The following is a 72,089-nucleotide window of genomic DNA, read 5'->3' on the forward strand; positions in this document are numbered from 1 at the left end:
GGCGCCGCAGAGGCCGCGTGCAGTTTCGCAACCCAGTGCTCAACCGCTGCACCACCGGGGAAGCCCGACACTTCATTTTTTAAGCATAGAACAGGGGCGTAGGCCAGAGGTGTGAGGGTGAGAGGATTCAGACAGTGGGAAAGCAGGGCAAGCGGACTAAATTATACTGCTGAGGGTAACAGCAAGGTGAGACTGAAGAGGTCTGCTGTGCCATATGTGGGTTAGCTCCCTGGCCAGGGATCAAACTCAGAGTTCAGCCCTTAGTGGTGATAGCACTGAGACTTAACCCCTAGGCCACCAAGGAGGCCCATCACCTTTCATCTGCAAGCCCAGGCACTGCAGCTGTAGAGCAGCAGCAGCGAGTCCCATGCTGCTCTGCCCTCATTTTTCAGGCACCTGTCTCCTGTCTGTTCACCTAGTTCCTCAAACTGTATATTGCCCCTCAAGGCAGTGACACCTGATTAACATGGAAAAGGAAGAGACCTCATGACTGCTCTAAGAATGACCATGAGACTTAATCATGGCCTTAAACACATCTAGAATTGTGGCTAAGATTTAAATACTTGAGATCACTATCACTAAGTATTGCTGCAGCTTAGACTTGTCCAGCTCAGTGGCAAGCCCGAGCAAGAAGGGAGACCTATTTGACACCAGCAAGAGACCTAGGTTAAACAGGCCCCAGTAAAGGCTTGAAGTAAGGTGAGGCACTAGTAGCTAAAACTTACTGCACCAGCTGCAACCCAGGTATGAGTAGGCTGCCTCAAGCCCCCACACTTGTGTTACTATGGAGAGCATGGGGATGACAGGTTAAAGAGAACAGATAAGGTCAGGAGCCCGAACTTTCTGCTTAGATCCACAGAAGACACCTTTCCTTTCTTATTTTTTAGCACAGAACTGGGATGTAGGCCAGATCAGTGTTCTATGCTTACTTTCTCTCACTTCTTATATTCCACTTCCCAAATGTATGTAACATACTACAAAGCTCTATGACACTGATGGGGGTAAGGAGGGGGCAACACACCTGGAAGACACTACTTCCATGCTCAGTCACCACTAATGATGGGACCTACACAAGGATAGTGTACCTCGTTTGTTAGTCTGACAAAAATACAAACCCAAGTACTCATGAACAGGCTAACCCAAATATACACAAAATGTTTAGAATGGGGTAAAACACTTAAGTCTTCTCTCCACTATGAAAGCTAGCTACAATTGCAGTCCTTGGGTGTAACTGGTTCTGTTAGTCATAGAAATACTCCATAAGGTAGCATGATTAATTTATTATACATTTTATTAAAAAATCCAAACGCGCGCGCACATACCCGCCATTATGGAGGGAGTTCACATCTTAAATGTTAGCTCTGTTCATCTTCTAAAGTACATCACATTTGTTTGTATACCCATGATTCTTCTCTCCCCTCAAATATTTATATCCCAACTACAAAATGAAGTTAAGAGTATATAAACAAGACTTTCTTACTCTTGTTACAGTATAAACACTTGAGGTGACTAAAGATCCATGAGAGTAAGGAGGAGGAAATTTGCCTAATTAAGGAATGAAATGTTACCAAGTAGCTGAACTGCTGAAATTGGCACCTACCCTTAAAGTAACTGGCTTGTAGGGCCATGGGCACATGAAACAGTGAGATAACCTGTGCCAGGTAATTGCTTCTACTTGTTTTCAGAAGGCACATTTTTCCTGCACCTTTTCTAAATAGCCAAACACAAATTACAGAACCCAGCATTTAGATCCTGCCCACTCCGAGGTATTAAATGCACAAGGGAAAGATTAGTTATATCCAAATAACATGCAATAGAAATATTTTTAAACCAACATGGTTAAGTGTTAAGATTTTTAGAAATCAAAATATTTATTCACATAATTTTAAACCAAAGTCAAAGTAATAAATCTGTGGTAATGATTTAAGTGCAAGTAATGCTGGTTTTCTTTCACATGTGTCCTTCATTCAGAGAAAAGGCAGATCAGTTGCTCTTGAACAAGTCAATGCAGCTTTGCAAGAGGGAGACATTGTTCTAGAAAACAGAAATCAAAGCACACCAATGAACTGCTAGAATCTAAAACTTCCTACACAGTTAAGAATTAAACTCAAATCTATCAACTTAAGCTTTTCACTCAAGATCTGTAGCCAGTTAAACTGGGTCCATGCTTTTCTTCATTAAAGCAGAATTAACTGCAAGGTAAAGCCCTCTCATCCCAATTTCCTTTTGGCAAGGTCCTCTCCCTCAGAAAGTATGGCACTAGTGCCTGGGAGATGGGCCCACAGCTGAAGAGCTAGTCACCAGCCCACCAGCACCTCCAACCCAACTGTACCAATTCTGCTTACTGTGATTTAAAGGTTATATAAATGAGAAGCTGAAGGCCTTCAAAAGACTGGATTAAAAAGTTCCTAAAATTAGGTAAGTCATCATGAGTAAAAAAAGACATTTATAGCATTTTGCACAACTTGGTTTATAAAGTTCTCACCTTAAATTTAAAAACTTTGTAATATCCATAACATTTTGGGTGTGATTATATGATACTTAAAAACTCCAATTTAAAAGGTCATACACCAAAGAACTTTGATTTAAAGTGAGTAATTATCAGTGGAGTCAAAAGAATTCAAATACACATGACTGTTCAAAATCTTTTTGCTAGAACTAATGCTGAAGGTCAGTGATAATTCCTTCTCCAATGACTCTCCCCCTTCTGTGGCCCCTGCAGCCAAAAAGCTTTCTCAAATGGGACAGCACTCTGGGGCTCCCTCCCATTTGGCTTTATCTAGGAATTACTCCAAGCTATCCTCAGAAATTCTAAGTGGATGATGGGTTTAGATACCAAAAATTCTTAAAAGTTCTTCAGTAGATACCAACATGTACCCTGAAAAATGAAGAATGTTCTCCTCCATATTTTCTTGGCTAATTGGAAGAAAACACTTACCTTGGCATGCTTTATTTCCAGTTCAGACATTTCAATTAGATTCTTTCTAAATGCTGCCACTCTTTTTCGCTTGAAGTTCATCAGTTCTGTAGGAGAGAAGTTTACCAAGAAAGCGTAATAATTTTCATTAACTTCCAAATATTTCAACAACAAAATAAAATCTCTGAGGCCTCCCCCTGGTGGCATAGTGGCTGAGCGCTGGGCTGCAAAGCTGCCCGCAGGCTCTGCAGAGCAGGTTCCATCCCCGGCCACTGGCGAGGGTCCCACATGGCACAACAGACCTCTCCCGCCGTGCCCGCTGCTCCCCTCAGCAGTGTATTTCTTCGTCAGTCTGCCTGTTCTGCTCCCCACTCTGGCTCTGGCGAATTCTCTCACCCTCCCGCGCTTCTGACTGTACCCAGTGCTTGTATAAATGAATAAATAAATCTTTAAAAAAAAAAAATCTCTGAAACTTTGCTGCACCATCATCTTTTCTCTATTTTTATCATCTCTGGCAATTGAGGCATGGTTTGGACAGTTTAAAACTGTAGTATATGATATTCATATTCTTACCATTGCGGGTAAAAGTGAGCAGCAACAAGCATTAACCAAGCATCAAAAACTGAAGAATGGCCACTAACCACTTAGAGATCAAGATGAGCAGCTTTTCCCTTAACCTCTAGGTACCAAAGCATCTGGGGTGGTAAGTCACATACTTGCACTAATGGCATTTTGTTTTCTTTTAAAAGATTTACTTTTATTTATTTATGCATGTAAGAGCTGGGGTGTAGGTCAGATGTGTGGGGGGTGAGAGGATTTACCAGGGACAGAGTGGGGAGCAGAACAGGTGAAATACACTGCTGAGGGGAGCAGCAGGTGAGACAGGAGAGGTCTGCTGTACCATGTGGGTTAACTCCCTGGCTGGGGATGTAACTTGTGCTGCACTGGCTGCTATTAGCTTGACAGTGCTGAGACTTTAACTCCTGTACCACCAGGGAGGCCCAGTGACTTTTCTTTTCTTATTTTTTTTTTTAAAGATTTATTTAATATGCATACAAGAACTGGGGTACAGGCCAGAGGTGCAGGGGGTGAGAGGATTCACCGAGACAGAGTGGGGAATAGAACAGGCAGACTGAAATACACTGTTGAGGGGAGCAGTGGGCAAGACAGGAAAGTTCTGCTTTGCCATATGGGTTGCTCCCTGGCTGGCCGGGGATCAAACTAGTGTTGCAGAGGCTGCAGATTGCTTCATAGTGCGATGCTTAACCCCCTGAGCCACCAGGGAGGCCCAAGGATTATTTTTTTAACTATGAAAACTGCTACTCTCATGTTCATACAACTTTTATATGGATATGTGTAGGAAACGTTGTACCATTAACCCCTGGCCTTCTCCTATTTCTGCCATAAAATTAAGGATTGATGTCTTATTAGAAATTAGGGTAAACCAAAAAACTATTTCCTCTGATTACTTTTTTTTTTTTAAAGATTTATTTATTTATTTATACAAGCACTGGGTACAGTCAGAAGCGCGGGAGGATGGAGTGAATTCACCAGAGCCAGAGCAGGGAACAGAACAGGCAGACTGACGAAGAAATACACTGCTGAGGGGACCAGCAGGCATGGCAGGAGAGGTCCGCGTGCCATGTGGGACCCTCGCCGGCGGTTGGGGATGGAACCGGTGCTGCAGAGGCTGCGGGCAGCTTTGCAGCGCAGCGCTCAATCACTGCGCCTCCAGGGGAGGCCCTCCTCTGATTACTTTTATAAAACTTTAGAACTTAAACTCCCTGCCCTTTGGTCAAAACATTCCCTAGGATCAAGCTGATGTTACTTGGTATACTCTGGAGCAAACTTAACCTCTTATATAACAGCTATACAGAAATACAACACAAGTAGTCATGTTAAAAAGTAAACACTCAAAAAAAAAAAAAAAAAAAGGGCAAACATCCACATTCTTACACTGATGTGTTAATACCTTGATATATTAGGCTAAATAGCTATTCCAAGATGTGAGGCTCTCCCCCTTCTAGGCCTGCACACAAGACCAGCACTCAATACTAATGTGTCTTCTTCAATGACTACTCACATCATCATCTGTACTATGCCCATTTTATTTTGTCAAGTTGTCCTGATTAATCAAATCAGTAACAAAGCTATCAAGAACTTTAACTAAGGAAAACAGTTAAGACCCATTAATGTCAGTTTCTACAGAATACTGTAATTTCAAATGTAGTATACCCAGGCTTATATTTTGAAAAGAGGATAAAGCAAAACAAACCTTAGGCAACAAGACAGGACTAAATTGGCACTGTTAAAAAGCTTAACAATTTTTTCCCCCACTAATTCCCTGTAAAAATGTCAGTCACTGGTCTACATAAATAACCTAAGACTTCCAACTCAGTTCTGAAGTTGGTTCTTGTCCTTATAAAGTGAAATTAGCTTTCAAAACAGGTCATGCGTTTATTTTAATAGAGTATTCCTTCTTTGAAGGAATACAAAAGATAGGCACATGTGTATCACATGACATCACAAAACTCTTCCAAACAAAAGCTTTGTGTTTTGCAGATAGGACATTACAATCTTAAATGGATTTGAAGCACAACAAAGGATCAGAACTCTGTTGGTCATTGCTATTATCAGGACATTTCCAGCATGCCTAACCACTGAGGAAAGAAATTTTAAAGTGAAAGTAAGATTCTTCACAAAAACAAAACTGAATTTTGAGAAAGTGGAAGAATTCAAATGATCTGAGGCAAAATCAGTACAGTACCACTCTAACTATATTCACATTCTGGAAGACACATTCCTATACTTTTGGCTGAGGCATGGTCCATGACCCCTGAGAACTACAGGGCAGTGAGCTTAGACTATATACCGAATTGTGTCTAAACCTTTGTGTCTAAATTGCATCTAAACACAACCTTTCTTGGCTGTCAGCTGAAGGACCAAGAAGTAGGCACAACCCAGGAGTGATGAGTACACTCAGCACTCAAAAATCTTGGTTCCCATTCCCTAAGGGAAAAAAAAAAGCTGGAATCCTAGAAGAAATAGCAATTTCCAGCGTTAGACATAGAATAGCTAACTACTGAAAAAAATGTGGTGTGTGACAATGAACTACTAGCTCCCACTGGCAAAGTCTGGACAATTTGAGCACCAAAATAGCATAGCAATAAATCTTAGAAGCCTTTCAAAAACGGGAACCCATGACAAATAATGATTATAAAGGGAAGGCTTGTGCATACACAGGATGATGCCATGTGCTGACTCAGAGAGGGAATACTAGAGCAAGGGAAGGGGGGAAATTTGCCTTTCTGTAATGCAACCACTGGAATAAAGAACACTGACACAGGCTAAAAAGTATGATGGGTAAGATATATGAAAGGTGTCAAATTTTCTCACCACCAACTGCTAATCAGTGACTGAGGGAAAACATGGACGACAACATGCCTGCAGATGTGACAGCTAATTTTTTCCCCCAAAAGTTGAGATGAGTGCAAGTTGAAGTAGACCTCAGAGCTATGAAAGCCAAATACAGTATCAGGTTGGATCTTTTAGTAGAGAATGTTCTCGGGACAAACAAAATGAGAACACAGATTGTACTCTATGTTCTCTGCAAGCTTACCTAAGTCAGTAATTATACTATAGGGATGAACGAGAAGGACCTTAGTCTTTCTTACTAATACACAACAAAGCTTTTAGGGATAAAAGGAAAAGAGTATATATACAAGTTTCAAGTAATTAAAAAAATACAAAAGGCGTGTGCCCAAAAACACGTGGGAGCACATATATGTGACAAAGCAGAAAGGGTAAACTACATTATGCTAGGTGACTGAGTTAAGTAAGGGTGCACTATTTTTTTTTTTAATTTTTATTTATTTATGCATACAAGAGCTGGGTAAAGGCCAGAGAGGCAGGAGGGTGAGAGGATTCACCAAAGACAGAGCAGGGAACAGAACAGGCAGACTGACTGAAATACATTGCTAAGAAGAGCAGTGCACGAGTCAGGAGAGGTCTGCTTCGCCATGTGGGCGAAGGCCAGCCAGGGATCAAACTCTTGCTGCAGAGGCTACGGACTGCCTCATAGTGTGGTACTTAACCCCTTGCGCTACCAGGAAGGCCCACGGTGCACTATTTAGCAAATTTTCCTTTTATAGATTGAAACTACGTCAAAATAAAAAGCATAGACGAAAGAAGAATGGCCACTCAACCTTCTTTTGCAGATTCAGAAAGTTGTTCAAATTTCTGGCAACATTCCTGTTGGTGTGCTTCTGCCAACTTGACATCTTTGCTTTTCAACCGGGCCTTATCCAGTGCTTTATTTGAGTTCTCATAGTCAATGAGGGCTTTGGTGCGCCGATATAAAAGATCCTGAAAAGAAAATTAACAAACATGACATGGTAGTTGACCTATCTTGGAAATTCACTAAAGAGCAACACAGGAGAATCCACAGTGCCAACACACTGTCCGAAATGTTAAACAGCAAGAATCCATTTCTACCTTTGCTCCCACAAGTCTCAAGATTTGTCTGGCACCAAGCATTGTTGAGTTTCTTCAGAATTTTTTTAAAAATATTTATTTATTTATGCATATAAGAACTGGGGTGTAGGCCAGATGTTGGGGGTCGGGGGAGAGGGAGGGAGAGAGGATTCACCAGAGATGGAGTGGGGAGGAGAACAAGTGAATTCACTGAAATACACTGCTAAGGGGAGCAAGTGGGCGAGACAGAAGAGGTCTGCTGCGCTGCCATGTGGGTTAGCTATCTGGCTGGGGATCAAACTCAGTCTGCAGTGGTGACAGCACTGAGACTTAACCCCTAGGGCACCAAGGAGGCCCTTCTTCAGAATTCTTAATCCTGTAAAGAGGGGAAAAAAAAAAAAAGCAATGGTGGATTAAAGGATTTCTTCTCTGATCCAGTAATTGAAAAGTAATTCAGAAAATGAACCAATGTATTGAACAAAAAAGTGCAGTTACTGCAAGGTGTGTCAACTGGTGGTAATAAACATTCTTACACCACCATCCATCCTGCAAATCCCACTTCTAGAGCTCTACCCTGGGTTAATGTGAAGATTCTTCCAATCTTATAGCAAAGTAGAAGTTACCACACATCTAAATGAGTAGTTATGATAAAAGCATCACAGATTCGTACATGAAGTTCAAATACACAATTATGGGACCTCCTTGGTAGTGCAGGGGTTAGTGCTATCAAGCTATCAGCAGCCACTGTGGCCTGAGTTCGATCCCTGGCCAGTGAGCTAACGCATATATGGCACAGCAGACCTCTTCTGTCTCACCTCCTGCTCCCCTCAGCAGTGTATTTCAGTCAATCTGCCTGTTCTGCTCCCCATTCTGTCTCTGGTGAATCCTCCCCCTCCTCCCCACCTCTGGCTTACACCCCAGTTATTGTATGCATAAATAAATCTTAAGGAAACAAAAATATACAATTATGCCCAATTTTATATATACTCAAAAATAAGTAACGTAATATATTTTACATAAAAGTAGTAATAAATATTTTTGTTGGAGCAGTGTAGATAGTAGGAAAAAAACGCATGCTTCATTCCCAGGTTATTTCCTTTACCATTTGGCTTTGGGCAAGCAATGGTTTGACGTAGGCTACAGTAGTAAGTACAATTTAAAATAAAAACTCAGAACCCCCAAAAAACCTCTTCTGCCTCAGAAACAGCCCTTTGGACATGTTTTTGGTTAGATCATGCACCCAATAATCTACAATCCCCAATACTATTGTTTTACTCAGCACCATCCCTAGTGCACCTAAGCTTCTCACTTACAGGCATCCCAAATTTCTTTTGTTCATTTTTAACAAAAATACACCTCCAACATGAGAGGTACTCCGAAGTCACAGCGAGGTGGTCTCGCACTACTGAGTAGTTGAGGACACCTGTCTTACCTTGGCAGCCTCTATGTTGAGCATGTAGTATCGGAGAAGCTCTGTCAGCTTTAAATCTTCATCTGAGGACACTCTGCTTTCTACTTTCTATTTAAAAAAAGTAAAGGTCACCATCTATGCAGAAATTGACACATTATAAAATATACACTATCAAAATCATAAAAATCCTTACCCTAAGTTTTTCAAATAGCTCAGCAACCTTCAACAGGTACCTAAAAAAATACACACAATTTGATTTATGGTCTTGTGTCATGTATGAAATACAATCTTACTGTTCTAAGACATAAATGAGTAAGTTCAGAAGTCCTAGTCTTTCATGTTTTAGACTTAACTTATTCAAGTAAATGCTTTCATCATAATCAACCCATCAATAGATGTTCATGAAATCAACAAAATTTATAGCGTGCTATGCTCATGGACATTATCCCTTCTCAGATCTCCTTCAAATACCTGTGATACGGTTCCTTACCCAATGGCAAAGTCATAAATATTAACCACAGTCGGGTCCCACAAAGCCATTAATACGTTATTTCAACATGAATCTGCCACAGGTCTAACTTTTCACATCAGAAATACCACCACCTAGATATTACACCAAACCTAGGGGTTAAGTGGAATGCTATCTCATACCAGAAATGCCTAGGATAGAGAAACTGGGGGAAAAAAATAAATAAACACAACAGCTACCATGCTTTGTATACAAGTGTCTTCTATGTCCGCTTTGAACTTATATGTACAGTGTTTTAAAGATTTGCTGCTGGAATCTACTACTTACCTTAAATGAACCTATATTGCAGTAAAGAACTGACACTATGTATCACCTAATACTCTTCAATTAGGGAATTAGGGGGAATGCTTTTCAAAGAAAAACTTATTTTTTTAAAGATTCATTCATTTATGCATACAAGAGCTGGGGCACAGGCCAGAGATGCAGGAGGCGAGAGGATCCACCAGAGACAGAGTGGGGAACAGAACAGGCAGACTGACTGAAATACACTGCTGAGGGGAGCAGCGAGTGAGACAGGAGAGGTCTGCCTCACCATGTGGGTTTTTCCCTCTGGGTTTCTCCTGGGGATCAAACTTGTGCTGCAGAGGCTGCGGACCGCTTGATAGTGCAATGCCTAACCCCTTGCACCACCATGGAGGTCCAGAAAAACTTACTTTTTGATGACTGTGGGTTCTTCTAAAGCCAGGCTATGGAGGCAGGCTGCAGTGTGGATATAGTCATCTGCAACATCTGCAGAAATAAGAACAGCCCTTTTTTATATGAACAAGGGTTGCCCATTAGCAAAGCAAAATGACTATGAATGAATGGTATTTACTTTTATGAGATCTGGTCATTTTGTCAGCTTTTGCACAAGAATCCTTGATCCGATTATAATAGTTGATAAGAAAATTCTTCTCTTGCTCAAAGAAGTCATCTACCTCCTAAATGGGAGGAAAATGGAAGTTGAAGCAGCAAAACTTTTAAGAATACAATTATCTGCTCTGCATTAGAACACAGACACAAGCTCATTAGAAACACATTAAGACAGAAGCTCCCTACAGACCAGGGAAATGCAAATTGACAAGATACCATATCATAATCAAGATAAGCAAAATTAAGTGATGGTGGGACATGTCAAATCTCTGCTATCCTCTGAGATCCAGCAACTCTCTTGATAGAGCAGTGGTATTGTGTAGTAGGATGCTGCCTGACTGTGGATACCCTTTAATCTGTGTTGGGCATGGATGGCGATGGTTGGCTGAGAATAGGAAGCAATACTGACATTTGGTAGGCACTGGTGAGGGATGCTAAAATGCATGTATCCAGGACAGTCCCACACACCTTAAAAGTGAGTCAGAGACAGTTTCTAAATTTCGGACACATACTCAATTTCGGACTCTTTACTCAAGCCTTCAGTGGCTAAGTCAGACACACCAGATGAACTATTAAGGTAACTCAAAAAGGGGTAAAAGTAAAGAAAAATTGGTAAAGAAAAATTATACCTACAAGGAAATGAGACTCGTGTGTTAATTTGATTTTCTACAATAGCACTATCCAGCAGAAATATGTGAGCTGCATGTGTGATGTAAAAATTTTCTAGTGGTCTCATTATAAAAACAGGTGAAATTACTGTCTCTTAATATATATCCTTATTATTGCAACACATAAAAGAGAACAAGACATCTCAAGTTCTTCATAAAATCCATGAAATCTAGCACACAAATTAAAAGGTTTTTCTCTTAATTGTGCCAGCTAATTATTTCAAGTGCTCAAATGCCACATATGACTGGAGATATAAAGGACAGTTATTGTGGAGAACAGCATAACACTCATTTTTGTGGCTTATTTTCTTTTCCTTAAATTAAGCTTTTCTTTTCTATTTATTTATTTATGCATGTATGCATGCATGCATGCATACATACATACATACATAAAGCAAGCACTGGGTATAGTTAGAAGCGCAGGAGAGTGAGAGAATTCACCAGAGCCAGAGCAGGGAGCAGAACAGGCACACTGATGAACTACACTGCTGAGGGGAGCAGCGGGTGCAGCAGGAGAGATCTGCGCACCATGTGGGACCCTCACCGGCGGCCAGGGATCAAACTGGCACTGTAGAGGCTGCGGGCAGCTTTGCAGCCCAGCGCTCAACTGCTGAGCCACTGGGCAGGCCCCTTATTTTCTTTTTTAAATTAAATAACCCCTTTCCTTTACAGACAAGAGAAAAATAAGGACTTAAATATGGCCAAGTAAAAATTCAATGTGTAGCTAAATATAACCAAAACCTGAAAACCAAAAAAAAAAAATCTGAAGACCAAAATCTGAGAAATTGAACACCATGTTTCACATGTATCTCTTCCAAAGAAATAAAAGGTCATCTATTCACATGAAGTCATAAATTTTCTAAAACAGCTAAAAGCCACTCACCTTAACTCCAGAAAAAAGGACTTCATCAGCACTTTTCACCACACTTTTGAAAAAGCCACCAAACACCTCTTTGGTATTTTTCCGCCTAACACTTAGCTAAAGGAAGAGAATTCAAAACAAGAGCTTACAGTATATACTTTCCTAGGCAACCAGTACTATTTACTCTAAGCATACACATAAGATACCAAGAATTCCACCCTAACCATCAGATCTAAAACACCTAATGAATGAGATAAACCTAAACACAATTCATTTTTCTAAAAGTATGACTACTTCAGAGGTATTTTAAAGATCAGTCATGCACCACATGGTTGTGGCTTTTAAATCCCTATAAAATTATCTTTTTTCCTATGTTGCTTATTAAACTTCATGGGTTAGAAGATGAGAAAGTATCTAAGCCACGACTTATCTCATACACATAAGCAATAAGAAAATAAGTGTGCTAAAAAAAATGCACAATTCTCAATTTAAATTCCTTCTAACAATTTCAAACTTAATGGTAGGCGAAAACTTCAGAGTGGGAAAAAGTCAAAATCTTTAAGCAGTTTTATAAAAATCTATGGAGAAGGGGCATCTTAATATTTCCATTGTTAGATTCAGAAATTTATGTCCATTTTTTTAAGAAAATCTATCAAGCATATTTTAACTGGATCATGAAAATGAAAAGGTCTTACATCCTGATCATATTCCAGAAAAACATGAAAGTTGCGGTCTTTACTGAGAACAGGGTGAGAAGACAGGCGCTGAAGAAAGACTTCATGGGAGGATACAGTCTTCTTAAAGACAGCAAGATATTCACTGAAAGAGAAGCACATACATAGCATTCAATTGATATCATTTCACTATCTGATCAATACTGTTCCCAGTTTAACCTCACTTTTCTATTAATACCACTAAATAAAATACCCCAAAATAGACCAAAATATTTTTGTATGACTTTTTATCTATCAGAGAGTAAGGCCATTGCCAATTTTGGAGTCTGTGACAACGGGGAAAAGTGATGTTGGAATTGATGGAGCATGTCGTTGAAGTTCCTACTGCAACACTGATTTAAAACCATGAAACCCTTGGAACTATCAGAAAATATAAAAAAATTTCTTTCAAGCTAGATATTACAGATCACTTTAAATTTCCCCACGGTAGGGACGTAAGTCTGTTGTATTTGTATTCAGGTGCTCAGGGCTAGTCAAGACTGGCCCTAGACAATATGGGCTTGAGAACACCAAAGAGAATTCCTGAAATAGACACCTGAATTCTAATATGCTAATGCTGGAAAAGGGCTTCATAAGAAACCTGAATGCAAACCTCAACTACAAAAAATTATTTTGTTTGAAATAATTAAATTACCACCAGATTAGAACAAGCTTTCTATGAATCTGGAGTACTTTCACACCATAAGGGTGGTTACTATTCAGAAGGCATCTTTGTAACAGCATTCACCACTGCAATTTACTTTCAACTTATACTTCAAGCAAACTTCAGAGACAAAAGCAGCTTTATAATCAGCAGCAGCAGGAAAAAACACAAAGGTTTGCTTCTTCGCTTTGCCCAAACAGCATCCCACTAACAAGTATGGTATGCATAGAGGAAAACCAGTCTGTCATGTTAATGGTCCCCAGGGAATCACTGGCTATTATTATACAGAGACCATGCCCCACACTCTGCAAAATAACTATACTTAAAAATTAGCTGCCAGGTTCCTCTACTGATTTCTATAAATGCACAACCACTTTCTTATTTCTCAACAGAGCAACATCAAAAAAATCCACTTACGCTTCTAGCTCTTGCTTCATCTTGGCAAATTCTTCTTTGGTCATAGACCCTTCACCTTCTCCCAGTTTCTGCATCTTCTCTCGAGGACCATCAAAGTCAGGCTTTGTAGGAGCAGGGGGAATCTGCAGCAGAGACAAGTAACTTGTGAGCATTCTTGTATTAGCAGTGATACTCTAATTAGTGACTGCACAGGAGACAGCCCAGTGAGGCTATCTTAAAAGTCACTTTTACTCTTAACTCTATTCCTTTGGGCAACCTGAAACAAGTATCCTCCCCACATTAGGCACTTATGATACCTTATGATCATGTTCAGTTTACTTACTACTAACAATTGGCAGGACACAAGGAAATTTAACCTGCTTTGCTGTTGGTTTAAAATTTATTATAATCAATGCTAAAATGAAGTCAATGGGGCCTTCCTGGTGGCACCAAAGGTTAAAGTACCAGCGCTATCAAGCTATGACACTATCACCAGCCACTGTGGCATGAGTTCGACACCCGGCCAGGGAGCTAACACACAGACCTCTCCTGTCTCGCCTGCTACTCCCCTCAGCCGTGTACTTTTTCAGTGGACCTGCCTGTTCTGCTCCCCACTCTTTCTCTGGTGAATCCACTCACTCCCTCACCTCTGGCCTATACCCCAGTTCTTGTATGCATAAATAATTAAAATAAATCTTGAAGAAAAAAAAATAAAACGAAGTCAATGAAGTATCAAGGTTATAGCCTCTAGACTTCAAAAAAAAAGATTTTTGAATTTTTCATTTCAGGGGATAATAAAGGTTTTAATTATTGAGTGAACAGACATACCAAACATAAACTTCAGTACTAATTCTATTTTGCCAGTTCTTCAGTCAGCCTTGAAGACCAAGCCACACTTAATTCTCCTTTAAAATCAGTTAAGTCGGGCCTCCCCGGTGGCGCAGCGGTTGAGCGCTGGGTTGCAAAGCTGCCGGCGACCTCTGCGGCGCCGGTTCGATCCCCGGCTGCTCCCCGGCCACCAGAGGAGGGTCCCACATGGCGCGCAGACCTCTCCTGCCGCCCGCTGCTCCCCTCAGCAGTGTACTTCGGTCCTTCTGCCTGCTCTGCTCCCCGCTCTGGCTCTGGTGAATTCTCTCACCCTCCCGCGCTTCTGACTGTACCCAGTGCATGCATAAACAAAACGAACGAACAAACAAACAAACAAATAAATAAAAACATGCCTCTATTAAAAAAAAAAAAATCAGTTAAGTCTCCGCCTTAACTTGAACAGACTGTAGAACTTTTGAGAAACCTACTGCATACCATCACCAATGCTGAGATTTTCCTACAAATCAATTCTACTTAACACCTGAAAGAAAATGTTAGAGAAATGCCAAATTCGATGCAGATAAGGTTTAATTCATTAAACTATTTATATTTTACTCTTACATTCTGTACAATATGTGCTTCATGTCATAACTGTAACACCATGTTCACAGTTTATTACCAGAAATTGCACATTCTCTAGTAGGCAGATTCATCAGACCATTTCATGATCCATTATAAGTTCTCTTTAAATGAAATGAATAGCAGGCTTCTCTAGTGGTGCAGGGGTTAAAGTTTCAGTGCTATCAGGCTATCGCCAGTGACTGTGACATGAGTTCAATCCCTGGCCAGGGAGATACCTACATGGCGCAGCAGACCTCTCCTGTCTCGCCCGCTGCACCCCTCAGCAGTGTATTTCAGTAGATCCGCCTGTTCTGCTCCCACTCCATCTCTGGTGAACCCTCTCACCCTCCACATCTCTGGCCTACACCCCAGTTCTTCTATGCATAGATAAATAAATCTTTAAAAAAATAAACAAGGTAAAAAAAAACAAAAAAAAAAAAACCAAAAAACAAAAAACAAACACAAAACAACTCCAGTAAATCACTTGATTTTTCCAATATGCACTTACAATAAGCCCAGCATAGTCTGTAGTTTCAATAAGAGTGTCGTGTAGCCACACAAAGTCCTCATGCTGTCTTGTAACAGAAAACTCCGGGCTTTGAAATGTAGGCAGCGTGGTCTGTAAAGAAAGGAATGAAAAATTAACTGGTAACCCCACCACTTTTAGATAAAGAGGTTTGGGTTTCCTGGGCTGTACTGTGGAAAAATTCTGCATAATAAAACACAACATTGAAATCCAATAAAGAACAAAAAGCAACACATCATCTCTCCACCACTATGAAAGTCACTACTAATGTAATACTTGTTCATTAAAGAATTACTTTCACAAAACTACAACCTTCAGATCAGCTGAATTAAGTTGTTTTCACATGGCTTCCTAAATAACTGAGTTATGCTAAATCAAGTCACCAAGGTATTAAGAGAAAATCAGGGGAGAGAACCTTATAGATAGCTGGAAACAGCATGAAACAAACTATCATCCAACTGCCTGATTCAAACTACACCCCAGTTATTTATTTAAAGTTTCTATCTATTGCCTCATCAGCATAAGCACCACCATTAGCTTTTGATAAAGGCAAAACTGAATCAATATGAAGTTCCCTTTACCACAGGGCAGAAGACAAGCATTCAATACCTTTTAAATAGTACTTAAGTAGAAAGAGGCTAAAAACTCTACTGTACGAGTGGAAGATCTGAGTTGTTTTATTATGTGACCCCACTTGTATCACGGTACCTGGTTTGCTTCCTCATGGAATAATAGAGCATAAGCCACAATTATCAGCAATGCCCAGTCATAGTGGAAAATGCTAGAGCTAGGGCTCCTATCTAATACTTACTATATTCGGGATGATAAAAGTTCACACTTAATGGTAAGTGCTACACTACAAATCAACAGCATCCTTCTAAGTATAGCAAGTCTCTTCTCACACCCACCATGAAGAACAAGGCTGCAACCTAGCGTTTTTATTGAAGTCTCTCTTTCACTTACCTTGGTGTGCACTGTAAATTTGACCTTATCTCTCTCACTGAGTGCATCAGGTATATCAATCTGAAGTGAGGGATCAACATTCAGGTCCACAGATACAGACCTCAGCTGAAATAAAAATGGGAACTAGTAATTAAAAAGCAGTTTATACAAGTTCATTCAGAGCAAAGTCAGTTGCGATACCTTAAATATGTATTTGAAATTGTGAGAAAACTTCCTAAATGGATGTGGTTCCAAAGTCTTCTTGTAAATAAAACTATATATCGTATACATTACACATTGTGTGTCTACATGAAAATACATTTAATTAAATACTGAAGAATTCTACTAAGGCAATCAAAGAAGTTAGAGACTACAAAAATTTACAGAGAAGGCACAGAAAACAGTCATGTGGTATGGGATAAGATAAAAAAGATAACCTCAGGAGTGAACCTGTTTATATTCAGGGACTGTTACCAAAGAGATAAGGAAACTAGATCAGGTGAACTGTAAAAACTAACAACCCAAGTCTTGTTTAGCAGAACACCAGTGTGGCTGTAATGTGAGTAATGGGGCCTCCCTGGTGGCACAAGGGGTTAAGATGCAACCTATGAAGCTACCCGCAGCCTCTGCAGCACGAGTTCAATCCCCGGCCAAGGAGCTACCCACAAAGTTCAGCAGACCCCTTCTGACTCACCCACTGCTCCCCTCAGCAGTGTATTTCAGTCAGTCTGCCTGTTCTGTTCCCTACTCTGTCTCTGGTGAATCCTCTCATCCCGACACCTCTGGCCTGTACCCCAGTTCTTGTATGCATAAATAAATCTTAAAAAACAAAAGTGTGAGAAATGACCTAAAAACACGAGCAATGACCTAAAAATGAAAGTAATGAACCGAGTTTGTAAGTTAGAAATTCAGAGGAAAACATGCCCAACTCCACTTTTGCCTGTTTAAAAAGATCTTTTTGGAAGAATTGAGTTATTAAGAGCTACTAGAATGGTCTCCCTACAAATTTACAATGACAAACTCCCTAATTCTTAAACAAGCTGAGGGTCAATTTCAAAGGCCTGACACAAAGCATGCAGTTAACACTAGATTACTGAACAAAGGGAGAATGCCAAGTAAAGACTGCAGTTAAGAGGATGAGAAAATAGGAATACTGACGCATTTCCTTTTAAATTTCTCTCTAGATTCTTTTCAAAACTAAAGGTTCAGCACCGAGGACTGACGCATTGAATTTCTAAAACTAGAAAAACTGGTTGAATTGGGTATGAAAAGATTAAATACCATTTTTTCTTTAGCATGACTATTGACTAAAATCTGTGAAAGCCAGAGTTAGCTCTGTGACAATGGATTTCCTCTAAGAAGTTGGTTTTGTTACCAGAACCTGATTTTAACACCAGCTATTAGTAAGATCACAATAAACTTAATAGCTTCCAACATCAACCTAAGTATTTCTCCCAAATGAATTATTGATGATCCCTATGAAATAGTTGCTTATTTCTGATTTTTCACATGTCCATTTATTTATGAGATCTCTGCAACCAAAGATAAAGCTTCAAGGTCAGCGATACTTCATTTTATAACAACTGTGACTAGAGCTGACATATTTCTGATAAAAGCTTCCTTCCTTCTGATAACTTTCCACTGGGCAAACACAGTATCCAAGATTTCAAAATATACACTAGAATTTTATTGCAGAGGATCCTGATTGGCCACCCTACCTATCTTGTTTGTAATGGTTACTTTTGACAGGTCCAAGTATAAAGTGGGTCAGGTATAAGAAGGGCAAGTCACTGGTAAAAAAGATGGGATAGCCTACAGGACAGACCTAAGGTGCATTTCTCAGAGCTCAGCAACAACTGTCTTCTTTCTGAAACTCAATTTCCTAAAGAAGCCAAAATCCTGGCCATCTCTTGATCTCTAAATATACCGACAATTCCACTTTAGCTCACTTTACAAGTCAAGTAAATTCACATGGACTATCTTCGATTTCAGGGGTGGGGAGAGAATTTAATACAGTGAATGGGGCTCATTTAAGTCTACAATCAAAGCTACAATGAACCCGACCAGTTCCTTTTTCATTCCATTGGTCTCCCCTCTTCTTCCTTACTCACAGCTTTATAGAAGTAATACTCAAGGACTACTACTATATTAATAGCTTCCTTTGTTTTCAGCTCAGAAATATTTCTTCTTGGTCAAGAATACAGAAAGAATAAGGGATAACAAAAAGTGCTAAAGGTTTTGAAAGCCTGTGAACCATAGCAGGATATCAAGCATATCCTTGCTTTCCCAGTAGTGATTCTTTTTGCCTGTCCCTAAGAGTTAAAAATACTGGCAAAATTCTGAGCATCCAGGCCATCATCAGCAACTCAACACTTGCTGTTCACAAGTTACATGAACTTTCTTATTTTGTGGCATAGACCTCCAGAGATAATGAAAGAGATAAATCAGCAAGGAGCAGGAAGTTGTGAAATGTTTCAAGTTTGTAAGTCAGCACTGTACCCTCAGCTCCAGAAGTATATTCTGGAATGTGATTAAAAGCTCAGCAGTCCTTCTGCTTACTCAACAAAACCAAGGCCCCACAGCCACACCCCACAGAACTTGGTAAATACGAAAACCACTAGGCTGGAGGGTATAAGAACTCTTCCACTCCCACCCATCTGCCACCCACCTAAATGCCCTACACTTAAAAAGTGTTCAGTACAGCTTAGTCCTGCTAGTCAACACTAAGTCTCTGAAATGGGTCACAGATGCCAAAATGCCTGTTTAAGGCAGGGTTCAGAACCAAAATTAATTAATTAGGCATGTTAATTCATGTTTAAAACGAAACTGTTAGATTTCTACAGAAACCACTGTATCACATACTTAAAAAGGCACATGCGTGACTGGACAACACAGAAGGCAGGATTCTGAAAGTCAGAATGTACAGGGGAAACACCGAAAACAGAGAGAAGGTATAATATAATTGTTATGCCTGCTTCAGATTCCAGTTTCTATTAATGCCATACAACCAAAATGACAACATATTAAGCGAAGGTATCATGTACGGTGACTTCTAGAATGGGATTTAGCTGAATGCCATTCAAATCTTACCAGTTTTACACACAATGTTAGAAGTAAAATGTCATTCCCATCTTAATTTGCATGTTACAAGGAAACTAACATACACAAAGGAAAAGAGACTATTTGGATATATTTAAATAGCTTAGTGTCTACTCCCAAAGCAAAAGAATATACTTAAATTAGCATATACATGTCTTCTTTTGTCTCTCACCTAGATATTTTCGCTTTGCTATCCTTCACCCCATGCTTAAGAAACAAACCCCCCTACCAAGGAGGGGGCCAATATGACAAGTCACCCATGAATGGCTTGTTAGCTGGATGGAGTGAAAACAGGGAAGAGAAATAGAAATGCCTCCTGAATCAGATTTTTATTTTTATCATTAAATAATACAAAAATGTTCTGCTGCAGATACACTCTAGATATGCACTCATTTCTGAAAATTAGACTCACAGGAATTACTACTTATAAAGAACATATATTACTTTTCTGTTTTAACTCACAGGAAAAAAGAGTGCTTAAGAAATTCTAATAGTATATTCTTCTCCAACCCCCTCTTCTTTATGCAAGTTCAAGTATTACTGCTAAAACTATTTGTTACTATTTTCTTTCAGAAGGTAACTAAAACCCTAAAACTCATTTATCTGCATTCTATCCAAGCTTTCTTTCCATTGTGTCACTGATATGTGAAAACTAAATGGACTTACTTAAACAGTTATTTATTTCCATCTCCTGCCTCCCCACCCCAATTCATTTTCCCCCTTCTATTTATTCAGGCCTGCCAATATCACATCTTGGTCCTCCTCTCAAAGATAACAGAACCAAAGACTTCTAGGATATCTTTGTCTAATATAAATGGTCAAGGAAGTTAATCAAACATGAACTAAAGGGCTGCAGCAAGTGATCAGATTTCCACCACTCATCTTGGTTAGACAGGACCCAGAGGGTCCCATCCTGCTGCCACCAACCATTCTTACCAGCAGTCCACCAACACACAAGCTGTCTGTGGTAGAACACCGCAGACTGCAGGGCATTGGAGGCTACGAAGCCCCAAGTTCCTAGAACAGGAACCAAGGCTTGGAAGAAGGCCAGCGCTGCACACTCAGCGAATGGATAAACTAAATCATCATTTCACAAAGCTGCAAACAAGCCCCATAGAATGAGACACTAAGTTGAATTAATGACTTCATATTCATTTCAAACAACCCATATAATTACTAGATACCTGTATTGTCAAATGAAAGGGTTTAACAATGAGACCCGTAAAAACATCCTAGCACATAAATTCTATTAGGAATCAACACATTACTGCTACAGAGAAAACAACTCAACAAATGTAAAACTAATTAATTTCTTCCATTCAAAGTTATAGCCTACTACCTGATCCCAACAAAGCTCCCTCCCTAAAAAAATATATTCCCTGGTATATCAAGTCCACAGCCACCTGCTACAAGTATGTCCTGTTACACATTACTCACGGTGACAAACATGTTTAATAACATTCACTGCCTGACCTTTCTGGTTTACTTTATTATACACCCAAGATGAAACACAAAAAGGTTTGAAAACTTAAAAACTTACCTTTACCACCACCAAACATGATTCAGCAAAATGTAAAGAGCTGTGTGGACTTAAGCCTGTGTCGTCTAACTTGTGTCAATTAAATAGCAGCATGGAAAGGAAACTAACTGCCTGCTTTGTGGTTAGAAGCCCAGCTGTACCCGTACCCCTACCCCCGTACCCATCTTAAATAGGGTTAATAGGGACTCAGTGTTCACCCCCCCCCCACCCACTAAAAGAATGACTGAAAAATTTTATAACAGTACAAGGCCAAAAGGAGTAAAACAGCCAGCAATTGGTAAAAGGCTGTGAGTGTTGAAGGGGTCTGTAGGAATATTACTTTGGGAGGGGTAGTTTATAGGGATTAGGGCTGAATTCCCAAACCCATTCCAATTGAGGAACTTAAAAATTCTATTGAGATTAAATTCTTGGTTTGAGTCCTGTAAGTACAGCATAGGGCAGTTCATGCTGAAGAATATTTTGTTACCCTCTTTATAGAGTTAAAACTGGAATAGCTGTCCAGTTTAATTTTGAAGTAGGTAACTCTTTGATCCTTTGAACAGAGATTATATTGACATCTCATGTTATTCTTTGTGGGACCTTGGGAAAGTTTTCCCCACTATCTCAAGTTCTTATAAAACCATTCCTAAGCCAAAATGGTGCAAATCGAACAAGCAATTGCTATTTATGTGGAAAAATATTTTAGTGTCCCCAGATCATTCCAAGAAACACCCCCCAGAAAATCCTGAACAAAATTGAGTTTTAAGGGTCTGTGTCAAAAACAACTATAAACTCTTCAGGCAGAAAAGTCATACATGTTAGTATAAAAAAGATATTTTGAGACTATTACATTTTTCTTTCTAGACCATACTGTGCCTGAAAAAGTCACACAATTTATAATTGCGGTATGTGTTAGGGTAAGGACCCAATTTCTTTCTTTCTTTTTTTTTTTTTTTCTAAAGATTTATTTATTTATAGAAGCACTGGATACAGAGAAGCGCGGGAGGGTAAGAGAATTCTCCAGAGCCAGAGGTGGGAACAGAACAGGCAGACTGACGAAATACACTGCTGAGGGGAGCTGTGGGCACCGCAGGAGAGGTCCACGCACCATGTGGGGACCCTTGCCGGTAGCCGGGGACCCGCACTGCACTCAACCGATGTGCCACCAGGGGAGGCCCAGGACCCAATTTCTAAACTGCTGGAAGTTGAGTCCTTCCTCTGTACTCTCAAACTGCAACTTACTCTTGTGTGATTTAGAGTATGAAACAATCAACAAATTCCATATTCCTTTTAGGAGGGATATCTCTTCAAAGTCAGTCAATGACCAGTCAGAAAATAAATAGGTGTTAGACATGAAGTAGTTTTTTGGAAAGTTAGGTCATGCAGAGAAACTTCTCAATTTATGCTTGTGAAACAAAATGTCCTGCATCCACCTTCCTTCCTTCCGTGTTTTAAAAAGAAAAAGCAGAACACTTAAAAAGTTCTAAAATACTTTCCTCAAAATAGAGCTAATTAGGTTATTTCCCTATCTAATACTACCTAACTTCTTTACATACACCCTGTCACCAGTGGCTATTTGAAGCAGTCAGACAGGCATTAAAAGACTTAAAGTATTCTTTTCCCCTCAAACAAGGACCTAACAAAGAAAGCAAAATGCGTTAAAAGCAATTTTAAACCAAGCTTCACCCTGCAGCAGTTTCTTAGCGTCAGGTTTCCACTGTCCAACGTGGGCACTGACTTTAACATGAGAAAACACCTGACCACAGCTGCCCAAAACCTGAAGAAAATTACTTCTACCATCTTTCGTTAGGATCCCTCAATGTTGGAAAGAAGCTAAGTCAACTTATGCTTTATATAGTGTATAATTTCCTTAGAATTTATCAATTGTAAATCTACAGACTTGAAACTAGCACACTAAAGATTACTCTCTGCAACAAACTTGACACCAACAATATCACACCATTTTAGAAAGTTTTAACCAGTGATTCTCAACCAAAGGACACTGGACACTGTTATCACTGGGGAGGAAACTGTCACACAGCAGAGGTCAGGAATACTGCCAAAACATCCTAAAATACACAGGACAACCCTCCAGAACAAAAACCTCCATAAAAAATTACCAAGCCAAAATGTCAATAGTGCTCAGGTTGAGAAACTGGTTAAAACTAAAATTCTACATTAGTCTTTAGTCACTTACTAGGACTCACACCTAATTGAGTTCAAGATCTAAAAAATTCTTTAATAGCCTCCCATAACTGTATCTTCCCACAGTGAAAAACATGGAGCAATCCTACTGAATTAATATTCACAAATGGGGATCTTAAGACACTGTGTGCAGACTACTGATGCAGAACTAAATCTTGGGCAGCTTCAAAAAAAGAAAATGAAATCCGGCATCCCTGGAGGTGCTGGGGTTAAAGTCTCAACGCTATCTAGCTATTCCCAGCATCAGTTCCATCCCCAGCCAGGGAGCAACCCATATGGTGCAGCAGATCTCTATCTCTCTGGCTGCCCCCCTCAGCAATTTATTTCAGTAGATCTACCTGTTCTGCTCCCCACGCTGTCTCTGGTGAATCCTTTCACCCCCAGCACCTCTGGTCTACACCCTGGTCTTGTGTGCCATAAATAAAATCTTTACATGAAATCAAGCCATTAGGTAAAACGGAAAACTTCAACCCACAGAAATTACTTTGGACTTACTTCAGTAATGGCAAAGTTTACGACTGTTCCTGTACTAATTCAAATTGCATGACAGTCCTCCCAATTGGGTGAGAGTACAAGTGTCCCTACAGACAACTCAAAAAATTATCTGACTGCATCTAAACACCAGGCATACTCCCCCAAAGCCCATGTAACCAAGTAATGAAAAGTTAAATCCAAGTTGCAGTACCATTAGGTTAAGAAGTGTTACACTTAATTCAACTACACTCCATAGCAATTTAAGAATCCCCCCCAAAAAAATATGTCCTAGAGGCAACTAGCCTCTAGCAAATATGACTAATCTAATGGGAAGGGAAACTCAAAGAAACACACACTGAAATTTGTGAGTGGGGATCTAAACATGATGCCCAGCCACTTAAATGACCTTCTGGCAAATGGCAGACCAGAAAACCTTAAAAGATGCAAAATGACTGGAGGCCAGAGTGACTTAATTCTGAGAACAAGGTTCTCCATAATCTCCATTATTTCCTCATACTATAGTTCCGGACAACTGAGAACTTTCATCCAGTCAGGATGGGGGGGCACAACACTCCTAGTTTACATAAATGGGGTGCCGATACAATCTTTCCCATTGGTAGAGGAGTGGTTAAATTAAGCAACTGTTCCCCTACACTGCTTTTCGGTAAAGTAAGCAAAGCCAACACTTTTACACTAAAGAATGTGACTAAATGAAAGTCAGATTATTAAATACAGACTCCATCCAGCTTTGCTGCACTGGCAATAAAGAGTACCGTATGAACATTAGAAGTTCTAAATAATCAATTATGTGCTCCATTTTTATTAGTGTCTACACTCATGTGCAAACCCGGGAATCCCTGTCCTTGTGGAAATGCCAAAGCAAATAACACAAATGTCTAAATTTGAAACATTTTGGGTAAAAATGTAAAGTATTTCATTTGACTAACAAACGTGAGAGCACGCCCAAGATCTGGTCTCCTGTTATTCCACACTTGTTCCAAGCTTTCATAAATTCTGTTTTGCTGGAGTATCAGTGGCGAGTAATTTATTTTAAAAAAACAGTCACAATAAATTGTAGATCAACTGAAACAGTTAAATCCGACCCTACATTTACAAAGTTATATTTCAATAGAGCAGTAACCTTGTTGAAACCATTCAGTCCAACTCAACCAAAGGTGTCGATTCCTAAATAGAAATTTACTAGGTACAATTTTAAGATGCCTTCTAGGTTTCTCAAATTTAAGTGCGCCCTTTCATTTTCGGTCAAACTTTCCTGTTGAAGATTCTGCACAGAACGTTGTGGTTCAGACCACAACTGTTTAAACAGGCCAGTCGAGAGCAGAAGCAATGGCAGTTTTCGAAATCTTTAACGGGCTACGGCAATCGGAATTGACTGCATTAAGCCTTTCCGACCTCAATTAACTCGAGGCATCGAGTTAATTTACAAAATCACGCCAATATTTAAGAGCAAACACCAAATTCGAGTATTTGAGCACCAACTAAAAGTTAAAAGAACTCTTGCAGCCTCCTAGAATTTATAGTTGTAAAGAACACGCTTCAAATTTTACTTGATGTAACGCCCCAGAATTTGGACCAAAAAGGCTTCCCCGAGGGAGGGTGGAAGGGACAAACCTAACCGTTCGTTACGTCCCAAGTAGCTCTCTCGTTCACTGCTACTGCCCAGGGGTCACTAGGTGAAGGCTGGTCCTCAGGAGTTTTCAGGTAATGCGCACACCCTCGGGCGCAGAGACGAGCCCGACTCCGCGCGCGACAGGGAGCTGATCTGGCTCCTCTCGCTCGCGGCCGCGGGAACGCAGGGAGCGCCCCAGGGACACGGTACAGAGGGCGCACGGGGTGTGGACGGCGTTTGGCGGGAGCTTCACCGGGAAAAAACCAGTGCTCGCCCCAGAGAACGCGGGAAGGCATGTGCGGGTCCGGGACATCGGCGGGGCCTCCAGTCCGGAGCCTGAGGGAGGGAAGGGCCTCACCTTGCTGCGGTCCTCCTCCTGCTGCTGCTGCAGCAACTCGGGAACCGCGGCCATGGCGACGCGGGCCTCGAGCTGGGGCTGCCTGGCTGTGCGAGGAAAGAAGAGGCTGGGCCGCCGCCGTCGGGGCGCCTCTTAGGGGCGGCCGCGGCCCCGCCTCCAGTGGCCTCCCTGCCCGATGGCGGCAGGAGGCCGCGGGACTCCGCCACCATCCCAGCAGCCCCGGGAAAGGCGAGCGGCGCGCCACGTGCTCCCCTAGAGTGGCCTCCCCCGTCCCCGCTGCCGTCCATGTTGGAGCCGGGCAAAGAAGCTACGCGGGGCCTACCCTTGCTCGGCGCCACGCGGGAAACGCCGACCGCAGGACCGCGACGCTGAGAGCACTAACAGACACCCTCCCAGCGCAGCGCGTCTCAAGAAAGAGCGCGGGCTCGTGCGGGGGGATTTATTATTCAGCCCGAGTCCAAGATGGCGGAGATGGGTGACGTAAGCAAGATATCGTGAGAGCAAAAGGGGGCATTCCAGGGAGCGGGGCTTCCGCCTGAGGGAAAGAATTCTACTGATTGCGTGTCAGCGGGGTGAACCACAGGCTAGGGGCGGTGCCAGAGCCCTGCAGGGCATGCTGGGATTGCTTGCCTGGGGCGGGGTCTAACTCAAGACCAAAGCGCGGGACCCACGAAAGTACGGGTCGCGAGAGGTTTTGGCGCCCTGGAAGTTAAGCGAATCGTGCTGGTTCCGAGGTACCTAACCCTGCCGTGAGCTGGGCTTCTCTTTAAGCCGTTGGTTCCATAATCCTAAATCCCACCCGAGGGGCCACAGTCTTGCTGCCTCCACTTAAAGTGGGGAACTGGGGGCCGCCTTCTGGGGACCACCATGGTGGGCTCTGCAGACTGTCGCGTATCTGCTCGAACTAAATTTAGCACGGTTTCCCGCTCTGTAAAACGGGGTCACGGTATTACCCACTTTAGAGATTGTGGGTGTTAAATGAGAACTGCCCACACAGAATACTTAGCAAAGAACCTGGTGTTCAGGCGTCCGTGAGCAATTGTTAACTATGGCTGCCCACACCGCTATGGCGCCAGCGTTCAGTGTTTAGACTCACACAGGCCTAGTTGACTTCACAGGCGTCGCATTTCTTAAGCCTGCCCACTGTTTTGCATTTTAATAAGTGTTGGTCCTCCTGGTATGAATGAGTCTTTGTAAATAGCTTTGTTCAAACATGTCGATAAAGCCTTTTGAATACAATTTTAATGATCTATGTAATACTCATGCAGCTTTCACAAAGATGGTTCAAATTTTTAACACGTTTGGTATCTAACACCACTTTTCTCTTCAACAGGAATGCAAAAGTTAAAATAGGGGTTCGACATTGCAAGTAGAGAAGAGGGAAGTGAAAGAAAACTCTATAAAGATGAAGACATTTCAGACCATCTGCAGGCAACTCACAAGGTCAAAGGGTTTTTTTGTAGACCCGGACTCGCGGGTGGGTTTCACAACTTCCTCTTGCTTATGTGACCGGAAAAAAAAAGTGAACCCTTATGAAGACGTGAATCAAGAAAAATATTCTAATTTAGTAAGGTCTGTCGTGTCGTTCAGAAGCCCTGCTCAAACTCCAGAATCATTGTTTGATGAAGATGCTTTACTCTATGGACCAGTGAGTAAGGGTAGGCCCCCAAAACAAGATGAGGAAGAAAGTGCTCCACGGAACTGGTTTTCTCTCTTCAATCCAGAGAGATGCATAAAACCAAATGCAACATGTGATCCTAAAATTCCTTTGAAAATTCCTTTGCAAAGAAATATGATACCAAGTGTGACCCGGATCCTTCAGCAGACTATGACATCAGAACAGATTTTCTATTTGGAGAGGTGGAAACAGCGAATGATTCTGGAACTGGGAGAGGATGGCTTTGCAGAATATACTAAAAGTAACTTTCTTAATCCTGGTTCTATATGATAACTGTTTTCTAGAATATAGAGTAGTGTCAAATGAATTTCTTTTTTAATCTTGACTAGTAAGGAACTCCTTTTAGTGATAATTAGCATTAAATAGCACATGTGTGTTAACTCAAGCTTTATTACAAATATGAAGCATGTAATCTCCATTTCACATATGAAAGTGGTGCAGAGATATAATTATTTTGACTAAATTATGCATTAATTTTATGGATTTTTTTCAAAGATTTATTTATACATACAAGAACCGGGGTACAGGCCAGATCTATGGGAGGATGAGAGGATTCACCAGAGACAGAGCAGAGAACAGAACAGGCAGACTGACCAAATTACACTGCTGTGGGGAGCAGCAGGGTGAGACAGGAGAGGTCTGCGGTGCCATGTGGATGTCTCCCCTGCTGACCAGGATCCAACCCACACTGCAGAGGCTGCAGACACCTTCACAGCGCTGTGCTCAACTGCCTGTGCCACCAGGGAGGCCCTAAGTTTATGTTTTTATAAGCTACCAACTCAAGTATTAGAATTGTCTTCTTTGATTATGGGAAAGTCAGCCACCTCATTAAAAAAATTCTTGTTTGCTGGGCATTCTATTCAGAATCTAGTCAATAAATCCCTTGCTCTACTTAATATCATATACTGGTAAACTTAAAGATTCTGGCAATAAAGCCAAAACACATAATCTGTGTTTTGTTTAAGTTGAGTTTTACATTGATCATTCCTCACTTCCCAGAGAACAACTACTTGTATCCATAGTGGAACACAAGCACTCTTGTTTTTAATTTAAAGTGTAATATACTTACTAGAGACATCTCAGGAAATACAGTGTGTAGCATATTGAACATGTGGACATGTATTCTGAAGAAAAATACTAAGTATTTATATAGGTGGCACTTTGTGTGGCAAACATGATCAAGGTTCTAGCCCCTTAGAACTTTCAGAGGCAAGGAATATTTACAGGGGCTCACTGCCTTGTTAAGCCAGTCTTAGTAACAGCCACCAAACTTAGTCTTTGCTTTCCAAACAAGCAACATTTTTTTTGTCTTTAATGGCATTTTAAGTTTTTTATTTATACCACTAGGATTTAGAATTAATGTTTCCTCATGAGCATTTATTTTTATTTCCCTAAACAATGACTGTTAAAGAAGGTGTGAATCCTGAAATCACTGATAAGAAACTTAAAGGCAGAAAACTGTTGGGACATGTGGGAACATAGGTTTGTAGGTTTTGGGCACTACGAAAAGAAGTGCTTAGGAGGCCCCCTTAATAAAAGAGAAATTTCTCTTTGGAATGTGATCGAGCCTCACTGTCCCAGGCAGAGAAAATTATGATGGCTTTCCAGAGTCAAGTTTGTTGATCTGTAGTACTACTATGATGTGTTTCTCAATCTCAGGCTCAATCTTAAAAAATAGGAAGAACCTTTTTTAAATGAGATTACTGTCATATTATTCCCCCCTCCACCCTTCAGCCAAAAAAAAAAGGGAAGAAAGAAAAAGCATGTCATAGCTCACTAAATTGAATAATGGGTCAGGAGTTTTTAATTCCTTTCTGCCTAGTCTGGGCAAAGACCAGAGCTTACATTCTCAGACACTTGGTCAGTTTCCCAAGCATCTGTTTACCTTTTGAGCATTGCTGAGGATAAAACTTTCTGACTTACTCTGATTTATAATGATCACAGTGGAAAGGGCAGAGGTTTATTTTTTCAGTTTTTTGATTTCTCCAGTTCTATCAACCCCAATATTAGAGACTCAGGAATTTTTTTTAATGTGCTTTATATATGGGGAGTTGAAAACATTTCACCTTCATTCCTTTAATGCTATCTGTAATAAGTCTTGAATCTTCTAAAATTTATTTTGACAAATTGAATCTATTTTATGTTCTCAGCCTTGCTATCTAGGGACTCCCGTAATCTAGATTCCCATGTCCTTGGCCTGTTATATGTAAGAAACCTTGGGGGAGGGGGGGAGTGCAGTGGGGTATGAGTTGTCTGTTTGCTTGACAGTTGTCTATTTGCTTGACAAAGCTTTTTTTTTCCTGTTTTTAATATGTTTGTGATCTGCTTCATTACAGCAGTCTATACTTCTTTTCCCTAAGTTTTAATTCCATCAGTCTGAAATTTCTTGTAGTCTTGTCATGAGTTCAAGTAAATTTGGAGTAGTATTGTAGCCGGAAAATGCTGGAGTCTGCTGCCTGTCACTGCTGGACACCAATTGAACAGAGACAGCAATTGAATCTGTAATGTGCACACTTTTTAATGTCAGAAAGCTACAACCTGAGAGAACCGGGGTTATTTTACCCCCAAAACCTGTTGTGGCATCTCAAGCTGGCCTTTTTCTAGTGAGCTAAACAAAGACAGCCATAAGTGACCCTCCTACACAACAGCCTATCGTGGTTGGTGTCCTGATCATCATCATGCCCCAGTTTGTTGTTGCCTTATTGGTCACCTTGACTCAGGTATATCCTATTTTCCTGGGCCTGCGAAAAACATCCTATTTTTCTGATGGCGTCAATGTCCAGGCATAGTTGGAGTAGGACTCTCAGTTCAAAACAAGAGTTTTAGTGCAAAGAAAACATTAATCACATGGCATTTTCATGTAGCCAATGCTAGGCTATGAGTGTATGTGTGCAGATTCCTATACTAGGTATGATGCCCTTTCTTCCCTTCCTCCCTAGCCCCTATCAGTATAACTTAGTTCCTCAGTTGAATTTCATTTCATTCTCCAAGTGATTTCCAGGAAGAGAGACTTTTCAAAATCTTTGTAAAAAATACTTAGCAAATGTAATGGGGCTTGATAATAACTCATTAGATGAGATTGTTTTCTTCATTTTCTGTATCTGTCTCCAAGCATGTCTATTTCCTGCTGTATTCCTGTATGTCTAAATAATGGTCTCATTTGCCCCCATTGCTCTGCTTTGTGGTAGACAGGAATGAACATATACTTTGGGGGCAGTCTCCTTGTTTTGCTTTGGGCAAATTAACGGCCTGTCTAGGCCTCATTCATTGAATTGGGGTAATGATCCTTATCTTGCGGAGTTATTGTGTTTGAAAGTTAATATTTGAAAGTGCAGGCCACTGCTTAACATGACACTGCACCTTTTTTCCTCTTTCTTACCAAGAGTTAAGTGAATGTTTTTGAGTATTTCTTGGATTTGTTGAATGTTTTTTTCTTTTCTTAAAAAGTATATGAGGACAGAACAACTGTCTTATACTTTTCCTGCTCTTAAAAAAAAAAGTGCAGAACTTTTTTCCTCTCATCGTTCTTTATGTTCCACAACATCCAATTCCTTGTTTTCCATTTGTTGGCACCTTGATTCTCATTTTTTTCCAGTCACTAAACCTGTTAGTAGAAAGATTCTCTCACCTATGTTCATAATTAAATTTTGCTTGTAAAAAGAACTGCAATTCCCTTTTAAACTTCCAATAATTATTTGTTAAAACCAAAGTTAATCAACTTGTTATTCCTCAGCACCTTAAGTTAGATGTGGTCCTTTAGTAGTACCAGATGGTCAATTCTAGCTCTGGTCTAAGTCTAGAAATACATCATTTGTATCTATTGTATTGTCTAAATTTTTCTGATTCTTTTGGTTTTCAAAGTGCACTCTTAGGTTTCATAAGAGGCTGAAATATCATAGATACTTGGCACTTAAAGGTAACTTGTGTAATTTTTACATTTATTCATAGTTTTTTAGAGTTTTTTGTATTAGCTTTAGATTTTCTTTTTTGTGTTTTTTTCTTTTTTTTTCATTTTCTCCTTATTTCCCTTCAGACATATTTTTGCAAGGGAAACTGTTCCATGAAGCCTTGGAAAACATACTTTCACCCCAGGGAGACCTAAAAACGAGAGATGAAAATCTCCTTGAACTTGGCTACGTTAAAAGTATTCAGCATGTTCTAAATGATGTCAGTGGAGTGCAAGCTCTTGAAAGTGCTGTTCAGCACGACACCTTAAAGTATGTAGGTCTACTGGATTGTGTGGCTGAATATCGGTAAGTATTGGTTTGTTTTCACCAAAGTGTGGAGTTAAAATTAATGAAGGGTAATACAGATGGTCTTGTCAAACCCTACTTTTTCTCCTTAACACCTGCTTCAAGGTGCTGCCTCTGTGAAATCAAAACTCATGTGATAGCTGAAAGGCTTGGTTTGGTACAGAAGACAAGGATGAACACATAAACCTTGTAAATCATTGTTCTTAAATGAAAGTATTTCAGTGTCACTAGGATGACCATTTTCCAGTATATTCCTCCTCCCTTCCCCCCAACCATAAGATCCAATCTGATTACTACATTTTCTTTCCGTTTCCTGACAAATATCAACACAATCTATTGACCCTGAAAATAAACTTTTCCTGGCTTCTTGGCTATCCTGACATGGATAGGAACTGAGTTTACTGGCGTTTCCTGTGGTTTTTACTTTTTATGTTTTTTTAAAGAATTATTAGTTTATTGTAAGATTTTTATATTTATTTTGTGTAGAAGAGCTGGGGTGTAGGCCAGAGGAGCAGGGGGTGAGAGGATTCACCAGAGACAGAATGGGGAGCAGAAGAGGCAGATCTACCGAAATACCCTGCTAAGGGGAGGAGCAGGCAAAACAGGAGAGGTCTGCTGCGACATGTGGGTTAGCTCCCTGGCCAGGGATTGAACTCTGGCCATCACAGTGGGCCTTCATGGTGGTAGTGTGGAGATTTAACCCCTAGGCTACCAGGGAGGCCTTCTGTAGTTTTTAAATTGCTGCGGTAACTATTTTTTCCCATTTACTCTAAATTCCAAAGGTAGATATAATCTGCAGATAATCCTTTTTAAAAAATCATGTAAGTAATACAATAGGATAAGGGGGAAATCTGGCACTTAGAACCTGTTAAAATTTAAATTAAAACATAAATTCACAAAATATTCATTAGTCTGGAAACTCTTTAGACTTCCTAACAGTTTTGTGATGTAAGTGTTGCCTCATATCTGACAAGAGCCCTGTTTGCACAGAAATATAATAAGCTAATTTTGGCTGCCTTTTTGATTAACTAAGGGAGCCATACAATCAGTTCTGTCTAAGGCCTACAAGAAGTTCCTGCACTTTTCAAAGGGCTTAAAAAATAGGCCAATAGTACTGCTGTTTTTTGCTCTTTGAATCAAGAGCATCAGCTTTAAAAATATGAACAATGGACACTTGAAACTAAGGTTCTAGAAATTTAAAATGAATCTTTAATCAGTAATATTGTACTTGGTTAATTCAAGCTATCATCAGTAAGGCTCTACTCTTACTCCTTTTTTTTGCTACTTATTTCCCCCACTTTTTTTTTTTTTTAAGTTCTAATATGGTTAACCCATGTGATAGAATTTACCATAAAATTCATCAAGTGTACTGTTCCATGGTAGTAAATACATTCATATTGTACACCTATCATCATCCATCTCCAGGATACTTTTCATCTTATAAAACCGAAACCTTATAGCCATGAAATGGAACTCCCCCCACCCAACCAATTTATGTTACTACTAACAATGCATTGCTGTTCCTCTTCCTCTGAATCCTCCCCAGCATTTGTTGTTGGGTGTCTTTTTAATATGTGCCATTCTCACAGTTCTGAGATAATGTCTTAACTGTGGTTTAGGTCTGCATCTCCTTTATAAAAATATGCCAAGTGATTGTATTTACAAAACAGCCCAAAGGTAAACCAACAGTCAGTGCATACTTCATTCACATCCTTAGTGACAGAAGGTATTCTAATACCACAGAACAGAATAAGAATACTGGCTAGCTTCAACAACAACTGTTATTTATATACTAGAGTCACATAAGTTACACCAGAATGGACAAACATTGCCCAAATAAAATTCTATTAAAACTGAAACAGGGGCCTCCCTGGTGGTGCAATGGGTTAAGCACCATACTATGAAGCTATCTGAAGCCTCTGCAACATGAGTTTGATCCCTGGTCAGCCAAGGAGCTACCCACATGGTGCGGCAGACCTCTCCTGTCTTGCCCACTGCTCCCCTCAGCAGTGTATTTCAGTCAGTCTGCCTGTTCTGCTCCCCACTCTGTCTCTGGTGAATCCTCTCACCTCTCACATCTCTGGCCTGTGCACCAACTCTTGTATGCATAAATAAATAAATCTTTAGGGAAAAAAAGCTGAGACAGATACAAATCTTTTCGAGCCCCATCTATGTGTGTTTGAAATATGTGAACTTTTTTTCCAATTTAACTAGTCTTAAACTTCAGTTTTAAAAAAATTCTGAAGGAAAATATAGAAGAAATCAATACAATAGCAGTTAAATTAGATAAGGGAAACAAACAAAGTTATAAGTAAAATGAATCAAAGAAAACCAAAACGAGAACTAAAAAACTCGTTTGTTACCTGTTGGAAATAGGCCTACACTAGGAATTAGGTAAAATATACAATTATTTTGTCTTTGAAAGACATTTTTACTGAAGTCATGTAAGTTTCACCTGTGCATCATAATAAATCAACATCTGTATAGCCTACATTAGATTCACCACTGAAAGCCCAATTCTACCCTTTATTACACAGTTAACCTGATACCTGATATATCCACTCCTCTACCCCTTTCCTTTTTGGTAACCACTGATTTGGCTTTAGAGTCTAAGTTTATTTACATTAATTTTCAAGTAAATTATTTTCTGTCATTCTAACATTCTTTTCATCAGTATACTGTTGAACTGATCAAAAGCTCTGCTCAATGTATTTTCTTAAAATGGCAGCATACACTGCTGCTTCCTGCAAAACTGTCACTCAAATGACTGTGAATGAAAGGAAATAAAAAGCAGAGCATTAACATACTAAGGAGAAATAAAAGGAGTTAGAAAATTCATTCTTTAGCTCTTTTAATCTGCTAGTCAGCTTACTAACACAGCATAGTTTCCTTCTAGGAAGACCCTATGGAGTACGAATGTAGTCAAGAAGGGGCTGTGTCGGCTCCAGGGCTGCGTTCAGAAGTTGCTCATTCATTTTTCCTTCAGCTGTTTTGTAATCCCCAGAATCAAAATATTTTTGTCCTTCCTGCAGTCGTTTCCTTACAAAATCTGAATCTTCAGGGTTTTGTCCCATATGTGAATATTTTGCTTTTAATTCTGCTTCTTCGGTTTTCTCTGATCTAGTCGTTTTAATGTCCACAGTAGAGTTACTTCAGGCAGCCAGTTTGGGAGTGTTTTGCCTTCAGAGTGGAGATGGAGTTGCATAATCAGCTCTCTGCACTAGGCGCTGTGGGGCTCCAAATGATCTTTGTGTGTGGACTTTGTGTCCTACTGCTTGATTGAATTAGTTCTACTGATTGTTTTTTATGTTTGTGGTTTTTTTTTGTAGATCCTTTAGGGTTCTCAACATATAAGAGCTTATCACCTACAAACAGAGATCATTTTACTTCTTTCCACTTTGAATACTTTTTTCTTTCTTTCTTTTGCTTACTTGCTCTTTGCTAAAATATCCTGTACTCTGCTCAATAGAAATAGTGAAAGCAGACAGTTTTGTCTTGTTTCTGACCTTAGAGAAAAATCTTCCAGTCTTTCACCATTGAGTATGATAATTGTTGTGGGTTTTTCATATGAATTTTATAATGTTATGTTGAGGTACTTTATTTCTGTTCCAAGTTCATGGAGTTTTATCATACTTTTTTCTGTACCAATTGAGATGATTATGTGTCTTCATTCTGTTAATATAGTACGTTTCTTTGATTTGACGTTTTGTATGTATTCTGGGAAAGAATGTGGTGTAGTCTGTGGGTGCAGAGGTGAAAGAATTCATGAGAGACAGAGTGGAGAACAGATAAGGCAGATTTATTGAAATACACTGCTAGGAGAAGCAGTGGGTGAGGCGGGAGAGTTCTATGCATGAAGGACGATTTGAGGGTCGCTTTTATACTTTGTTTTCATGGACTTTCTAGTTTGAGGCACCAGTTTGCAACAGTTATCTGCTGAGGTATCTGGTCTTGGGCACTGGCCTTTGACACAGAATCACATTCTGGCTTCTGCATTCCTGGAGCTGGGCTGGTTTTCTGTTCCCAGGCAACCTTATCAATTCCCTTATCTGCTGGGCCAGGAGTGTGGGCTTAGTTTTTATTTTTTTATTTTTATTTTTTTAAATAATAAATTTTATTTTTATATTCCTCATACAGTTGCAACCCCCCCCATTCTGACCCCAATCCCTCCCCTCCCGCCCCCCACCCCCCAAAAAGTGTCTCTGGTTCATAGTTTTTTGTTGATTTTGATTTTCACTTTCTTATAGTTATTCATTTTCCTGGTCCCTTATTTAAGTTTTCTAGATTCCTGCTATGAGTGAGACCATCTGGTATTTTTCTTTTTCTTTCTGGCTTATTTCGCTGAGCATGATCCCTTTCAGCCCCATCCATGTTGCTGCAAATTGCATGTGTTTATCTTTTTTGAATGCTGAGTAATAATCCATGGTATATATGTACCACATCTTCTTGATCCAGTCATCTATTTTTGGGCATTTGGGCTGTTTCCAAAGCTTAGCTATTGTAAATAGTGCTGCTATAAACATAGGGGTGCAGGTGCTCTTTGGAATTGATGTTTCTGTGTCCTTTGGGTAAATACCTAGGAGTGGAATTGCTGGATCATATAGAAGCTCTATGTTTAGTAGGTCCAGAAATCTCCACACAGCTCTCCATAGTGGTTGGACCAGTTTGCACTCCCACCAACAGTACAGGAGAGTTCCTTTTTCTCCACATCCTCGCCAGTTTTTAATAATATGTGCCTTTCTCACTGGTGTAAGATGGTATCTCATGGTAGTTTTGATTTGCATTTCCCTGATTACAAGTAATGTTGAACATTTTTTCATATGCCTGTTGGCCATTTGCATTTCCTCTTCAGAGAAGTTTCTTTTTAGCTCTTCTGCCCATTTTTTGACTGGATTATTTTCTTTGTTTGTGCTGAGTCTCATCAGCTCTTTGCAGATTTTTGTGATCAGTCCTTTATCATTAGTGTTGTGTGCAAAAATGTTCTCCCAGTTGGTGGGGTTTCTCTTTGTTTTTGTTATTGTCTCTTTTGCTGTGCAGAAGCTCTTTAATTTGATGTAGTCCCAGCTGTTTATCTTTGCCTTCATAATCACTGCTTTGGGTGATGTGTCTGTAAAGATGTCTTTGATTTGAATATCACATAGTGTTTTGCCTATATTTCCTTCTATGTATTTTATGGTTTCAGGTCTTATGTCTAGTTCTTTAATCCATTTTGAGTAGATTTTTGTGTATGGTGTGAGGTAGTGGTCAAGCTTCATTCTTTTGCATGTAGCGACCCAGTTTTCCCAGCACCATTTATTGAACAAACTTTCTTTGCTCCAATGCATAGTCTTTGCTCCTTTGTCAAAGATTAGTTGATCATAAATCTGTGGGTTTATTTCTGGATTTTCTATTTGATTCCATTGGTCTGTATGTCTGTTCTTATTCCAATACCATGCAGTTTTGATGATTATGGCTTTGTAGTATAGTTTGAAGTCTGGGAGTGTGATGCCTCCATTCCCTTCCCTTCTTTTTTTTTTTCAGGAGAGCTTTGGCTATTTGGGGTTTTTTGTGATTCCATATGAATTTCATCAATAATTGTTCTATTTCTTTGAAGAATGACATTGAAATTTTGATTGGAATAGCATTGAATCTGTATATTGCTTTTGGTAGGATGGCCATTTTAATAATGTTTATTCTTCCAATCCATGAGCAGGGGATGTCTTTCCATTTCTTTGTGTCTTCTTCTATTTCTTTTAACAGTGTTTTATAGTTTTCTTTGTATAGGTCCTTTACCTCTTTTGTTAGAGTTTTTAACCTTATTAAATTGTACCTGGATAGTCTGTTCAGCCATCCTTGCATTACAGGAGTAAATCCCAGTTGGTCATGTATATAATCCTTTAAATATGCTGGTGAATGTGGTTTGCTGGTATTTTGTTGAAGTTTTTGTATCAATGTTCATAAAGGATATTGGTCTATAGTTTTCTTGTGGTGTCTGGGTTTGGCTTTGTTATCAAGGTAAAGCTGGATTCATTGAATTGAGTCTTGAAGACCTAACATACTTTTCAGTTTTTGTTGAAAAACATCAAGAAGACTAGTATTAGTTCTTTAAATGTTTGGTAGGACTTACCGCAAAACCGTTACGATCAGGGATATTTATTTACCAGGAGATTTTTCATTACTGATTCAGTCTCTAATTATAGATATATTCCCTTATTCTTTTTCCTTTCGTTTCTAACAATGTGTCCTTTGTGTCTGGGTTATCTGACTTGTTTGCATAGCTTTTCTTTATACCTTTTATCCTTTTTATTTGTGTGTGATTGGTAATAATGTCCCCAAATTTCATTTCTGATTTTTGTAATTCGAGTCATTTCTTTTTTTCTAAGTTCATCTAGCTAAATGTCAATTTTGTTGGTCTTTTCAAAGAACCGACCTTCAATTGAATTGATTATTTTTTTCCCTATCATTTTTCTATTTATCTCTGCTCTAATTTTTGTTTCCTTCCTTCTGCAAGCTTTGGGTTTATTTCTTCATTTTCTTGTTCCTTAAATAGAATGAGTACATTGTTTTTTCTTGTTATTAACATTAAGCATTTATAGCTGTAAATTAACACTGCTTTCATAACTGTAGGTATGGTGTGTTTTCATTTTCACTTATTTCTAAGTACTTTCAACTTCCCCTTATGACTTTTTTGGTTAGTTAAGAGTATGTTGTCAAATATCCACAATTTTCATATTTTCCAGTTTTACTGCTGATACTGATTTCACTTCATCCCATTGTGATAAGATGCTTTGTAGTATCTTAGATCTATCTTTAAAAATGTATTGAGGCAGACCTCTCCTGCCGCCCGCTGCTCCCCTCAGCAGTGTACTTCGGTCCTTCTGCCTGTTCTGCTCCCCGCTCTGGCGAGTTCTCTCACCCTCCTGCGCTTCTGGCTGTACCCAGTGCTTGTATAAATAAATAAATCTTAAAAAAAAAAAATGTATTGATACTTATAGACACTTAAAAAATGTATTCTGTTGTTGGGTGGCATGTTCTGTATGTCTATTATATCTTGTTAGTTTTTTGTGTTTTTTTAAGTTCTCTATTTCCTTACTTCTATCTGAAGTTCTCTCCTTTTTTTCCAATAGGGTATGAAGTCTGCAACTATTACTATAGAACTATATTTCTCCCTTCAGTCTTGTCAGTTTTTGTTTCAGATATTTTTCTTCCTGTTACTAGGTACATAAATGTTTATAATTGTATCTTTTTGCTGCATTTAGCTGTATTAATATATAACGTCTTTATTTGTCATTGTCATCTTATATTTAAACTCTGTTTTATCTGTTACTAAAACTACCACTTCTCTCTATTATTTGTATGGAATATCTTTTTCTGTTCTTTGCCTTTAAATCTGTTTGCCTCTTTGACTATACAATTTCCTATAGACAGTATATAGTTGGATCATGTATTTCTATCCATTTTGTCATTCTCTGTCTTTTGGGTGGGAAGCTTAACAGATTTACATTTAAAGTGATTACTGATTAGGAGGTACTTCTGTGATTTTTCTTAATTCAGGAAAGAGAATTAAGATTGGTAATCCCCTGGGGCTATTAGGACCTTCTCTCCAGTTGCATAGATTCTCAAACTATGGGATATTACTAGTTATAAAGAAAATAAAATTACTGCTAGACCCGCACTGTTCAATAAAGTGACCACCAGCCATATACAGCCATTAAGCACTTGAATGTGACTGGTCAAAACTGACACATACAGTATAAATAAATATATAAACTAGATTTCAATGACTTAGTATAAATAAGAACATAAAATATCCCAGGAGCAACATTTTTATATTGATTATATACTGAAATGATAGTTTGGTTCCGCTGGGTTAAAGTATTTAAACTTCACATTTCTATATTTTGACGTGACTACTAGAAAAATTAAAATGGCATAGGTAGTTCACATTTCTTTTAGACACTGCTGCTCTAGACTGATTTTATAAATATATTGCATAAGATGGAACTCTAGAGCTACGGTGTACATACTTTGTACAAAATTTTATTCTTGTGGCTCCCCGGTGGCGCAGCGGTTGAGCTCTGGGCTGTGTAGCTGCCCACAGCCTCTGCGACATGGTGCACAGACCTCTCCTGCCGTGCGCACTGCTCCCCTCAGCAGTGTCCTCTGTCTGTCTGCCTGTTCTGCTCCCCACTCTGGCTCTGGTGAATTCTCTCACCCTCCTGCGCTTCTGACTGTACCCAGTGCTTGTATAAATAAATAAATAAAAATCTTAAAAAAAAAAATATCTTACTCTCACCCCTGATTTTGAAATTGAAGTCATGAAATACAGATTGAACAAAGGAGCCCTTTGAAAGTCCTTAGTTATCAGTCCACTCATCCTGCAATCTTTTTAATACCTGCTATTGTCAAGTATTAAATACCACCAGGAAAAAACTCTCCAGCTGAGAAAACAAAGTTTTATTGTTTCAAGCCACTTAAGTTTTGGAGTTATTATACACTAATGGGATAACTGAAACAAGTATTTTGAAAATAATTGTTGACTGAACAATGAATGAATTATAGGGAAAAAAATTCCCACCAGGAAGGAGAGAATGGAGAGGAATGCAGTGGTAACTTGATGTAACCTTCCTTCCCTAAACAATGGCAAGATTTTTTAAATTTTCTTAAAAGCCCTAATAGTAAGGCACCCTTACCAAGTGCATAAGCCTTTAGAGCAGGAACCAGTTCTCTTTATTTGTATTTTTGCATACGGTTGATGCCTTGTAAATGCAGATGGATTTGAACCTCAGCTTTGTTTGCTGAGCAGCTTCTGTGGCATCATGATACTTAGTCCTTCATGATGGAGACATTGCTCCTGCTCTATAGTGATTCATTCTGATAGACTCTTAGAGCAAAATCAGCTAAGATAACGATAGATATAGTTTCAATTCTCCTGTCAACTGTTAAAGGAAAAATTATCCAAAGGTATCTCAAGAAAGTAGAACCTTCAAATGGAAGTTTCCCAACACTCCCACATAGGCCTGAACCTGTAGCTCTAGTGAGTGTATTTTCAATTGTTCCCCTCATTACAGAACTAAATAAAGAGCTCACAGGAAATAGAACATCACACTTCACTAATATTAAGAAGGTAGGCTCAGGGGAGCTTGTCTTTTTGTAAAGTGGATAATAGAAGCAACTATCATTGGGTCACAGTCGTAAACAGTATGTAAAACTCTTACTAAGAGGTTTAACCTAGTAGTTTTTATTTGAACTATTACAAAAACTGCCTTTGGTTTCCCTTTAGGGGCAAGCTATGTGTGATTGATTGGAAGACATCGGAGAAACCAAAACCACATATCCGAAATACTTTTGACAATCCATTGCAAGTTGTGGCATACATTGGTGCCATAAATCATGATGCCAACTATAGCTTTCAGGTAAGGACACTGAGACTCAATTAAAACTTTTTGTGTAGGCAATTGAGGATGACTTTATTTTTTAATTATTTCTTTAGCGTAGAAGAACTGAGGTGTAGGCCAGAGGTTCACAGGGTGAGAGGATTCACCAGAGGCAGAGTAGGGAGTACAACAGGCAGGTTTACCGAAATACACTGCTAAGGGGAGCAATGGGCGAGACAGGAGAGGTCTGCTGCAACATATGTGGGTTAGCTCCCTGGCCGGGAATCAAACTCAGGCCGTAGTGGTGACAGCACTAACACTTAACCCCTGGGCCACAGGGAGGCCCCTACTTACTTAAAGCTTTGCTAGATGCTTATTTAGAGCTACTTAACTCCTTATGGTTTGGATTATTTGTCTCCACTGCTTACTCTGTTCCTTGGTCTTCTACCATGTTAAAAAACACTATTCCTCTCCCTTGGCCTTTTTTGGGTTGTTAATAGTTCTTTAATGATCACAATCCATTCTTCAATGCCTTATCTGTCTTCTTTGTGTTATATGTATGCTGGTACACTCTTTTATCAACCCATCTTAGAAACTCAGGAGATATTAGAGTTGATTGTTCTTGGTTTGCCCTAGAGTAAGAAGGAAATGAACCTAAACTCTGGTTCTACTGCAGAAATACTAGAGTTTGCCTGTGTTTCTTCCTAGGTTCAGTGTGGCTTAATTGTAGTGGCCTATAAAGATGGATCCCCTGCCCACCCACATTTCATGGATGCAGAGCTCTGTTCCCAGTACTGGGCAAAGTGGCTTCTTCGACTAGAGGAATATAGAAAGAAGGAAAAGAACAAGAATATTCAAAACCCAGATTAGGACTCTGGTTACTGTCTGGGAACATTCAGTACTTTCTCGGTTTGAGAGAATAGTTCATTTGCTTAGTTTATTAAAACTGAAGATGTCACAAGATCTGACATTTTCTGTTAACACAAATGGGACTATTATTTTTTTCTTAATTTACTGCAACAAAAAAGCCAGAAAAAGTTTATTTTTAAATAGCTACCCTTCAGCACATGGAAGATAACTATACTACCTCGGATTGTCATTTACCTGAAAAGGGTACAAACAGGATTGGCATGACATTGGTGGTTCTTGGACTCCTCCATAGACCTTTCTGTGTCCTGGGCAGGTTGCCCAGCCTTTGAAATCAGATTGGAGGCAGTGAGGCTTGGTGTGCCAGGCATTCCTCCAGGGTACATCCAGAGATAAGGAGCCAAGATCAAGCCCCCACCCCAGTAAATATGTGGAGGGATTACTCAAATCAACCCACTACGCCTGTTAATGCAGTTTCTTAAAGCCGGTTTTATATGTTGGGATTCTCTCTATATATATTTTATTTGGGGTAATTAGCAGTACCCTTTGGCATGACACCAAATAGTCCCCAGAAATAGCCAAACCTTAGTGTGAAAATTGTAATTGTAACTATATTCTGATTTGAGTCAATGAATCATATACACAGAAAAAAAAATGTCATTTGTAGAATTTTTCAACTATGGGAACAATAATAAAACGGAATGGCTTTTTGTGTTCAATAAATAATAAAAGTTGTCACTAGGTCTAGGAAATATAAATACCCATTATAGCCCTGGGGAAGATGTTGCTGTTTTCTAGAGTGGGTTTACATTTAAGTCATAGTTTGTCTTAAAATAGTAGGGTGTTAACAATCACTTTTTTTTTCACTAGCCATTAAATAAAATACAAGATGTGAGTAATAAGGCTTTTGTTTTTTGTTGCTTTGTAATTAAATTTGTGTGTTCACAGAAACATTAATTCCAAAGGGCACCGGCACCCCTATGTTTATAGCAGCACTATTTACAATAGCTAAGCTATGGAAACAACCCAAATGCCCAAAAATAGATGACCGGATCAAGAAGATGTGGTATATATGCACAATGGAATATTACTCAGCAATCAAAAAAGATAAACACATGCAGTTTGCAGCAACATGGATGGAGCTAGAAGGGATCATGGTCAGCGAAATAAGTCAGAAAGAAAGAAAAATATTGCATGGTCTCACTCATAGCAGGAATTTAGAAAACCTAAATAAGGGATCAGGAAAAAGACTAATTACAAAGTAAAAATCAAAATCAACAAGCAACTAAACCGGAGACACACTATGGGGGTGGGGGGGGTGGCAGGGAGAGGAAGGGTTAGGGTCAAAAAATGAGAGGGAGTGCAATTGTATGGGGAATATAACCGAAATGAAAATGCATACATTGTGCAAAAATGAAAAATATGTAAAAATTATATTAAATTATTTTAAAAAATTTGTGTTCCTAGGATAATTTCATAAACCCGGGAATTATTTAGATTTTGTTTAAATTCAGAATTGTTCTTCGGGCCCAGTAGCTTTGGTACATGTTTCATGTAAATGCGTGCAAGAAGGAGGTGTCTTCAGTAACCACCTGGCGAAGAATATAGGGGAGGAGAGGTTTGAGTGAGACCTTTAATTGACTTGGTAAACTTCTGCATTTTTTTTCAAGAAGCACATATTCCTATAACCTGTAGTTTCCAAAGTCAAACATCAAGTGAGGGAATAAAGTTTGCCACACTGTGCTAACAAGGCTCATCCTAGAGTTTAGGAGACTAGCCTCAGCAAGACTTCATACTATACAGTTGCCTTCTGTGAGTAAAATTGCACCTTGGACTTACCTCTTTGTACCAAGAGTCTCCCAAGCTAACAGTGGTGTGAAGAGTTCATGAAAGACCCTCAGCTTCTGACTAAGGAAGACTTGGTTGGTATGAGAAAAGTAATGTTAAATCAACAAATAAGAGGGTATCCCACTCCTTGGTCTCAACTAAGGGGTGTAAGCCAAGAGTCAGGCCAAGCTGGCTGTATCCACAAGAAGGCTGCCTGAAAACTACTGCCTCTGGCAAATCAGTAACTTCAAAAACAAACTTCAAGGTTTATGAAATCCCTAAAATTCCTAGAAGATAAGTCTCTAATAGGCAGGGTAAAGTTTAACAACCGTCTTTGTTTTCCTCAATCTAGATAATATCAGATACATTAACCAGACCCCTACCCGCGTTTTGTTTCCCTCTACGGAAATACTTGAAGTGATTGTATATAAACCTCACTGAGAAGCTCAGAATTTGGGCAGCTTTCCCAGAGCTGTCTGGAGGCTTGTTTCTGGGCTGAGTCCTCACTTGATTCTTTAATAAATTTTCTTAATTTTGCTTGCTTCAATTTATTTAAGCCAGCAGATGGCACCCCAGATGGGACCTAGGAACTTCGCCTGAGCCCACCTGAAGCATCAAGCAGACCTGATGCCAGGGTACCAGCAAGGGCCCTTTGAGTGCATCTAGCTCCTTGGTGCTCCAGACGTGGTGACTGGTAAGTTCTCCTAGGTCTTGGACCTCCCTCTTGATTGACAAGACAAAAACTTGAGTTTTTAAAGGATTGAATTTCTTCAGAAGTGGACAGAAAATCCCGTAAGCGAGAGCAGAGTAGGGAATTCCAATCTCATGTAGAAATCTGACCTCATTGGCAAAGGCTAAAGGCAAGGAAAGATTGTTGTTTGGCGGTTGTTAACAGGATTTTCTGTCAGAATTGGCAAAGGCAAAAAGGTGTGCTCAGAATTTAAATGACCGACCTGTGAGAGCAGCTTTGTCTCCAGAGAGAAAGAACAAGTGCTCCCTCTGGCCGACATTTTGGTGATTTCTTCTTCATGACTAAAAACCTAGAAGAGGTGCCTGAGACTAATCCTGTAGCATGCATTGGTCTAAAGGGAAAGCATTTTCACATCTTTTTTTTTTTTTTGAAAGATTTATTTATTTATGCATACAAGAACTAGGGTACAGGCCAGAGGTGTGGAGGGGTGAGAGGATTCACCAGAGACAGAGTAGGGAACAGAACAGGCAGATTGACTGAAATACACTGCTGAGGGGAGCAGCGGGCAAGTCAGGAGAGGTCTGCTGTGCCATATGGGTAGCTCCCTGGCCGGGGAAGGAACTCATGCTGCAGAGGCTGCGGATAGCTTCACAGTGCTGTACTTAACCCGTTGCACCACCAGAGAGGCCCCATTTTCACATCTTTGTACTCATCCAAGGTGTGACATAAGGACTGATCCTCTGCATTCTGAACCCCTACATTTGCTTAAATCAAGACACATAAGCCAAAATGGCCCTTGGGTTAACTACACCAAGTGAAGCTAGGCCATAATTGCAGCACTTGAATCCTAAGCAAAGGGAAAGTAAATTCAGCAAACCCAAGTTTAAGGCAAACAAGTCGTCAGAACAAGAGTACTTGGTGACACAGCCAGCACCATCCCTGCAGTGTCCATGTGCAATGCTTATGGAAAAAGTACTTGCAAGTGATTCTCTGGGAGGAATTAACTAAGGAAGATAATTCCTTAGAATTGGTGAGTTAGGAAACATGTACATATCCAACCTTGTATATTTTTATACATGGTTAAAGAAAGCCAGCTCAAAGGTTAAACACAGAAGAGGCTATTTTCAATGAGAATTTGAAGGCCTCCAAGTGGTTAAATACATTAAAACTTGCTGCCATATAGGAATGTGATTGGACTTTCTAAGACTGACTATAATCTTATAGACTACCTAAGCTGGCAAACTCCCTCTTTTTTAAACAATGATAAGGGGTCTCCTTTCATTTTTTATGTTCCTTGAACTAAAACTAAATTATGGACTATTAGGAAGGAATTTCTTGATGCCTTCAAAGGATCCTTAGATTTTGCCTCCCACCTCCCCCCAAAATAAAAGTTGTCCTCCAAAAATAGAAGGGCTTAGCGCCTCCCTGGTGGCGCAAGGGGTTAAGCACTGCACTATCAAGCAATCCACGGCTTCTGCAGCACGAGTTCAATCCCCGGCTGGCCAGGGAGAAACCCACATGGCGCAGCAGACTTCTCCTATCTCACCTGCTGCTCCCCTCAGCAGTGTATTTCAGTCAGTCTGCCTGTTCTGTTCCCCACTCTGTCTCTGGTGAGTCCTCTCACTCCCCACATCTCCGGCTTGTACCCCAGTTCCTGTATGCATAAATAAATAAATCTTTAAAAAGAAAAAAAAACAAAAACAGAAGGGCTTAAAAATTATTCCTCACAAGGGGGCACCTATACCATTATCCAAATAGGATGTTATATGTTAGTAATTGACAAATTTGATTATATATCTTTGTTAAATTACATGAGGACATAAATAAACACCTGAGTGGTGTCTTAACCTAGAGGAATTAAAACGTCAATGGCAAATAGATGTGCTCAGAATTTAAGTGCATCCATCATGGAACTCTAAATAAAATAAAAATTGTCACTGAATTTTAGAACTCATTGTCTTAATTCTTGCATGTGCCTATATTGTTGTGACATCTGCCTCCAGTACAACTGGATAACTGCCAAATGAGTCACCCCCACACTGGGAAAATCCCTGCTGAGCTCTTAGGGCACATTACAGAAGAGAGGGTAATATAAGATTTTAAGAACCAGTCAGGGACATGATATTGGGGAAGGCAATCAGTGTTACTGCCAGTTTGATCTACAAGCTAAGCTCCTACAATTTGAGGCTTTTCGTCCCCCTCCAAAATGTATGTTCTCAGAAGTTGCTTCAAGGATACAATCTTGAACAAAATATATCAATATATGATATATTTTTTTGACTATCTGAACTGCATAAATGACTGAATATAGCAAAGCCTCTCTAGAACTTTGATGTGGTGAGGAATAACGTGAAGAAAAAAAAAAGTGCTCATCTTGCAGCCACCCAAAATAAAATTTCTCTGTTAGGGAAGGGAGATGAATGGCTTCCCTAATGGGCTATCCTCTACTGTGGGCAATCGCCCAATTGGAGGCTAAAGGTTGAGTTAAAAGGTTAAAAGAACTGGGCCTCCATGGTGGCGCAGCGGTTGAGCGCTGGGTTGCGAAGCTGCCCGCGGCCTCTGCGGCGCCGGTTCGATCCCCGGCTGCTCCCCGGCCACCAGAGGAGGGTCCCGCATGGCGCGCAGACCTCTCCTGCCGCCCGCTGCTCCCCTCAGCAGTGTACTTCGGTCCTTCTGCCTGCTCTGCTCCCCGCTCTGGCTCTGGTGAATTCTCGCACCCTCCCGCGCTTCTGACTGTACCCAGTGCTTGTATAAATAAATAAATAAATAAATAATAAATGAATAAATAAATCTTAAAAAAAATAAATTTCTCAACATTTAAAAATATTTTGTCCTTTAAAAATAACACAATTTAGACATCTTAATTTTTTACATCGTTTATTTTTTGTACAATATTTGATTTCTAATTCTCTCACCACCACAGCCTCCATGAACCATCAGGAGAGTCCCTTATGGTCTTCGCTCCCCTGTTTTGAGCCCTCTCACTTACCCTCCCTTGCTGTATGCCTCGGATGTATGGTTTGCCTGCAAGTTTGGTGTTTTGGTTTTTTTAAGATTTTTTTTTTTATTTATGCATACAAGAACTGAGGTATAGGCCAGAGGTGTAAGAGGGTGAGAGGATTCACCAGAGACAGAGTGGGGAGCAGAACAGGCAGACTGAGGAAACATACTGCTGAGGGGAGCAGCAGGGATCAAACTAGTGCTGCAATGGCTGACAATATCTTGATAGCGCTGAGACTTCGACCCCTGCGCCACCATGGAGGCCCAAACCATCATATACATTTAACCCAAATTATATTCCTGGAAATTGACGAATTATTATTAGGGAATAATCCCATCATTCTACACGAAGGACCTATTAAAATTACATAAGAAAAACATGACCCTGAGAAGGGACTCTTCCAAAATAGAACATCTAGGGCCTCCCTGGTGGCGCAAGAGGTTAATCACAGCATTGTGAACCTATCGCAGCCTCTGCAGCACGAGTTCTATCCCCGGCCAGCCAGGGAGCTACCCACATGGCGCAGCAGACCTCTCCTGTCTCGCCCATTGCTCCCCTCACCAGTGTATTTCAGTCAGTCTGCCTGTTCTGTTCCCCACTCTGTCTCTGGTGAATCCTCTCACCCCCTCCACACCTCTGGCCTGTACCCCAGTCCTTGTATGCATAAATAAATATTTTAAAAAATAAATTTAAAAAAACAAACAAAAAACAAAATAGATTATCTAGAAGGAAACGAGGTCTGCGAGGTCTGCGTGCCATGCTTATACAAATGGTAATTTAAAAAACAGCCAACGGGGCACAATGGGTAAGTTAAGTACCACACTATGAATCAATCTGCAACTTCTGCAGCATGAGTGCAATCCCTGGCCAGGGTGAAGCAGACCTTTCCCGTCTTGCCCGCTGCTCCCCTCAGCAGTGTATTTCAGTCAGTCTGCCTGTTCTGTTCCCCGCTCTGTCTCTGGTCAATCCTCTGACCCCCTGCACCCCTGGCCTGTACCCCAGCTCTTGTATGCATAAATAAATAAATCTTAAAAAAAGAGAACAAAAAAAACAGCCAATGATGCTAGAGGCAGAAGGTTAAAGGGGGCATCTGTGGAACTCATACAGGACCCCAAATTTATGTAAAATTTTTGATAGTTCTTATAATTTACATCCTTGTATCTTGACCACTTTGGCCCCCAGACAAAATCCACAATTAAAATTTCCAGTAGTTCAGCTGGTAGGAAAAGTGAAATTCACAATGATACCCAAATACTGCCTCTCTGCAGTAGACAGGCCATACTCAAATAATTCAAACTGGGAACCAAAATCCTTAATAAAAGTTTAAAAAAGGAAAAGATGTTTGGCTCTGCCCTCAAAACACTTGGGCTCATAACCCACTTAGACTTGGCCAGTAATAACTCTCCAGGTACAAAATTGTAACAGTGGGTAGATGGGGAAAAAGTGGATTCTGCAGGGAGGTGGGGAACACCACCATTGTGTGACTATCAAGCCTGTTTTGTAAATACACTGATTTCACAACTAGACTGGTATTTGGTGCAACACCAGGACCACTGAAACTCTGCAGATCCTTGACCTTAACAGAACTTAGAAAAGTACAAACATAGATGATAATGTGTACTACTGCAGCATAACTCAATCCCCTTCCAGATAACTGCCATGGAAGCCAATAGGCCTGAGGGACAGTTTGCTAGAAAATAAAAAATTAGTTTGCTTTTTGACTCACAGTAATCAAGTTTATCATAAAATCTAAATAGCCATGAGTCAAGGTGGAAAACACACTACTAAATTGGTAAAACAATATGATGACACATGTACTGGGTTTTTTGGGTGGTTAGGATGTCTTTGGGTCACTTTTTTTTTTTTTTAAAAAGATTTATTTATTTATTTACACAAGCACTGGGTACAGTCAGAAGTGCGGGAGGGTGAGAGAATTCACCAGAGCCAGAGCAGGGAACAGAACAGGCAGAGTGATGAAATACACTGCTGAGGGGAGCAGTGGGAGAGACAGGGGAGGTCTGACATGCCATGCGGGACCCTCTCTGGCAGCCGGGGATGGAACCGGTGCTGCAGAGGCTGCGGGCAGCTTCACAGCCCAGGGCTCAACCACAGCACCTCCAGGGGAGGCCCTGGGTCACTTTTTCATATACCCTTTGAAAGGTCTTTACGACCTTATTGATTTTAACTCTGGTCATAGTTTCCTTGTATTGTTATGTAAATACTATAAAACCTGCCATATACATCACAATGTAACTGAAACCATGCTAAAACAGTTGACTCTTTACATAATAAATTGTAAAGTGTAATCTGGGCATGACAGGAACTAATGACAGGAATTAAAAGTCATGTCATGAAACTGGTGGATAGAAAAAACTCTATAGACATTTGACAAATAGGTCAATGGGAAACAAAGATCAATAGGACCTGGCAAGTCATTATCTAATGGTCATCGATGCAAAAAAGATTGTGACTAAAAGAGAGGGAGCCTGGGCCTCCCTGGTGGCACAAGGGGTTGAGACGCAAAGTATGGTGCTGGCCGCGAGTTCTATCCCTGGCCGGAGAGCGAGGGGCCCACAAGTTCACAGCAGACCTCTCCTGTCTTGCCTGCTGCTCCCCTCAGCAGTGTGTTTTGGTCGATCTGCCTGTTCTGTTCCCCCCTCTGTCTCTGGTGAATCTTCTCACCACCGCGCCCCCCAACCCTTGCACCTCTGGCCTGTGCCCCAGCTCTTGTATGCATAAAAATAAAGTGAATCTTTAAAGAGAGAGAGAGAGAGAGAGAGAGAGAGAGAGAGAGAGCCAGGTAACATTAACTAAAATCAACAATTAAGAGGATATCCCCTTCCTGGTCTCAACTGAGACAGGGCAAGCTAGGGTTATTAGGCAGTTTTAGGGATAGTGCAGGAGGGGACCTCTGAAAAATTTAGGGAGGCTTCAGAGATAAGGACAAGCAAGGGAAAGTAACCCATTCCATTAGGAAAAACAAACATGCCAGGACCAAGGACAACATTGTTAATGCTGGTCCTGGTTTCCTTCAGGTGGTAAAGGGAGGCGGAGATTGGAGAAATGGAGAGTGGTTTAATTTATGGACACATTAGAAGGGCAGCTGTTTAACTTCAATGCAGGGATGCCCATCCAGAAGACTGGGCCATAAATTTAAAGATGCAACAAATGGGGCAAGAGAAAGCTGTTAGATAAGGAATGTGAAGATCCCCCACTCAGTAGCAAATTGAGTGAGACAGCCGAGAACTAACCAATCACAGAGAGACTGGTGGAGCTTTAGAATAATGAGGGAAAGAAGGTATATATTCCCTGAGACACGACTCCACTTTGGCTTCCTTGCCCCTCCCAGGCCTGGTTCCCTGGCCTGGGAGTCCCACTTTATTTCTGCTCTTTTTCTCCTCAATAAACTTTTTCTTCTAAACAAACCTGCCTCTTCTCGCTTGCTTGCCTGAGCGTCTGCGAAGTTCCTGCTGCGGCTTCGTGAGACACCAACCCGTGGGGGTCTAGTGGCTGGGGCTCAGTGCTGCCCTGCAGCCTGGAATCCCTTCCTGGCTGAGAGACTAGGCCTGACAATTCCGGTATCACAACTAAGGGGTGCCAAGTTGTCAGGACAAGAGTCAAGATCAATATCAAGTGAGATAAAAAGTTATACCAGCAGATTTTGCCACACTGTGCTACTAAGTTTCACCCTAGAGTTAGGAGACTAGACTCAGTAAGACTTCATACTAAGTAGTTGTCTTGTGTTAGTAAAAATGCACCTTGGACTTGTCTCTTTGTACCGAGAGTCTCCCAAGCTAACAGCGGTGTGAAGAGTTCATGAAAGACCCTCAGATTCTGACTAAGGAAGACTTGGTTGGCATGAGAAAAGTAATGTTGTTTACTAAAATCAACAAAGAAGAGGGTACCCCACTCCCTGGTTTTAACTAAGGGGTACAAGTCAAGTCAAGACAAGCTGCTGCATCCACAAGAAGGCTGACTGAAAACTGCTGCCTCTGGCAAATCAGTAACTTCAAAGAAAGACAAAGACTTCAAGGTTTATGAAATCCCTGAAATTCCTAGAAGATAAGTCTCTAATAGGCAGGGTAAATTTTAACAGCTGCCTTTGTTTTCCTCAATCTAGATAATATCAGATACATTAACCAGACCCCTACCAGCATTTTGTTTGCCCCTACGGAAATACTTGAAGTGATTGTATATGAACCTCACTGAGAAGCTCAGAATTTGGGCAGCTTTCCAGAGCTGTCTGGAGGCTTGTACTCAATTCGTTAATAAATTCACTTAATTTTGCTTGCCTCAATTTATTTAAGCTGACAAAGTAAATCCTGGGCAGCTTTCCCTAAATCACACAAGGGCAAACTGATTTCTCACTACAATCCTGATACTAGATCTCACCAATTAAAGAAGTCTCAATCCTCTGAGAGGAAATATGGCAATCCAATGAAATGAAACGGGATTTGTAATAACAATAAATTCTCTAGTTGAGGATAATTAAGGTATTTTTTAAAAGAAGTATAAATTGTTCTTCTGAGGATGCTTCTTCACCCAAATACAGACCATGGCCTTCCAGCCTTGAATTTTGAGACAAGCCATTAGATTCAAAGCTATCTGCATTCCTCTGCAATTCTACACATTCTTTTTTTTAAAAAAAGATTTATTGATTTATGCATACAAGAATGGGGGTCCAGGCCAGAGGTGCAGGGGTGGGGAGAGAGGCTCCACCAGAGACAGAGTGGGGAACAGAGCAGGCAAATCGACTAAAATATACTGCTGAGGGGAGCAGTGGGCGTGTAGGGAGAGGTCTGCTGCACCATGTGGGTTGCTCCCTGGCCGGGAATTGAACTCGTGCTGCGGTGGCTGTGGTTAGCATCACAGGTTGCGTCTTAACCCCTTGCGCCACCAGGGAGGTCCCAGCAATTCTATACATTCTTATTCATATCTTAAGCAGCTGACAAAGGTTCTATACTAGCACTAAAAATCAATTTCCAAAAGTCGTTTTTGTTTGTTTGTTTTTATCTCCTCAGACCTGGGCTCTTCCTCAGAGCTATTAATCCCATGTTAATCTGAGAACATTAACCTCTATAAACCTGTGAGAGTTTCAGGAAAACTTGTCACCATAGGGCCTATGGTTTCATATGTGTTAATCCTGGTAAATACAGGAAGAGGGTTAGTTGTAAGTCACTGTGATTCTAGGTAACCAAACTGCCTACCTGCTAAAAGGAGTTGGAGGGGGGTAATTTGTTTTCATTGCTGCATCTTTCCACCTTAGCAATTAAAAATGTGATTACAACCTACCCCACCCCCAGAAAAAAAAAAGTGTAGCGAGGGAATAGTTGGAAAAACACTACAATTGTTTCAAGCCAGTGTCCTAAAAACACTTAAACCAATCAATTTTAAGTAAAAGGCAACCTGACTCTCCCTGCCCTCTTGCTCACCGGGACCCCTTCTTTCCAGTGTCAGAGACCTACAGGTTAAGCAAAGAGATGTGCTGCAGCTAGAAGTATCCCCTACTAAACCTCTTAAATTATTTATACTGTAAAAGGGAGCTTGAGAGAATCCCTGAGGAGATACCCCTGCTTGAGCAAAAGGCTTATATGTGGCCTTGACAATAACAGCTGTCAGGTTTGAGGAATGCATTTGTGATCTACATGTTCTCGGTTAGAGTAGGGTTTGAGTTCTTTCCTTTTTGTTCAAGAAGTAGATAGGTAGGTTGACCATTACAGATACACTTAAAAGAGATTTCTTTCCCTAATCCTATTTCCCTCTTCTCCAACGCATCATAAATTTAGCGTCTATCTTTCTAATGTATCCTTTCATAGACATACTACGCTTGCTGTCCTCCATGAATAATATACAGTTTTACTGTGTTTTTAGTTTTTACTTGCTTTGTCTCAACAATTTTTTTTTAAGATTTACTTATTTATGCATGCAAGAACTGGGGTACAGGCCAGAGGTGCAGGGTGTGAGAGGATTTGTTGTAGAGCAACCCCGATACAAAACGGGGTGCCTGACTGTGGGTCCTCACCCGCGCGCTTAAAAGGACTTATCAATGCTCTACTGCAGGCGCACGCGAAAGGTTCATAAAAGGTTTATTGACAAGGGAAGGGGAAATGAGGAAATGCACAGCTCTGGGAGAAAAGCGGGAGACAAAGTTTTAAATGAGTCCTACCCGATCCGCCGATCTGGAACCCCAAAATGGCGCTCTGAGAGCTGGCCGCCAGCCAGGAGCGGTGAAGCCGGGAGGCGAGCGATTGCGAGCCAGAGAGCGCCCTAGGCCCACGTGTTTGGTTTTTTATATCCAACCTGGCTGCCCAACTCCACCCTCAGGTCCCAGCCACCCTCCCCTTGGTGGTGATGGGATTTGTCTTCCCCAATGTCCTGATGGTTTTAGTCTGGAGTGGGGGTGGAGTCCACAAAGCCTGTATGGGATTAACTCAGGACATCACTTCCCCCTAACAGATTCACCAAGACAGAGTGGGGAACAGAACAGGCAGATCAACTGAAATACACTGCTGAGGGAGCAGAGGGCGAGTCAGGAAAGGTCTGCTGCACCATGTGGGTATCTCCCTGCCTGGGCATCGAACTCGTGCTGCAGTGGCTGCGGCTAGTTTCATAGGTTGCGTTTTAACCCTTTGTGCCACTAGAGAGGCCCTCAACAATTTTTTTAAAGATTTATTTATGCATACAAGAACTGGGGTGTAGGTGAGGGGTGTGGGGGCTGAGAGGATTCACCAGAGACAGAGTGGGATTGACTGAACAGGCGGACTTACTGAAATACACTGCTGAGGGGAGCAGTGGGAGAAACAGGAGAGGTCTGCTGTTATCTCCCTGGCCAGGGATGGAACTCAATGTTGCAATGGCTGGCAATTACTTGATAGTGTTGTGTCTTTAACTCCTGCACCACCAGGCAGGCCCCTCAACATTTTTTTTTTTTTAAATCCAGGTAGGTTGACCACTTCTGCTTTTAACTGCTGTGCAATATTCCCTCATGCTTGATTGTCTTGCAAGTCTCGCCAGTGTGCTGTTTGGCTAACAGTGTGTTTTTGCAGCTACAGACAAGGCTGAAATGAACACCCTGTGCTGTATGCACAAGGCATATGCAACATGGTGGAAGCAGGATGTGGACAATGGCTTTGTCACTTAGTAGCTCTTTGACCTTAGGCAAGTTACCTGACCTTTTTGTGCCTGATTTCCTCATTTATAAATTGTGGAGGAAATAATAGTATCTGTTTCTTGGAATTGTGAGGTTTGAGATAAGCACTTAGAACAGTTCCTGGCAACCAGTGAGAACAAAATAAATGTTAGCCATCTTTATCATCATCAAATGATCAAAAGTAGAGGTGTCTTAGATAAACAGCCGGGACTACATCAAATTAAAGAGCTTCTGCACAGCAAAAGAGACAATAACAAAAACAAAGAGAAACCCCACCAACTGGGAGAAAATTTTTGCACACAACACTAATGATAAAGGACTGATCACAAAAATCTGCAAAGAGCTGATGAGACTCAGCACAAACAAAGAAAATAATCCAGTCAAAAAATGGGCAGAAGAGCTAAAAAGAAACTTCTCTGAAGAGGAAATGCAAATGGCCAACAGGCATATGAAAAAATGTTCAACATCACTTGTAATCAGGGAAATGCAAATCTAAACTACCATGAGATACCATCTTACACCAGTGAGAATGGCACATATTAAAAACACTAGCAACAACAAATGTTGGTGAAGATGTGGATAAAAAGGAACTCTCCTGCACTGTTGGTGGGAGTGTAAACTGGTCCAACCACTATGGAGAGCTGTGTGGAGATTTCTGGACCTACTAAACATAGAGCGTCCATACGATCCAGCAATTCCACTCCTAGGTATTTACCCAAAGGACACAGAAACATCAATTCCAAAGAGCACCTGCACCCCTATGTTTATAGCAGCACTATTTACAATAGCTAAGCTTTGGAAACAGCCCAAATGCCCAAAAATAGATGACTGGATCAAGAAGATGTGGTACATATACACCATGGAATATTGCTCAGCATTCAAAAAAGATAAACAACATGGATGGCGCTGAAAGGGATCATGCTCAGCGAAATAAGCCAGAAAGAAAAAGAAAAATACCGGATGGTCTCACTCATAGCAGGAATCTAGAAAACTTAAATAAGGGACCAGGAAAAAGAATAACTATAAGAAAGAAAATATCAAAATCAACAAACAACTATGAACAAGAGACACTCTATGGGGAGTGGGGGATGGGGGGTGTGGAGGGGAGGGATTGGGGTCAAAATGGGGGGGTTGCAATTGTATGGGGAATATAAAAATAAAATTTATTATTAAAAAAAAAGTAGAGGTGTTTTCTGGTCATAAGACTTACACACAGTGAATAGTGTTGCCAAATTCCTCTTCAAAACGGTGATATCAACTTACTCTCCAGCAGGGGTGTCTGAAACTTCCTGCTTTCCCACATCCATTAACATAAGTGTTTTAAGAATTTTTTTGGTCCACATGATGGCGTGAAAACAGCTCATTTTTACTTTATGTTTTGAACAGCATTATTTCTTGAAAAATAATCTACTTTAAAACAGGATTGCCATCTAGTGGTGGGAGAGTTTACTGCAGTTTTGGAGCCCAAGGCTAACATGGGTGGACCTCCATTATCTCTGCTAACGGGTGTTTCAGTCACCACAACAGGTCTGGTTTGAATAAAGTCAACAGTTTGAGAGTTCTGTTGTCTTCTCCCCATTTTCAGGCAGCTTGTTTTCTCCTCACTTTTTCTAGTTACAGTGACGTGGCAACATAACTACCTATCCGTGTGCAGCTCTGACAGCCAAATGTTTCTGGGTCACTGGCTCTGAAAAGAGGGAAATAAACTGGGAAGGAGATTATTCAAAAACTGGCAAGAGACTGCAGCTCCAAGAAGGACAGGCTTTCCTTGAGCAGGACAGGCTTTCCAGTGGAAAGATGGTCAAAGCCCCTGGCATCAGCACCATCCTCTCAACTGCCACAGAGGCCTGAGCTGAAAACTCCAATGAACAATGAAATGAGAGACTTGGACTGTCTACTGTGAGGACTTTGAAAGATCATAGTCTAGGGCCTCCCTAGTGCCTAGGAGTTCAGTCTCACCACTATCACCGTTATGGCCTGAGTTCGATCCCAAGCAAGGGAGCTAACCCACACATGGTACAGCTGACTTCTCCTGTCTCACCCGCTGCTCCCCTCAGCAGTGTATTTCAGTCAGTTTGACTGTTCTGTTCCCCACTCTGTCTCTGGTGAATCCTCTCACTCCCGACACCTCTGGCCTATACCCCAGTTCTTCTGTGCCAAAATTAATAAATATATAAATAAATACAAAATCATAATCTAAAAAGTTTTAAGAGTACATGAAAATGTTAAATATTAATCATTAAGGACATAGCTACATTTTTACAAGATCTGCACAAAATGTTCAATGAAATATTACATGATATGTCTTTAAATCAGTGCCATAACTAACCTGATGGAATATTAAAATTCAAAAAGAAGAAAACAAAATCTAAGCAACAAGCAAACATCCATACTTGATTAGAAACATCCACTGGGGCCAATCTAGACTATTCTGCAGCACTGGGCTCAAGTCCATGTTTCAGCCATTTGTACTGATGCCTTTGCCTAAAACAACCTCCCTTCATCACATTCATCAGTTGAATCTTAATTTTCTAAGTGCTTAGACCTGAGCCCCAATACTTTTTTTTAAACATTTATTTATTTTTATACAAGAGCTGGGGTACAGGCCAGAGGCACGGGAGGATGAGAGGATTTACCAGAGAGAGCGGGGAGCAGAACAGGCTGAAGAACCAAAATACACTGCTGAGGGGAGCAGCAGGCAAGACAGGAGAGGTCTGCCACACCATGTGGGAATCTCCCTGGCCGGCCAGGAATTGAACCCATGCTGCAGAGGCTGAAGACAGCTTCACAGTACGACGCTCAACCCTCTGCGCCACCTGGGAGGCCCCTGAGTCCCAATACTACTTGATGGCCAGCTCAAGTCTCACCATCTCTGCAGGAAAGGAGGTGGTGTTGTGCAGAAAGCAGTAGCCTCAGAATCAATTAGACATAAGCCCAAACTCTGCAGGGTGAGTCACTTCACTTCCCTATACCTGTTTCCTCATCAGTAATTTGGGTAGAGTACTGACCCAGTGTTCTCTGAAAAATTAACATGGGGAAATGTGTGACATTGCTGGAAGTAGAGCAGGCACTAGCAGATATTAATTCCCTGCCCCTTGGAACAAACTCTGATCAGCACAAGATGGTTCTACCCTTCACTGAACTCCCCAGGGGCCATTGTTCTTTCCATTTACTTTGACTCTTTTTTTCTTTAATTTTTAAAAAAGATTTATTTGTTTATGCATCCAGAATTGGGGCCAGAGGTGTGTGCGTGGGGGGGAGTAAGAGGATTCACCAGAGACAGAGTGGCGAGCAAAACAGGCAGATTGACTGAAACACACTGCTGAGGGGAGCAGCAAGCAAGACAGGAGAGGTCTGCTGCACCATGTGGGTTACTCCCTGGCTGGGGATTGAACTTGTGCTGCAGAGGCTTTGGATAGCTTCATAGCGCTGTGCTAAACCCCTTGTGCCACCAGGGAGGCCCCACTTTGACTCTTGTATTTTACTTCTTTCTGTCACTTAGTCATTTTAGATGTGTTTTTCCTCTCCCTAGTTCATGGGACACATCAATAGTGCTGGACCAGTGTGAAGCATTTGTGCATACATCCTGCTTGTCAAATGAACTGTCAACATGTTACTACTTCTGTTTCCATTACCATAATCAGTTACATGAAAGTGGGGGGAGGTTATTTGTTGTTTTCTTCTGTTTTTAGTTAGAAACTTGGGTAATAACTACAGAACATGATACAGGAGTCAAGTGGTTTCAAGATGAGAGAATTGGGTGTGTTTTAAATTCTTTTTTTTAAAGATTTATTTATTTATACAAGAACTGAGGTACAGTCAGAGGTGCAGGAGGGTGACAGAATTCACCAGAGACAGAGTGGGGAGCAGAACAGGCAGATGGCCAGAAGACACTGCTGAGGGGAGCAGCAACGAGGCAGGAGAGGTCTGCTGCACCATATGGATTTCTCCCTGGCCGGCTAGGAATCGAACCCACACTGCAGAGGCTGCAGACAGCTTCACAGCACAGTGCTCAAGCTGCTGCACCATTGGGGAGGCCCCAGGTGTGTTTTAAATTCAAAGTAAAAAAAAAAATATGTATATATACATACGTAGTATATGTTTATAGGTATGTATATATGTGTGTGTAAAAGTGACACACAGTAATTTCAAGAGAGATAAGCAAAGGTCAAACAGCAAAGAGGAAACTGCCCTCTCCCCAGAACGCCAAGAAAAGAGCTAGGGATCAGAATGGCCTACCAGAGACTTAGGCTTCGTTCTGGCCACCCTTTGTTAAGAGGTTACGGGCTTCCTTGTGAAATCAGCAGTTTGAAAGGTATACATTAAACTAGAGCAGTCAATGCAAAATGAAATTTGTGAGGTGGTACAGAGTTCAGGATAATGCAAAAAAGTGTGGGGTTGTAGTTTAGAGTTAATCCATCCCTTCACAACACATGTTCATTGAGCTTTGTGCCAGCTTGTGCAAGACACTGAGGATTCAAGACAGACATGGAGTTAATGGTCTAGAGGAGGGGAAAACAATTAACAAGTGAAAAAAGTACTAAGAAAAGTAAGACCGAGAGGTCCCGTGAAGGACGAGAGAATCAGTGAATCAGTGAGGGGGACTGAATTTTTGAGAGGGCCCACAGAGGACTCCTTTGAGGGGTGACATCTAAGATGAAAACTGCGAGGTGAAAAGTGGTCAGCAATGTAAAGAACCACAGGAAGAATATTCCAGCAGAAGGGTCATTGGGTCTGAAGACCTAGAAGCGGACAGAGAGTTTGTGTCTAGAGGCAGAGCAGAGTGAGGAAGGCAGGGGTGGTCTGAAGCAGTAAGCAACGGGAATTACAGAATAGGGGGTGTGTGAGGGCCAGGTGATGCTAAATAGGCCAGGCAAGTAGTTTGGATTTTATTCTAAGATGAAAAGTTGGGATAAACAGGGGAACAAAGTCATTCCATTCCCTTTCAAGAAGGTCAGTGTTGCTTGGAGAGCAAGATTCAGGGACAAGAGTTAGAGCAGAGTCCTGTTGGACAGCTACTGTCTAGCAATCATCTCCATCAGGCTCAGAACTACATTCCCTGGACCAAATCCTGCCACTGCTTGTTTTTGTATAATCTAAGTATTGTTTTCACATTTTGAAATTGTTGAAAAAAAAATCAAACAATATTTTGTGACACAAGGAAATTAGAAGAATTCTGATTTCAGTGTCAATAAATAAAGTATCATTGGAACACTCATTTGTTTGCATATGATCTATGTTTGTTTTTACTCTGTAGAAGCAGTGAAGTAGTTGCAGCAAAGACTTTACAGGCCGATAAATCCTAAAATATTTACTCTCTGGCCGTTACAGGAAAAGTTGGCCCACTCCTGGTCCAGATGAGAAATGGTGACTTGGGGAAGAAGAGTGGCAGAGGAGATGTTGGGAATAAACCTGATTTGAGATGTATTTTGGGGACCTTGCCCAGCAGTTTGGATGAGTAGATAAATGGATGGTGACTTCTAGGTTCAGGCCTGAGCAGTTGGGTGTGATTTACTGAACTGAGAGAGAACTGACTAGAGAGAGAACAAACAGGTCAAATGCAGCTCTTCAACACACTAACATCAAGTAGCTTTTGGAAGGCATCTAGGCATACCACTCTACCAACAACATTTACTAATGTCCCAGTGTCCAAAGCAAGACATGTGGTCAAGCCAAGATTCGCCTGCATGAGAGGAACCCAAAAGTCACATTGCATGGGGGTGTGGACCCAGGAAAAGGAAGAATGAGGGCCATTTTTATCATCTACCATGCTAATGATATGACCCTGGAAGTTACATAAAGTCCTTGGGCTTCATTTTGTAAATGGGCAACATAACAACTACTTCATAGGTGTATGAATAATCTTTGTGAAGATTAGAAATAACAAGTGTTGAGTCCCTGATAAATGACAGATGCTAAAGAGTTGCTGTTTTATTGTTATTGTGAATGATAATAAAGTTTAATTTCTATTAGGTGCTAGTGTTTCCTAAACCTCAGTCACTCCTGGGTTTGCTGTATCTGAGGATCATTTAGACTATTATTTACATGGTATTTTTCTTTGAACAGATTCACTCTTTTTATTTATTTATTTTTATTTTAACTTATTTTAAAGGATATTTATTTGAGTTCTCTCTTGATTCTTTTTTTTTTTTTAAGATTTATTTATTCATTTACACAAGAATGGGGGTACAGGCCAGATGCACAGGAGGGTGAGAGGATTCACCAGAGACAGAGTAGGGAACAGAACAGGCAGACTGACGAAATAAACTGCTGAGGGGAGCGGCAGGCAAGAGGTCTGCTTTGCTATGTGGGACCCTCGCCAGCCAGCTGGCAGCCGGGACCAAACCGGCGCTGAAGAGGCTGCAGACAGCTTCACAGCGCTGCGCTCAACCGCCTGCGCCACCAGGGGAGGCCCCACTCTTTTTATTTAAAGAAACTTATTTCGAAAGCAAATTTTATCTCACTACCATAAACACAATAATAAAAACAAAACAGTGCTATTAATTCTAATTCAGTTTTGTTTTTTAAACAACCAGTATAAGTTCCTTTACTGAATGCTGAGGCGCTAACAGTTACCTAGTTAGGCATTCTGAGGCCCTCTAACTGACAAGGAATCCCAGCTTTCCAACTTCGCAGAAGGCAGCCACCATATAAATGCAGAGATTTTGTGAACTGTTAACTATTCCTATATAACCTGAACTCACATCTGCCTCTCAAGACCCAGCTTGTGTTCTCTACTCTGAAGGCTCCTGGACCCTTAGTGGTGATCTGCCTCCCACAGGTGACTATTTGTCAATATTCACCTTTGTTAATATTCACCACATCTACCGATCTACCCATTTCCTCCACTCAGCTGTGAGCAAGGAACCACTTTATATGTGTTCTGCTCCCAGTGAGGGCGCAGTGCCTGGCTTAGGGCAGATGCCCAAACAGAGCTTGTTCATGCAACTAACACTGCCTTGCCCTCTCCACATCCCCTAAGCATTCCCTGCTCCAAGCAATCGTGCATGAACTAATTATTTTGATTGTTTGTATCTCCCCATCTTCTCCCAACCACCTTCTCCCTTCCAGTCTCTGCTCCATTCATGTGCTGAAGCCCTTATTCCAATGCAGTGGTATTAGGGATGATTAGGCACAAGGGAGGAGCCCTCACAAATGGAATTAGTGCCCTTAGAAGAAGCCCTTAAAAGAAAGCTTGCTTTCTTTTCTTTTTTTTTTTTTAATTTATTTACTTATGCATATAAGATCTGGGGTATAGGCCAGAGGTGCAAGGTGTGAGAAGATTTACCAGAGACAGAGTGGGGAACAGAACAGGCAAATTGACTGAAATACACTGCTGAGCGGAGCAATGGGTGAGATAGGAGAGGTCTGTGTGCCATGTGGGTAGCTCCCTGGCTGGGGATAGAACTCATGCTGCAGTGGCTACACATAGCTTCATAGGCTGTGTCTTAACCCCTTGAGCCACCAGAAAAGCCCCAGTGCTGAGACTTTAACCCCTGCTCCACCAGGGAGGTCCCCAAGCTTGCTTGCTTTCTACCATATGCGGGTACAATGAAGAGTCAGTAACGGTCTACAACGTGGAAAAAGGCCCTAAAAGAACCCAACCACCCTGCTCTCCTATCTCCTAGCCTCCAGAACCATGAGAAATAAATTTTCTATTATTTATAAGTCACCTGGTCTATGATACTTTGTTATGCAGCCCAACTAAATAAGATGATTTTTACTAACAACTTGATAATTTCTGCCTGAAGGTTTTATCTGGCTGTAGGGGAGGCCAAAGTTTTATGGAATAGACACCCCTAAGGAGGCCCTTAGCCAATGAGTTTAGGAGTTGGTGGATGAAAAGCCCAGCTTCCTCATCCTTGGGGTGAGACAGTTCTGAGGTGTATCTGACTAGCTGCCTTAAGCTCCCAAGGAGAATGAGTCCCAGTTGCCCACAGTGCTAACCAGCTTGCTAACACGCCCTTACTGACTTTCTTCTACAACCTGTTTGGAAGCCCCAGGATCATGTACTCCCAGGGGTCAAATAAATTGCTCTCTCAAGGTCTGCATCTGGGGCGTTAGTTGGTTGGTTGGATGTTTGAATGAGGATGCTAGTGGCAAAGAAAGAAGTGGAAGGCCACTGTCCACTGTCCCCTAGCACATGCTGCTGCTCCCACAGTGTGTCTAGAGCCTGCTGGAGCACGTGCATAGCCAACAGCTCCCGCACAGGAAAAGCACTTCTCAGCTGTCCCCACCATCCTGCTATTTGTCATCCCATCCATCTGCTGTCCCCACGAAACACTCACCCACGTCAGCTAAAATGGTGCACTAAGCTTGGAATCGTTTGAAAAAACGTCAGGCTGACGAAACAGAGGAGAGAACTGAAATAGCAACTGTGTGGACCATGGTGACCACACAAATATGCCCCTTTGCATAGAAGGCAGGACTCCTAGAGCACAGGAGCCCCTCCAGGGAGGTTGCTATGGAGAGGGAATGCAGGGCAGTCCCTGGGGGCCATAAGCATCTGGGTCAGGGCCTTCAGTTCATCTCCTATAGGGAAGCTGGGTGCTCTTTACCCCTCTTCCAAGCAGCTCTGCATCAACTACTGCTTTTTGCCTGCTGTTTGGCAACACAGGGAATTCCCCAACACAGAACTTAAAGTTGCTGTTTATTTTTAAATATTTAGCTGTTAGTTTTCCAATTAGTCTTCCATGTAGCAGGAGCTCAATAAATATAAGTGGATTATTGTGCCTGATGTCAGTTGTAGGATGCACCTCTCAGAACATTGTGTATCCTTAGGAGCTAGTGATTGGATATTATTTCTCAGAGGAAAGGGGTCGTTCTAAAACCAAAGCGATTTTGTTCTTAGAAGAGTGCATGCTTATGTATTCATTCACTCAACAAGAGTTAACTCAGTGCCTATTATGAGACAGACACTGCCTTAAGCTCCAGGCATGAAACAGTGAGCAGAACACACAAAATTCCCCACCTCATGGAGATTATAGTCCAGCCAGAGAAATGAACAGTAAATTAACGCATGTATAAAAATGCATGCATAAAAGTAAATTAATGTGTGTATTTAAGTGCTATGAAAAAAAGAGCACAGGAAAATAAAGACAAAAACAAATTCGAGTTGGGGTTACCAGAGAAAGTTCTAGTTATTGCTGCATGTGACAAACCACTTCCAAACTAAGTGGTTACCACCACAATCATTCTACTACCTCCAGATGCTGGAAACTGACTAGGCTCAGCTAGGTGGTTCTCCTACTCCCCAGGATTTTCACTGGGGCTGCATTGTCTGCTGCTTGGTAGGGTGAGAATGTCCAAGGTGGCTCATGCATGTCTGGTGTCTTGTCAGGGATGGAGAGAAGGCTGGGCTTCTCTGGGGTGCTGGTCAGAAAGGTACCTCTCTCCACATCATCTCAGGGCCTTTCTCTCTCCAGTGACCTGGCCCCGTGGCCTCTTACATGGCCTTACCAGCAGGGTACGGGACTCAGCTCAGGGCTTCCTACATTCAAAAGCGGAAATAGCCAGGCCATCTGAGGCGCAGGTCCAGGGTTGGCACAGTATCATCTCTGAAACATTCTGTTGTTAATAGAAATCGCAGAGCTAACACTGATTCACAGTGTGTGTGGGGGGGGGGGGGGGAGGGGCGGTTGAGCACCGGGAAGCAGGGATCCTTGGGGACCAGCTACTCAGAGGCCTCATTGATTTTGTGATATTCAAGCAGAAATCTGAATAAAGTGAAGGAATTAGGATATGCAAACTCCCTGAGATAGGATGTGTTAGAGCTGAGCTGTGAGGAAGAGTTCAGGAGGCAGCCAGGGGCCAGACACTGCAACCCCCAAAGCCATGGAAAGGGATTGGAGTCATTGTGTTAGGAGAATTTGCATGTGCCACAATCCACAATGGCTACTTGATCACAACGCTGCAGTAGCTTGAGTTTTTGGGTTGAAACACCCCTTTTGCTTCTCAGTAAGGCCTCCCGGGATCACCCTGTGGAAATTGCAGCCTCTTTCCTTGCACCTTCCACTTCTTTTCTCCATGCCTTCTCCACAGCACATGGCACCCACTAACTCCATATTTTATTAATTTATCTTACCTACTGTCTACTTTCTCCCTCTAGAATGTAAACTCAAAACAGGCAGGCATTTTTGCCAGTTTTATCTGCAGGCCCACAATTAATATTCATTGTGTGAATGAAGTAATCAGTTACTCTGTAGCCCCAGCTGGGTCTAACACAAAGTTGACCACATGTGGAGAGGAGGTGCCTAGTACATACTAAATGATTGAGTGAATTTGGCTACAAAACAGCTTTTTATAGTTTCACTTTGCTTATCCAAAGTCACCTTCCAGTAAGCAATTATCCAGGGAAAATGGAGAAGAAAGGACAAAAAAGCAGCCTAAGATAGTGGCTAAAGGTCAGCGGACAGCCCCTCGATTCCAGTGTGCCAGATAAGACCGTTATCAGACAATTGTGTTCTGGAACGTCCTAAATTAAAGGAGGAGGGAGTGTGATAGGCCAAGAACAAGAGTGATAGCTGCCCATAAGGGGAGGGCAGGAAGCTCAAGCTACAAAGGGAAGGGGAAGGGCAGAGCATTAGGGCTGCCTGGTGCAGGCACAAGCAGGTCTGTGGGCCAGGGGGACTCGTGACACCACAGTGACAATAGGCAACATTTACCATGACCACTATGTCACTTTAACAGAGCAGATTGTGGGGCGGCCTCCCTGGTGGTGCAAGGGGTTAAGACACAGCACTATGAAGCTGACCACAGCCTCTGCAGCATGAGTTCAATCCCTGGCCAGGGAGGTAACCCACATGGTGCGGCAGACTTCTCCTGCCTCACCCACCACTCCCCTCAGCAGTGTATTTCAGTCAGTCTGCCTGTTCTGTTCCCCACTCTGTCTCTGGTGAATCCTCTAACTCCCTACACCGCTGGCTTGTACCCCAGTTCTTTTATGCATAAATAAATAAATCTTTTTTAAAAAAGATTTGATTATGGTCCTTGTCCACTGTTTAAGATGAGGAAGCACACTTATCTAAGGAAGATTTTCATTCAAAGCAGTGAGCATGTGCCCACCGGTTACAGAAGACATGTCTCAAGGTACACTCGCCCCCACTGCCTCCCACTGCATCCCATCCTTTCCTCTGGCAGCTCCTTCTTATTCTCCATCATGGGCTCCTCCTTAGCCCCCCAACTTCCATACAGAACTCTTTTCATCACAGGAACATGATTGCATGCAGCCTCACATGCATTCTACTTTCCAGCAACACCCAAGTCCCAGCGCTACCTCCGTCCTCATCCTGGATCTCCCACCACCTACGCAACTTGTCTTTGTGCTGATGACACACTTGTGTGTCTCGTAAGCATCTGAAAAGATCCAAAGCCAAATTCCTGATTCCACCCCTTCCCTGACCCGGCTCCTCACGGCATTTCCATCTCAGTAAGTGGCACCTCCATTCTAGTTGCTCAGGTCAAAACCTTGGAGCCATTTTTTCTTAAAGATTTATTTATTTATGCATACAAGAACTGAGGTACAGGCCAAAGTTGTGGGGGGTGAGAGGATTCATCAGAGACAGAGTGGGTAACAGAACAGGCAGATTGACCGAAGTACACTGCTGAGGGGAGCAGCAGGCGAGTCAGGAGAGGTCTGCTACGCCATATGGGCAGCTCCCTGTATGGCCGGGGATCAAACTCGTGTTGCAGAGGCTATGGACAGCTTCATAGTTTGCGTCTTAACCCCTTGCGCCACCAGGAGCCATTTTTGACTTCCTTCTTTTTCTCATAACCAGGGTGACCATATAATTCATTATATAAACTAGAACTGTCCCAGACAAATAAGGATGTATGGTCTGTCCCTTAACCCACATCCAACCCACCAATAAACCCAGTTAACTCTATTTTAAACTCATACACAGCATGCAGCCATTTCTCACCACCTCCTTTATTGTCACCCTGGTGCAACCATTCATCATGTCCTGCCTTTATTTTTGCAGTGGCCTCCCAACTGATCTCCCCGCTCCACCATGCCTCCCACCTCCAAATCTGTTCTCACAGCAGCCAGAGCAAGCCCATTAAAACAAGTGAGATCATGTTACTCCTCTGCTCAAAATGTTCAATGATTTCTTAATTCATTCAGAAGAAAAACCAGAGTCTTTACACCAGTCTGTGGATAGATAGCAATCTGCTCTCCAACCTTTGACCTTGTCTGCATTGTCCCCATCTCTTCTCATTCCTTTTAAGCTACACTAGCCTCCTGCTCATCAGAAAAGGGAGGCACACTCCTGCTTCCTGACCCTCACCTTTGCTTCTCCTCTGTCTGGAACACTTCCTCCAGATAACCACAGGGCTTATGCCCTCACTTCTTTCATGCCACAAGGCCCATCATCCTATCACCCTCTTTATAAAATACCAACATCACCGATCCATCCTCATCCAGTGCTCCTTGCCTTATGTGGCAGATTCTATTTTCTTTTTTTTTTCAAAGATTTATTTATTTATGCATACAAGAAGTGGGTTACAGGCCAGAGGTACAGGGGTGGGGGGTGAGAGGATTCACCAGAGACAGAGTGGGGAACAGAATAGGCAGACTGACTGAAATACGCTGCTGAAGGGAGCAGTGGCCAAGACAGGATAGGTCTGCTGCGCCATGTGGTTAGCTCCCTGGCTGGGGATTGAACTCGTGCTGCAGTGGCTGCAGATAGCTTCATAGTGCTGTGCTTAACCCCTTGCACCACCAGGGAGGCCCAGATTCTATTTCTAAAACTGATCACCCAAGCATGTATTGCAGTCTTTCAAGTTCTTCTAGAATCATTCCTCTCATCAAAAGGAAGTCTTACTGACCTTTCCTTCAATGTGACCAATCTTAGGGAACTCACTTCCACAAATAAAAGGTGGCAGAAGTGACACTGCAAGACCCCTGAGGCAGACACATGACAAGATCTCTGCCCGACTCTCTCTCTCCCTGGGAACCCAGAGGTGGTCTAAATCAGCCTCCACAGGGGAGGAACCAACCCCAGCCAAGAGTCAGCATTAACCACAGAAATGCGACTGAACTGTGGTTCTCTTAGATGGCTGAGGTCCCAGCCATCATGGAGCAGAGGAAAGCGGCCACTGTGCCCTGTGCTGTGCTTCCCCCAAATTCCTGACCCACAACCCACAAGTCACTGTATCCTGAACATCGAATTGAATTTTTTTTTCTATACTAGCCAACATAGTATTATTTCCTCATTATTTCCTCTCTATTTCCTCATAATGGCGTGGGAGGTCCTCGAGGGCAGGGACTTGTGTCTGTTCTTTCTATCCTCACTATCTAGAAAAGTACCCAGCACACAGTGGACACTTGGTAAATATCCGTGGAACAAATGAATCTTTGCTAATTAAAGAAAATGACTCCTTACTATAATTCGCAACACCTTCTGCTGAGGCACGCGACCTTTTCCTGAAGAAAGTGTTCTCTGGTATGTTTTGGCCCAGCTCCCTGTTAAAAAATATCTCTTGTCAGCCATCTGGAAAATGATAAAGTTGGATCCATACCTCCCACTATACACCAGGAAATAGTCCAAGCGATCAAAGATTTATACGTGATAAAATGAAACCATTAAAGTCTCAGAAAAAAAGCATGACAGAATTCCAATATAACCTTCGAGTGGGAAGGCCTTTCTAACTACGATTCAATCTTCAGCAGCCATAAAAGATGGATCAATCCACACTACATAAAAATCATAAAACTCTGGTGAAGGAAAGCCTACTGAGCACAATTGAAAGATAAATGACAATCTGGGAGGGACACCAGCAACTTCCATCACAAAGAGCTAACTATTCTGGGCCTTCCTGGTGGCCCAGGGGGCACAGCGCTATCAAGCTATGGCCAGCCACTGCAGCACAAGAGTTCGATTACTCTTGCCCTCCAGGGAGCAATCCACATGGCGCAGTAGACCTCTCCTGTCTGGCCCCTCACCCGCTGCTCCCCTCAGCAGTGTATTTTGGTCCATCTGCCTGTTCTGTTCCCCAATCTTTCTTTGGTGAATCCTCTCACACCCCCTGCACCCGCCCTGAATCTCTGGCTTACACCCCAGTTCTTGAATGCATAAAAAGTAAATCTTTTTTTGTTTTTTAAAAGAGCTAAATATTCTAATATATTTAAACAAACAAACTCCTAGAAGTTGGACAGAAAAGAAAGGCCAACCACCCAGTAGAAAATCAGTCATTTGGGCAGGTCACAGTAAAAGGAATTACAAATGTCTCTTAATCATATGAAAAGACATTTAACCTCTTTCTCTTACATAACAAGAGAATTGTAAAAAGAAACTATTTCTCCCCCATCAGATTGACCTAAATCCTAAATCACAGCAGTACCACCTTGGCAGGGTGTTAAGAAGATGGGCACTCTCACTCCTTGCCATGGGAGAGCAAATTGGTTCATCTCTGTGCTAGGGAATTGAGCTATAATGTGATCAATGTTATAGTGGATATGATGTAGTTTTGTAGAGTTAGAGCGAGGTCTTTGGGTTCACTCTGGGAAAGGTTTCACCAGAAGCTTCCTTTTCCATGGCATGCACGAGTTTTTCCACAAGACAGAGACGGTAGTTATATCTTAAGAACAGGTTTATTAGGGAAAGGGAAAGATTTGCTGAGAGAGGCCTGAATGGTGGCAGGTGGGTGGCCTTGAGGAGAGCTGCCTCTGCTGAGGGAGGTCAGAGAAGAGAAGCCCCGGCATGGACAGGTCACGGGCAGGCAGGAGGCTGCTGCCCTGCAGAGGAGAGAGTTGGTAAGAAGAGGCACCTGCATAGTCACAGGTGGGCAGTGGGAGTGCTGCCCTGAGCCTGTGCAACGACTGCGCTGCTATAGTCTTCTGTTTGGGAGTGGCTCACTCCTTGTGGGTGGATGGTTTGTGCCCCTAACACTCCCTAGAGCAGTCTGATAGTTTCTGGGTGTTGCGCCTCCTGATCGGCATGTTGATGCCTAAGGGTCTTGATTTCTATAAATGGATTAATGGATTATGCTAATCCCTTCTACCCCTACTTTCTTGTGTGAGTTAGGTTCTTGACCTTGTATCTCCTTTCCAGTTTTTCTATTCTTGTCCTCGGTCAGATACATCCTTAATCCCAAAAATTAGATTTCTGGGACTGTACCCCCCAGTTTGCATTTATACAAAATGACATACAGAAATAGTTATTTGGGCCTTCCTGGTGGCGCAGGGGTTAAAGTCTCAGCATTATCAAGCTGCGGCCAGCCACTGTGGCATGACTTTGACACCCACCCAGCCAGGAAGCTGACCCACATGGCATAGAAGACCTCTCCTGTCTCACCCACTGCTCCCCTCAGCAGTGTATTTCAGTTGATCTGCCTGTTCTTCTCCCCACTCTGTCTCTGGTGAGTCCTCTCACCGCCCGCTCCCCCACACTTCTGGCCTGCACCCCAGTTCTTGTATACATAAATAAATAAAAAAAAGTCACTCATTGTAGCATTGAGAACAATGTAAATGTCCATCAATAAAAGATCAATAACCTAAATTATGTCACAGCCATACAACACAGCACTAGAGAGCTATAAAGAATAACAACTCTTTTTTTGTACTCTTTAGGAAAGAGCTACCAGATGTATTATTAAAAGAAAAATGTAAGGTGCCAACTGTATGCCTAGTGTGCTATCTGCTAACTTTAAAAATGTGTCAGTGAAGAACAAGAATACCTTTGTTTGTTTTTGCTGACATACAAGTAAAGAGACCAGGAGAAGTTACACACGAAACTATTAACAGTGGTTGAGTATGATGGTAGAAGAGAGATTGTCCAGATCAGGAGCCGTTTTGGAGGGAAGGCTTTTCTCCATGAATATTTCTATACCTTTTTTATTTCTTTCCCCAAACATCACAATTTGCAATAAATGATTCAGTCCTTTAGCTCCAAAATGTTTACCAGGGAGAGAGTAGTAGCCAGAGCCTATGAACCTCAACCTTTTTCACCCCTAAGAATCTATTCCTATGATTTCACTCTCCCTTACCTTAGAAACCTGCAAGTGAACCAGCCACCAGATGGTTGGAATTGGTTGCTAAGGCAGTTATCTGCCTCCCCACGCCGCAGGGGTAACCCCCAGCCAATGACTGGCCCCTGGCACTAAGATGGACCAAAGTCTGAAGTGCTACTCAAGCCCCAGAGCTTCCCCTAAGCATCAGGTTGAGGTTAGATTTCAACTGAGCCCACAGTTGCCTGGCTTCTTCCTGTTGTACTTTACTTTCCTAACCTCTTTATTGGTTTCTCCTGGGATTCTCCCCCCGTAAATCACTTACCCCAGAGATCTTATCTCAGCCTCTGCTTCTAAGCACCCAACCTAAGAGGCCAACCAAATAAACCACATCGATAACGGATCCTGTTCTCCAAAGGAAACCCAGATAGACCCCGCAGATGAGCCCAAGCAGCAGTTCCTCGCTGTACTGACCTAATGCCAGTCCAGAGCAAAGATACTGCCAGGTGGACTTTGAACAGGTTAATAAATGATTTCTAATGAGGGATATAAAATATCAATAATAGGGGCCTCCCTGGTGGCACAAGGGGTTAAGTCTCAGCACTATCAATCTATTGGCAGCCACTGCAGCATGAGTACAACCACCCCTCCCCACAACCCTAATACCCACTCCCCCATTCCTCCACCCTCAGCCAGGGAGCTGACCCACATGGTGCAGCAGACCTCTCCCGTCTCACCCGCTGCTCCCCTCAGCAGTGTATTTCAGTTAATCTGCCTGTTCTGCTCCCCATTCTCTCTTTGGTGATTCTTGTCACCCCTTAAACCTTTGACCTACACCCCAGCTCTTGTATGTATAAATAAAATAAATCTTTAAAAAAATAAAATATCAATAATAGCTTACCCATCTCTACCCCTCCCCCCCACCCAGGTTCCATGGCTGCCAGTCTGAGAACTAGTGTCCTAAATCTTGACCTGGAGACATTAGCTGCATTTCCTAACTATTGGCTGAGAGCAGAACAGGGGAACAGGTTGGGAGGTGAGGGTCAAGGGCTAGGGTGGATGTTATTGGGTTTTGCCAGCTATGGCAGACCAGTCCAGAGAGTTATCTGCCATAATGCTTTCCCCTTTCTGGCATACAAGAGAAGGTTGCATTTTCTTGCCCCTCTCCCCTAAGGTAATGCGGAGAAATCCTCACTCTGGAATGTGAGTGGAAGGTATATGCCAATCCAGGTGAACAGCTTGAGATAGTAGGTGCAACCCTTCCATACTTGCACACCCAGTCAGGGTTCCTTGGCCCTGGGCTCCCTGTGCTGCTATGGCCACCAAAGCATTGGGGAAAACCTGGCCTCCACTTGAGTCAGCCTGAGAAAAGCCACCTTGGGGATTGGGGTGGAGGGGGTGGGAACAGCTAAGACAGAGAATAAGAGGTGATGATATCAAGCATCTAGATCTGGCACCCCCGCAGCCCAAAGTTGGAACAATTCTCAATTTAACTAATTCATCCTCTTCTCTATTAACACCACTTTAATCTGGACTCCTGTCACTTGCAAGCAAGTTCTGTTTAATAAAAAATCAAACCCTAAAGACAGACTTTGTCAGAAAAATACGGGATGGTTTCACTTAAAGGAGGAATGTAGACGATCCAAATAAGG

The 72,089-nt window shown here is 41.5% G+C and overlaps 2 protein-coding genes across 3 annotated transcripts; one reads left to right on the forward strand and one right to left on the reverse strand.

The window, feature by feature from the left end:
* Positions 1–1,983: 1,983 nt before the first annotated feature.
* SNX5 (sorting nexin 5) lies at positions 1,984–25,720 on the reverse strand (the record flags this gene model as incomplete). Of its 2 annotated transcripts, none has more annotated exons than XM_084246497.1 (13): positions 1,984–2,034; positions 2,939–3,024; positions 7,123–7,282; positions 8,823–8,909; positions 8,995–9,034; positions 9,984–10,059; positions 10,145–10,250; positions 11,734–11,829; positions 12,408–12,531; positions 13,507–13,628; positions 15,422–15,532; positions 16,403–16,507; positions 25,667–25,720. In XM_084246497.1, 13 exons carry the CDS (start codon positions 25,718–25,720, stop codon positions 1,984–1,986), a joined length of 1,218 nt encoding a protein of 405 aa, XP_084102623.1. The 2 variants fall into 2 exon arrangements, with proteins under 2 accessions (XP_084102623.1, XP_084102622.1); XM_084246496.1 differs by lacking the exon at positions 25,667–25,720 and adding an exon at positions 20,417–20,473.
* Positions 25,721–27,053: 1,333 nt separating this feature from the next.
* Positions 27,054–41,823, forward strand: MGME1 (mitochondrial genome maintenance exonuclease 1; the record flags this gene model as incomplete). Its single annotated transcript, XM_084246936.1, has 4 exons — positions 27,054–27,585; positions 31,378–31,597; positions 40,860–40,992; positions 41,662–41,823. Exons 1-4 carry the CDS (start codon positions 27,072–27,074, stop codon positions 41,821–41,823), a joined length of 1,029 nt encoding a protein of 342 aa, XP_084103062.1. The 5' UTR covers positions 27,054–27,071.
* Positions 41,824–72,089: the final 30,266 nt, after the last annotated feature.

Source organism: Talpa europaea (assembly GCF_964194135.1).
Source record: "Talpa europaea genome assembly, chromosome: 11".
Lineage (NCBI taxonomy): Eukaryota > Metazoa > Chordata > Mammalia > Eulipotyphla > Talpidae > Talpa > Talpa europaea.